The sequence below is a fragment of the Ictidomys tridecemlineatus genome, chromosome 1, assembly GCF_052094955.1.
Source record: "Ictidomys tridecemlineatus isolate mIctTri1 chromosome 1, mIctTri1.hap1, whole genome shotgun sequence".
NCBI lineage: Eukaryota > Metazoa > Chordata > Mammalia > Rodentia > Sciuridae > Ictidomys > Ictidomys tridecemlineatus.
Genome location: NC_135477.1, coordinates 151,888,259 through 151,960,079, shown reverse-complemented (window position 1 = coordinate 151,960,079; position 71,821 = coordinate 151,888,259). Strand labels below are relative to the sequence as shown.

At 42.9% G+C, this 71,821-nt stretch overlaps 2 protein-coding genes, 1 long non-coding RNA gene and 2 other non-coding genes across 10 annotated transcripts; 2 read left to right on the top strand and 3 right to left on the bottom strand.

Annotated features, from left to right (window-relative positions):
• Positions 1-11,802: 11,802 nt before the first annotated feature.
• Positions 11,803-20,250, bottom strand: LOC101959387 (piggyBac transposable element-derived protein 2). 6 transcript variants are annotated; one of them, XM_078049694.1, is made up of 5 exons: positions 19,959-20,250; positions 16,458-17,768; positions 16,125-16,297; positions 15,937-15,998; positions 11,803-13,854 (listed from the first exon to the last, which is right to left on the bottom strand). In XM_078049694.1, exons 4-5 carry the CDS (start codon positions 15,951-15,953, stop codon positions 12,093-12,095), a joined length of 1,779 nt encoding a protein of 592 aa, XP_077905820.1. In that variant the 5' UTR covers positions 15,954-15,998; positions 16,125-16,297; positions 16,458-17,768; positions 19,959-20,250; the 3' UTR covers positions 11,803-12,092. The 6 variants fall into 6 exon arrangements, with proteins under 6 accessions (XP_077905820.1, XP_077905825.1, XP_077905814.1 ...); XM_078049699.1 differs by lacking the exon at positions 16,125-16,297; XM_078049688.1 differs by lacking the exon at positions 16,458-17,768 and having other exon boundaries at positions 16,125-16,428; positions 20,111-20,248.
• A 21,050-nt stretch (positions 20,251-41,300) lies between these two features.
• Positions 41,301-55,733, top strand: LOC120885622 (L-amino-acid oxidase-like). The gene is given in 9 exon segments (XM_078049687.1): positions 41,301-41,666; positions 45,328-45,400; positions 48,986-49,242; positions 49,522-49,634; positions 50,322-50,523; positions 51,667-51,735; positions 53,348-53,484; positions 54,658-55,459; positions 55,461-55,733. Coding segments are annotated over 8 exon segments (1,623 nt in total). The 5' UTR covers positions 41,301-41,666; positions 45,328-45,387; the 3' UTR covers positions 55,491-55,733.
• Positions 55,734-59,761: 4,028 nt separating this feature from the next.
• On the bottom strand, positions 59,762-59,833 carry Trnae-cuc (transfer RNA glutamic acid (anticodon CUC)). The gene has a single exon. It is a non-coding gene; the product is annotated as a tRNA-Glu (tRNA).
• Positions 59,834-59,873: 40 nt separating this feature from the next.
• Positions 59,874-63,692, top strand: LOC144377754 (uncharacterized). Its single transcript, XR_013438805.1, has 2 exons — positions 59,874-60,183; positions 63,584-63,692. It is a non-coding gene; the product is annotated as an uncharacterized LOC144377754 (long non-coding RNA).
• Positions 60,129-60,234, bottom strand: Trnal-caa (transfer RNA leucine (anticodon CAA)). The gene is made up of 2 exons: positions 60,197-60,234; positions 60,129-60,174 (listed from the first exon to the last, which is right to left on the bottom strand). It is a non-coding gene; the product is annotated as a tRNA-Leu (tRNA).
• Positions 63,693-71,821: the final 8,129 nt, after the last annotated feature.

Here is a 71,821-nt window from a genome sequence, read left to right as displayed (position 1 = left end):
GAACTTGAGAACATTATGTTTAGTGAAAAGCCAAAGTCAAGGGTTGTAAGTTTTCTCTCAAGTGGAAGCTAGAAAGGAAAAAGGAAAATAAAGGTGGCACAGAAGAAAGGAAAATTGAAGGGAGATCAGTAGAAGAGAGGAAAGGGACCAGGGTCAGGGAGGGAGAAAGGGAAAAGGGAAATACTGGGGAATGATATTGACCAAACTATATTGCTACATTGTAGTCATGTATGTGTGTGACAATAAAGGCCACCATTATGTACAACTATAATGCAAAATTAAAATGGGGGAAAAAAGAAAGTCAATAGTAGTAATAAACCACATAAGCAAAATGAAGAACAAAACCAATCATTTCAATTGAAACAGAAAAGGAATTTGGCAAAACTGAACATCTGTTCATGTTTAAAAAAAACTGAAAAGACTAGACATAGAAAGAAACTACCTCAGCATAATAAAAGCTATATATGAAAAGTCCATAACTAACATCATACTTAATGGCAAAAAAACTGAGACCTTTTCTTCTAAGATTAAGAGGAAGGTAAACATTACTGACATCATCAGTTCTATAGCACCAGAAATCCTCACCAGCTTAGTCAGGCAAGCAAAAGATGTAAAAGGCATTTAAACTGGAAAGGAAAAAGTACAAATATCTCTGTTCTCAGATGACATACTCGTTCACACACATACAATCAGAACTAATTCAGGGAATTGAAAGATACAAAGTCAACCCACAAAAGTAAATTCTGTTTCTATACAATTACAATAAATGATCTAAAAAGGAAGCCAAGAAAACAATCCCATTTATCATAGTGTCAAAAAGAATAGACAGTTATCCAGATACAGTGGCACAGGCCTGTAATGCCAGCAGCTTAGGAGTCTGAGGCAAGAAGATTAGAGGTTTGAAGACAGCCTCAGCAACTTAGCAAGGCTCTAATAAACAGTAAAACCATGCCTTAAAATTAAAAAAAAAAAAGATTTAAAAAAGGAGAGCTAGGGCTGTAGCTCAGTAGTAGAGCACTTGTCTTGCATGTGTGAGGTACTGGGTTTGATCTTCAGCACCACAAAAAATAAATAAATAAAGGTATTGTACCAACTACAACTAAAAGAAAATTTTTAAATAAATAAGGCAGGCTGAGGATGTGGCTCAGTGGTTAAGTGCCCTTGGGTTCAATCCCTGGTATCTCAAAACAAACAAGAAAGCAGACAAGAATATATACTTGGAAATGAACTTAAGCAATCAGGTAAAAGACATGGATAATGGAAACTACAAAATGCTGTTGAAAGAAGACTTAAATAAATGGAAAGACATTCTGCATTCATGGTTTGGAAGATGTAATGTTGTTTAAATATATATACTACCCAAAGCAATCTACAGATTCAAGTCCCTATCAAAATTCCAATGGCTATTTATTTCAGTAATACAAAAAAATCTAAAATTCATACAGAATCTCTATGGGCCTTGTAAAATCAAAACAATCTTGAAAAAGAACAAGGCTGTGGGCCTCACTCAATTTACATTTTAAAAAAATACAAGGCTTTAGTAACAAAAACAGTGTAGCAATGGAATAAATACAAATGAAACTAAACGGTGAATAACTGGATATCACCATTCAAAAGGATGAAGGTAGATCCTTTCCTTATACCACAAACAAAAGTCAAAATAGATTGAGGCCCTAAATGTAAGACTCAAAACTATAAAATTCCTAGAACAAAACAAGGTGAAATCTTTATGTCACTGAATCTGGCAATGATTTCTTGAATATGAGATGAAATGTACAGAACAAAACCAAAAACTAGACAAAGAAACCTACATCATAGGTAAACATTACTGCTATAATGTTTAATAAAATTTTCCATTCATCAAAAGAACTAATGAATAGAGTGAAAAGGCAATGGGAGAAGATATTTTTACATTGGGTAACTAACTGATAAAAATAGCAGAATATATAAAGAATTCCTACAACACAATAACAAAATAAAATTGATTAGCAAATGGGCAAAGAACTAAATGGACATTTTCCTAAGGAAGTATGCCAATGGCCAACAAAATAATGAAAAAAAAAATGTTCAACACCACCAATCAGAGAAATGCAAGTCAAAACTACAATAAGCTATCACTTCATATCAATTAAAAACAGAAAATAACAAGTGCTGGTGAGGATATTGAGAAATTACAGCCCTTGTGTTTTATTGATGGGAATGTAAAATGGTATAGTTGCAATGGAAAACAGAATAGAAAAAAAAGAATTTTTGTGATGCTGGGGATCAAACCTAATGCCTCACATATTACTAGGCAAGTTCTTTACCACTGAGCCATATCCCCGACCCCTCAAAATCTTTTAAAATAGAAATGACAATGTGCTCTAGTAATACCACTAATGAATACATATCCAAAAGAATTGAAAGCAAAATCTGAAAAAATTACTTACTTACACATGTTCATTACAGCATTATTACAATAGCCAAAAGGAGGAAACCACCCAAATGTGGGTAACAATAGACTATTTAGTCCTTAAAAAACAATGAAATACTGTCCTATGCTACAACATGGATGAACCTAAGTGAAATAAGCCAATCACAAAGAGAAAACTACTACTGATTCTACTGATATGAGATACCTACTGTAACCCCATAGAAGCAGAAAGTAGAATGGTGGCTTCAATAGCTGAAGGGAAAAATGGGGAATTATCAGTGAAGTTTCTGTTTTGCAAGATAAAAAATTCTCTAGAGACCTATTGCACAGTGATGTGACTATTGAACTGTATACTTAAAATGATTATATTGGCACACTCTTCTGTTTGCCACCATTTAAAAAAGAATTGTCTAGCACATTTAAAGTCCTATAGACAGTCACTTTCATTGTATTGAAGAGCTTCAATTTTGTCCAGGCTTCCATAATCTGCCATCAATATAAACTAAGGGTTTTTTTAGTGATGCCTAATGTATTAGTTACTAGAAAGATAGTTGAAAGGCTATACAGAATAATCTGAACAACATTCATATCATTTGCAATTAAAAGAATCATCAACAGTCCTGTAGTACTACAGTAGATGAGATAGACAATATGTTCAACTATTTCCCCATTTGTATGTCTGGTGATCTCCCACAGCTTTGGCTTTTATGTCTGCTTTTATGTCTACAAGGAAGATCATCTGGCCTTCAGAGCCAGCTATGATGCTTCTTATTGTCCACACAGTCTTCTACTGAATATTAGTTCTGGCTTCTGTTAGTGGCCTGGGAAAAACTGGCCATGATCCTATATCCCTTACAACCTGAGTCTGTTTGTCTATCACAGGGGTAATATTTTTTAACCCATGAGAAAGTAGTCATAATTGACCATTCAGTAACTTCTAGAAGCTTTGCAGACTTTAGGTGGTTTCCACAACCACCTAACTTCATTCGCTTGGACCATCATTAGAATAAAAATACCTGGCAAGTGTCTGCTAATATTCCTGATCATCATGACGCCGGAGAAAACTGTATAGAATTTGCTCCACAACAAACTTCTTGATATGACAAATATTTAAAAGTGCCCAGACTAGATTTCCTAATTTTCCTAATGTTCATTTTAAAGTTATTTTTAAATTACAAAAATAAATCCCTTTACCCACCTTTCACAGATGTATACCTCTTACAGGATCACAATTATTAAAGTCAAGAAATCAATATTTCTAAAATTCTGTAAACTCATCTACAGAATTTTACTCAGGTTTTACCAGCTTTTCCACTAAATAGATATTAAAAACTTTTTGGTGGATCTGGAGCTAGTATCACACATTACATTTTGGCATACTTCCTTGGTCTCATCTAATTTTGACAGTTCTCATTGTCTTTCATGGCATTGATACTCTCAAGGGGCATTAGTTAACTGTTTTGTGAAATGTCCCTCAGTCTGGGATTGTCTGCTTACTCTGGATGTGGAATTCATGTTGCGCATGCCATGTTGTGGGAAGACAGGAAACAGAGGAGACACAGGTGAATACCACTATGAAGGTGGTTAAGTTTTATTGAGGTGTCATCTGCCTGTTTCTCCTGAGGTTACTACTTTTTGCATTTGTAACTGATGGGTATCTTGTGAGTACGTATTTTTTTCAGTAAGTATAGTATCCACTGATATTCTTGCCTGCAAAATTATGCTGTGGTGTTTGCCAAATTATGTAGTGTTTTATTTCCACTTTCCACTTTCCTCCTACATTTATTAACTGGTATCTAATTAGTGGAGGGTCTATTCCTTTTCCTTATTTATTTATATCACAACAGACCAAATATTTGCTTAATCTGTAGGTACAAAAATTCTTAAGATTTTAGAGCAGACTTTATTCAAATGCCTTCAAAAAGGTGATATAGAAGGAAGGAAGATGGTGGGCCAGAGGGAGGCAGCATTCAGTGTTGCTCCATGATTCAGATCTCACCTAGTTAGAATACTACATCTATGAGAGTGTTAGAAGACCTCTATACAGCTGCAGAAATTACCAGCACTGTGACCCCACACAGGGATCCAGGCTTCAGCATTCTAGCAGAATGCCCTGCATTCAAGTAGGACTCCTGGCTCCCAACACCCAAGTCTGAGGTTATAGCCACACAGGGTTCCAGAGCCCCTTAGCAGAATCGCCAAGTTCTCCAAGACCACCCCCCCCTACCACTGCTCCCATGCAGATCACTCAGCTGCTAACTACCCACAGCACAATTCCACCAGACTCCCCGGTGCTAAAAGCAGACTGCCTCCATCTTGGCTCAACATTCTCACCATATGGTTGGGGGGGTAGTTCCCAGATCAGATTTCCAGCAGCCAGGTACCAGTTTTCCAACCTCCCCCTCTCCTCAGCGGCAGTAACCCAACACAGTAACTGCCCAACACAGGTATGCAGTGCAACCAGGGAGCCACCCATGGGAGTCCAGTGTGAGAGGTTTCTCAATTGAGAACTGCTAAGGGAGATGAAGATGGGGCTAAAGTTTGGAGCCTGACAGAGGGACCAGGAACTGAGAAATCTCCAGGCAAGATAGGGAGATAGTGTTAGGCACTCAAGCCATACGAGCACTCCCATAAAGAGACCTGTGAGGTGCAGTATTCCTCAGGAACTGGCAGTGCCACTCCCTATTTCCAGGTGCCCTATGCCATGACCAGCCTTCCCACCCTGGTTACCTCTACCATCCTGAGGGCAGAGAAACCAGCTTACAACAGACAACCCTACCTATTGTATGAGAAGAGAAGCAGGAAAGATACAGATCTCTAAAACCAGCAACAACCTGGTTTCTTCTTTTGAGTTTTTTTAAATTTTTCTCTTCTACCCCTCTATCCTCTGGCCCTCACACCCCCAACATATGTGAAACCAAGAATTTGGCATGAAATAGGATTTTGAGGACTGAGTCATCTGAATAACATAATGTAGATGTATTGTATATGGCCTTTTGTTTATCTTTTCCTTTTTCTTCTTTCATTTTTCTTTCCCCCTCCAAATTTTACTATTTTAATATCCTGTATTTTTCTAAATACATGTGTGTTTGTTTTATGTACTCTACTGTCTTCCCACTACTGGCCTCCCCTAAATTACTTCCTCTCTATTCTCTTGCTACTAACCCTCTTCATTAGATTTCTCTTTCACACTTCCTAAGATATATTAACTCTATATCCTCACATCTTACCTCTTCAGCATATCATCCTACACCCCACCCTCAGTTGATTGTCCACCATCAGAAACTATAAACCTTTTTATAAAACTATTGATTTTATTTTAGATAATAATTGAATCCAACATTTCTATATATTGAGACTAAACTGTAAATGTCTTAATAACAACAAATTGTTCATAGGTGGTATATTGTTGATATTGGGATCTGTTAACATTGTCCTTCCCCACAAAGGAAAGGCCTTGGAACCCTAAAAGAGCACTACAAACCTATAAGGTAAAAACAATAACACTCTAGACCCATAGAGCTGAAAAAGAAGACACACGAGCAACATAAAAAGACAAGGGAAGAAAGTGCCCCCAAAAAATCAAGATTTACACCACATTATTAGAATCATTGGCATCCACAGCAGAAGAAATGACAGATAAGGAGTTCAGGATGTACAAGGTTAAAATGTTCTGTGAACTCAAGGATGATATAAGAGAGCAAATACAGGCAGTGAAAGATCACTTTGAAAAGGAGCTACATAAACAAAAGATCTTCTCAACAGGGAGATAGAGGTTCTAAAAAAACAGAAATCCTTGAAATGAAAGAAACAATAAAACAAATTAAGAGCACAAAGGAAAGCATCAAACAGAGTAGACCACTTGGAAGATAGAACATCAGAAAATGAAGACAAATATATAATCCTAAAAAGAACATATACCACAGAGTGATAATGGTAAAAAAAACATGAGCAGAACATTCAAGAAATATGTGATAGCATAAAAAGACCAAATTTAAGAGTTATTGGGATAGAGGAAGGCATAGAGGTCCAAACCAAAGGAATGAATAATCTATTCATGAAATAATATCAAAAATCTTTCTAAACATGAAAAATGAACTGAAAATTCAAATTCAAGAAGACTACAGCATGCCAAACGTACAAAATTACAACAGATCCACACCAAGGCACATTATAATAAAAATGTCCAACATACAGAATAAGACAATAATTTTAAAAGCCACAAGAGAAAGAAAACAGATCACATGTAGGGGAAAACCAATTAGGATAACAGCAGAATTTTCAACACAAACCCTGAAAGCTAGAAGATCCTGGAACAACATATATCAAGCTCTGAAAAAAAAATGGGTGCCAACCAAGAATCTTGTATCCAGCAAAATTAAGCTTTAGATTTGAAGATGAAATGGAAACTTCCATTATAAACAAAAGCTAAAAGAATTTATATCTAGAAAACCAGCACTACAAAACATCCTTGGAAAAATATTCCATGAAGAGGAAATGAAAAATAACAATGAAAATCAGCAGAGGGAAGTAGTACCCTAAAAGAAAAACTAATCAAAGAAGAAATTCAAGCCAAGTTAAATAACAAAAAATAAACAAATATGGCTGGGAATACAAACCATGTCTCAAAAACAAACCTGAATGTTAATGACTTAAACTCATCAATCAAAAGATACAGCCTAGCAGATTGGATTTTTTAAAAAAAATTCTGCCTCCAGGAGACTCATCTAATAGGAAAAGACATATACAGACTGAAGGTGAAAGGTTGGAAAAAATCATACCACTCACACGGACTGCAGAAGCAAGCAGGGGTTACTCATATTAAATGAAGTAGACTTCAAGCCAAAGTTAATTAAAAGGGATAAAAATGAACATTACATACTGCTCAAGGGAACTATACACCAACAAGACATAACAATCATAAATAAATATGCCCCAAACAATGGTGCAGCTATGTTCATCAAACAAACTCTTCTCGAAAAGTTCAAGAACTTGAGATTATTGACCAGAACACAATAATTTTGGGTGACTTTTACATACTTCTCTCACCACTGGATAGATCTTCCAAACAAAAGTTGAATAAGGAAACTATAGAGCTCAATAACACAATCAATAACTTAGACTGCATCAAGCAGATACACTGTCTTCTCAGCAGCACATGGATCCTTCTCAAAATAGACCATATATTATGCCACAGGGCAACTCTTAGCAAATATAAAAAAGTAGAGACACTACCATGCATTTTATCAGATCATAATGGAATGAAATTGAAAATCAATGACAAAATAAAAAAATAAAAATTACTCCAACACCTGGAAACTAAACAATATGCTACTGAAAGAACAATGGGTTACACAAAAATTCTTAGAGGTAAATAAGAACATACACACAACATATCAAAATCTCTGGGACACCATGAAAGCAGTACTAAGAGGAAAGTTCATTGCATGGATTTTATTCCTTAAAAGAAGAAAAAGTCAACAAATAAATGACCTCACATTACATCTCAAAGCCCTATTAAAAAGAAGGACAAATCAACAGCAAAAGCAGTAAAAGGCAAGAAATTATTAAAATTAGAGATGAAATCGAAACAAAAGAAACAATTGAAAAAATTGTCAAAATAAAAAGTTGGTTTTTTAAAAAAATAAATAAAATTGACAGACCCTTAGCTTAGCTACGCTAATGAACAAAAGGAGAGAGAAAACTCAAATTACCAGCATATGTGATGAAAAAGGATATATCACAACAGACACTACAGAAATACAGAAGATATTTTGAAGTCTTATACTCCAATAAAATAGAAGACATTGAAGGCATCAACAAATTTCTTAAGTCATATGATTGAATAAAAAAGATATACACAATTTAAACAGACCAATATCAAGTGACGAAATAGAAGACGCCATCAGAAGTCTACCAACCAAGAAAAGCCCAGGAATGGATGGATACACAGCCAAGTTCTACAAGACCTTTAAAGAAGAACTAATACAAATACTATTCAATTTATTTCAGGAAATAGAAAAAGAGGCAGCACTTCCAAACTCATTCTATGAGGCCAATATCACCCTTATCCCCAAACCAGGCAAAGATACATCAAAGAAAGAAAATTTTAGACCAATATCTCTAATGAACATAGATGTGAAAATTCTCAATAAAATTCTGGCAAATCAAATACAAAAACATATCAAAAATATAGTGCACCATGATCAAATGGGATTCATACCAGGGGTGCAAGGTTAGTTCAACATAAGGAAATCAATAAATGTAATTCATCATATCAATAGACTCAAACAAGTATCATATGATCATCTTAATAGATGCAGAAAAGGTATTTGACAAAGTAAAGCACCCCTTCATGTTCAAAACACTAGAAAAACTACGGACAACAGGAATATATCTCAACATCATAAAGGATATCTATGCTAACATCATTATAAATGGAGAAAAATCAAAGACATTCCCTCTAAAAACTGGAACAAGCTAGGGATGCCTTCTTTTACCATTTATATTTAACATAGTTCTTGAAACACTGTCCAGAACAATTAGAGAGATGAAAAAATTAAAGGAATAATTATATGAAAAGAGAAACTTAAATTAGTATTATTTGCTGATGATTTGATTCTATACCTAGTACTAAATGAACTTAGTAAAGTATCAGGACATAAAATCAACACCCATAAATCAAAGGCATTACTGAATATCAGTGACAAATCCTCTGAGAGAGAAATGAGAAAAACTACCCCATTTACAATAGCCTCTTAAAAAAACATACTTTGAATCACCTTAATGAAAGAGGTAAAAGATCTATACAATGAAAACTACAGAACCCTAAAAAAAAGAAATCAAAAAACCTTAGAAGATAGAAAGATCTACCTTTCTCTTGGATAGGCAGAATTAATATTATCAAAATGACTATACTACCAAAAGCACTATCCAGATTTAGTGCAGTTCTGACCAAAATCCCAATGGAATTCCTCATAGAAATAGAAAAAGCAATCATGAAATTCATCTCAAAAAATAAAAGACCCAGAATAGCTAAAGCAATGCTTAGCAGGAAGAGTGAGGCAGGTAGCATCACTCTACCAGACCTTAAACTACACTACAAAGCAATAGTAACAAAAATAGCATGGTATTGGCACCAAAACAGACTGGTAGACCAATGGTACAGAATAAAGGACACAGAGACTAACCCACAAAATTACAATTATCTTATATTAGACAAAGGTGCCAAAAACATGCATTGGAGAAAAGATAGCCTTTTCAACAAATGGTGCAGGGAAAACTGGAAATCCATATGCAAAAAAATGAAATTAAACCCCTATCTCTCACCATGCCAAAAACTCAACTCAAAGTGGATCAAGAACCTAGGAATTAAACCAGAGACTCTGCATCTAGTAGAAGAAAAAGTAGACCCTAATCTTCATCATGTGGGATTAGGCCCCAACTTCCTTAATAAGACTCGTATAGCACAAGAATTAAATCCAACAATAAATGAGATGGACTCAAATTAAAAATTTTCTTCTCAGCAAAAGAAACAATCTGTGACGTGAATAGAGAGCCTACATCTTGGGAGCAAATTTTTAAGATATCATCTCACTCCAGTCAGAATGTCAGCTATTATGAAGACAAACAACCGTAAGTATTGGCGAGGATGTGGGGAATAAAGGCACACTCATACATTGCTGATGGGACTGCATATTGGAAAGCAGTATGAAGATTCCTTGGAAATCTGGGAATGGAACCACCATGTGACCCAGCTATCCCTCTCCTCAGTCTATACCCAAAGGACTTAAAAACAGCATACTACAGGGACACAGCCTCATCAATGTTTATAGCAGCACAATTCACAATAGCTCAACTTTGGAACCTATCTAGAAGTCCTTCAGTAGATGAATGGGTAAAAAAAAAAATGTGGCATATATACACAATGGAATATTATTTGGCAATTAAAGAGAATAAAATCATGGCATTTGCAGGTAAATGGACATAGTTGGAGTAGATAATCCTAAATTAGCCAATCCCAAAAAAGCAAATGCCGAATGTTTTCTCTGATATAAGGTGACTAACTCATAGTAGGGTAGGGAGGAGGGGCATGGGAGGAATAGATGAACTCTAGATAGGGCAGAGGGGTGGGAGGTGAAAAGAGGGGGCATGGTGTTAGCAACGATGATGGAATGTGATGGACATCATTATCTAAAGTACACGTATGAAGACATGAATTGTGTCAACATACGTTATATACAACCAGAGATATGAAAAATTGTTCTTTATATGTGTAATAAGAATTGTAGTGAATTCCGTGGTCATGTATTTAAAACATCAATTTTTGAAAAGGTGATATAGATTTATACCTCCTCAGGTACTGCACAGGGCTGCCCTTTCCCCATCCACACCATCAGTAATTACTTAGAACAAATGCATTTGATGAGGGAGGGGGGTATCTGGCAATTGCTTTTCTTTGCATTTCACTGTCACAAGCACAGTCCCTTATAGATCTTCACTGTTCATTTCTCATTTCCATCATTTGTCTTTTTATACAACACTTCACATTTTCCTCGTGCCATCTGTTTTTGAGGTCCTTATTCACTGGGGATATTATTATAAATGCAATAACTTGGAACATATTTTCTCAATTTCTTTGCAATTTAATGAATGAATGTAAATTTTATACTTCTATACAGTTGAATATATTGTTGGGTGCTTTTTTCATTTGTACTGCTATTTTCTTTCCCAAAGAAAAGATAGTCAACTTGCTCTTGAGCTTACTTCTATGCACAATTTTTACATGTGTATCTTTTAATATTCTGGAATGCACACCAGGTTTTCCAATATAAAAATGTTTCCTTACTTCAATAAGTTCACCCTAAGCTCAGGAATTTATAAATTTGGGCTTTAAATAAGTGGAAAATACATATGGCTCTTAACAAATTATGCTGAACATCCTATGTTGTGTTGGTTATAAAAATAGATTCTATATATATGTACATTAGGGAAATATTTTTATCAAGAAAATATGAACTCGGAAACTCTAGCACTCTGAATAAATGCAAAGTGAATTAACTATCCCTGGACAGTCTTAAGTAATATTAAATAAATAATTAAGAAATATACACTATAGCCTATATTTTAGATTACAAACCATGGCATACAATAGTAAAACTTTGTGCCATTCATACAGTTTTTCTTTGATTATTCTTTTTATGTGGTGAGAAGTACAGGGATTGAACCCAGGGGCACTCAACTACTAAGCCACATTTCCAGCCCTATTTTGTATTTTATTTACTCTCAATCCTCCTGTCTTAGCCTCCCTAATCACTGTGATTATGGGTGATTACAGGGGTGCTCTCCCGCAACTGGCCTCTTTGATCATTCTTGTCAGAACTTAAATATACCCCGAAGCAAGATTTTTATTTATTTGGATAAATTTAAATAAATAATGGTACAAAATACAGATTTGTAAACATTCATGATTCCTAACATAAACACTACTTTATATTTCATGTAGGCATATACAATAATAAAAAAGATAATAATAATGGGGATAAGGAGAAAATACAAAACCAAGTCATTGAGAATTCAGGTCCTTTTTCCTACACAAATAAAACAGAAGTGCTTTAACTACTGGATGTAATTATCTGTAGACACCCCATTATAAACCAAAACAAGCACACCTTTGCCATCACCGGGTGTGGTACTCCCTAAAACACTTGGCGTGGACGCCTTTCTGGCACTTCTCACACCGGGTGTTGGTCTGTGAGTGGCAGAGGGCACATCGGGTCCTCTTGTCCTGGTGGATAATCCAGTGCCCAATCATATCAAAGCGGCTCTCAGTTTCCAGCCGCCTGCTTCTCCTCCCTTGTGAGGACATGTCAGCATTGCTCTCCAAGTACACACAGGCAACATATCTCCGGAAGGCAAGGAGGTCCACCTGTGCATCCTGGCAGCAGATCCTGTGCAGCTGCCATGCATTGTTGAGGGCAGCATCAATAATATAGCCAATGAAGCTCGAGTACCACTTCATGCCCCGGATCTTTACCTTATACTTGGCAATATTCTGGTCCATCCTGCCAACACCCCCCACCTTCTCCTGATACAGCTTCACCAGTGATGGCTGGTGGACCTGAGTTCGTGTTTTGGCTGCTCCCGAGTGACGGCTAGTCAGCCTCACAGGCTCTATGCCCACAGCATTGGAGCAGATGTTGACCATGCTGCTGTCGTGCCAGCGGCACACAATGATCTCCTCGCTCTCGTCAACTTTGTAATCAAATGAGCCTCTCTTCATTTTTCTCAACTCTTTGGGATCTTTGAGGGGACATCGCTCAATCCTGTACTCACGAACAGTTCCTGTGGCCTTCACCCCCTTTTTCCTCAAAATGGACATCAATTTGACACTTGTAAAAACCTTGTCAAAAAATATGTGGTATGGCAGAAAGCCACGCTCCTGAAGTGCATCCACAAATTTTATGACCATACTGCCTCCGAGATCCAAGCCCTTGTCTGGCTTGGTGAATAATGTGCCTTGTGAAGGTTCAAACCACACCAAGTATCCTCTGCTGGTTGTCCCACACCAGATTTTGTAGCCAAGTCTCACAGGTTTCCCTGAGTGCAGCTGCTTGGATCCCCGGTGCCCGAAGTATTCACACATGGACTCACCAAAGCTATAGAACTCTTCCAAGGGAGCATGCTTCTGGAAATTGCAGTTCATCCTGACTATAAGGGGCCTGACCTTGGCAAACCTATCACTTTCATCAAGTTCATTGTTATCTGCAAAATGGAGGTATGAGAAGATCAGTTCAAATCTGTCCCTTCTAATTGCATCAGCTACAAGATGATGATGTGAGTCAGGAGAGGTTTCCCAAAACATCCTTCTCCTTGGATAGGAGATATACCCACTTAAAATCAAAATGCCCAAAACACACTTCAATTCCTGGGCTGTGAGACCCAGGTTGACACTCTTCTGCCAAGCATAACGATTGGTTTCATTAACAATGAAATTAATTGTTCCTTCATCAAAAAACAATTCAAAGAGGCCTACGGGACTTAGTTCCTGGCTTTTGAGGTCTTCAATGTGCGGATCTGATGCTGTCCAACTGCCAAACTCTGGTCGAATATCTCTCTTGGTCCAGACATGCTGAGGCTCCACTACTGCCTTCTGCCTCTTCTTGGCTGGCTGCAGCTCCAGGTCATCATTATCCTCCCCAGTGCCAGAGTCCTCAGACACAACGGACGCATGGAGCATACTGCCAGGCAGTTGAGCACCTCGCCGGCCATCTTCATCCCCAGAATCCTCATCTGTGAAGTCCCCTGCAGCATTGTCGGGAGGCGCAATGAAAATCTCCTCCCTATTGTTGCCAGACTCTTCCTCTTCCAAAGCATTCAGAACCTCAAGCAGCTTAGTGGACTTCACCTTTGAGCGGGCACCTCTTCTAGCAGTGTCAACTCTGCAATGACAAAAGACAGTCAGGGAGGGACTACTCTGGACAGGCTAAACTTCAGCTGGAAAGAGGAGCCCACTGGGAGGTACCTTAGATTAAACAGCCTCACAGATTTGGATCCACCAGGTACAACACCAGGTAGATAAACTTTCCAGATAATAGAGATTACACCTTTAAGTGCAGAAGTATTTTAATTATGAGAGGCACTCTAAAGAGGCATTATGTAATCCCTTTCCCTCATAGTGTTCCAAGTAGAGGATCCCCTCTACTAATAAATCCAGGTACCACTGTCTTCACCCCAGATAGCAGTCGACTGCCAATTGGAAGTCCAGTTGGAGTGACACCTAGGCTGTCCCCTCAGATTTGGACTCAGTGGCCCCAGAAGCTCTGCTCTCATGTTTGACCTACCTATCTCTTTCCTGTGTCTGATTTATCTGACAAACAAGATTCCCCCACTTCCCAAATTCTCAAACTCTCCCTAGTTGAACTTCATTTCCCAAATTCAAGAACTGAACAGACTCAGATTTCCAAATGGCTCTCTCACTGATCATCTTGCTGCACGCTAATGGCAATTTAGGAGCTGAACAGATTTGGAAAATCTGAAAACATTCCTGCCATTCAAACTCTCACCCTGTGGACATAGGTAACAGAGATGACAAGAGTTCCTTATGTTTAATGGCACTGGTCAGAGGCTCAGAGTAGGAAAACTCTACTTTCAAACTGCACTTAGTTCTAACTGGAGGAGACAGATAGCAAGTAGCTACACAGGTAGCAACAAATGCCATCCTTGGATAAAGGACTGAGACCAGGGGTGCTATTTTAAATAGAAAAGAGAATGGGGCTGGGGATGTGGCTCAAGTGGTTAACGTGCTCGCCTGCCATGCGCAGGGCGCTGGGTTCGATCCTCAGCACCACATAAAAATAAATAAAGGTGTTGTGTCCACCGAAAACTGAAAAATAAATATTAAAAAATTCTCTTTAACAAAAAAAGAGAATGAAGGCTCAGAAGCAAGAGACCTGAACAAGTGAGGGAGTTATCCCTGCAGATCTCTAAAGACAGGATGTCTCAGGAAAAAAGAAAGAATGACAGGCACAAGACCCTGAAGCTGAAGTTACAGTGAGGACAGAGCAGAAGCAGTGGGAACCAGGCCCCACAGGCTCAGGTCAGGACTTTTGGTGGTATTCAGTTATCCCAGAAAACCCCAAGGGGGATGGAGCAGGACAGCAAAGAGTCACATCTAGGTTATAAAAGCCTCAACTGTGAGAATAGACTTGGTGGAAGGGTGGGCATGGATGCTCCTGTTGCCGCCCTGTCTCTCTCCAGGTCCCACACTGAGGACCCTCTACCCCAGAGGAAAGTTGCAGCATTTACCATGGAGCCTATTTCCATGGAGACCTGCACATGAACTCTGGAGTCCAGGTTGCATTAGAGATTCACTCCAGTATCTCTTCCTATATGGTGACTTCACCTCCTCCAAGCTGACTTCTAGAAAAGTAAGTTTTTCACCCATCTGAGCTTTGTGTGGACTAGGAAGACAGACCACCCTGAAGGGAGAGAAAACCAAAAGCCCTTCCTATGGACCCTGGACTGAGACAAGTTTTGGGGGACGTGGCCATCTTCATGTCATCTCTACCCCAGCTTCACCCAGCTCCCAGGGGCAGATCTGGACCTGCCAGGACGGGGCCTCTACCAGTTTCACTTGCTACCCGAGCTCCTGCTCACCCCCAGATCCTATAGGTTCTGTACCCGACTCTTCCCTGTGGCCATGAGAAAACAGGCAGAGACTAAGGCAGCCTCACGGGCAACCGTCTGTTATCTTTACCTTGAAAGATGAGGAAAGTAAAATTGCATTTTATATCAAGCGTATGCGCTGCTGCCACACGCCCAGTTCATACCATATATACTTCCCCGTCTGTCTCATCTCTTCTGTTCTTCTCCCTCTCTCTCCTCTCCTCCCTCATGCTTTCTAAGCACCAACTGTTTAGTGAAGCTACAAGGACTAAAGGCTAAAAGTGTCACTAGCTTGGCCTTTCAAAACAGAGAGGAGTAAATACTTTTAAAAGCATTTCATTCAACAGCACTCCTACCTTGAGGGTGAAGCCATGATGAACTGGGAAAGCGAGACTATCTTTATTCAGAGTCTAAGAACCTGTAAGACAATGAAGGTCATTTTTTTTTTAATTACATCTTAATAAGCAAAGAACAGAATCTCCCCTGGCCAAACTATCAAGAGAATCAAGGACATGATTAAGAGGGACTTCAGGACAGTGGTTACCTCTGAAGAGAAACGATGCAATTATCGCAGACACTTGGAGGTATCTAAAATTTTGGTAGGGTTCTATTTCTTAAACTGAGTAGGATATTCAGACTTGCTTATTAATCTTTGTTCTTGTTCCATGCTTTGGTATGTACCATTCACATACACAAACACAAACAGGCACGGGGACCCTGGCAAAGAAACACAAACTATCTGGGAAAGCCACTCAGTGGCCCACAGGAGGAGTACTGCTCTGTAGAGATGAAGGACTGGCAGGCAGACGTCCATCTGTGGTATTCCAGAGCACATACATCTTGCACAGCTAGAAGGGAAAAAAAAATGAACAGTTACCTGTGTCCTTTATGAAGAATGTCCTTATTGAAGCCTTCTGAAATTGTTTACCCAAATTTTCTCAAAGGCCAACTAGCCTATATCCTAGCCTCACACGATGCCCCTGACTGCTACCCTGACTGGTCCACTTGACATCATACTTAAATTCCTTTAAGACTTATGAGAAAAGTTCATTATCAGACTAGACCTTAAGTTCCAGGAATCATAGCCACTAGTCCCCACAGGCCCTCAGTGAATCTGGGTATGTGACCACAATGTCTACAGAGCTCCAGTCTCTTCTGTTCTCACTTTCTTTGGCACCAATGATGGCTGGCAAGAGAGACATGCAGTTAAATACCATGTGTGTGAGAAAGGCTTGGTCCTTCAAATTCCCCCACCCTGTCCACTCCCAAGCCTGAAGCCTGGTAAGAATGTGGAATATGGAACCATCAGAGATAAAGCTGTGCAACCTTGCCAAGTCATTTACCTTCTCTGTGCCCTTATCTCCTCACCCATGAAATGGTTATCTGCTATCATTCTCTTGTGAAAACGCGCATGAATGTGTATAAAGTACACACAAAAGACATGGATTCACAGAGTATTAGCAACGGGTTAAGAACCACAACACCCCTTGCAATTAAAATAGTCGAAAATTCTGAAAACTAAACATTTTCAAAAGTTTGCCACAAACTGTTGTAGCAAACCTGAATTGATCTGAGGTTCTCTATAATCTGTATTTCCTTAACCAATTACAGCTATCAACAATTTTGGTACAGAAATACTCTACGTGATTAAGAGGTGCTTTGGTACAAGTCTGATAAAAATCAAACACTGTGACCTTTTCCCCAAGTTCAGCCAGGTTTGGGGCAGGAAACGTGACCTGTTACCATTTCACAGTAGCTCTGCCTCTAGGCAGCTCATCACCTCTTCCTCTGCCATGCCCTCGGCTGGCCTCATTCACTCACTAACATCTACACCCAGGGCTCCAGTTTCCCCAGGTCACAATCATATCAGGCTCTAGAATAAGATCAAGGACACTCACAGCCACCACCTCAGCTTAGATGACCCTGCAATACCTTTCTGCATCCACCAAGCTTTCAGTAAAGGATTCTTCTATCACAGTTTTTATCACATATGACTAAAATGACCCATCTGAGAATTAAGCCCATCTCTGGATCCTCAGAAGTCAATATGGCTTCTGGCATGCAGTAGGCCCCAATAAACAAACTACTAGTGCCCCGGAAATAATAGTCACACTCCAGGGCACCCCAGCAGCATCCTGTTGTAGGCCTTCATCTTCATCTTCATCTTCACTTTCTGGCTTTGAGATAGCTATTTAGGAAAGAACCAGAAACTACTGATATATGGTTTAACACTAACCAAAGCATACTTCTTAAAGATTCTCTGAAACCATACACAGGAAATGTCTATCAGTGGAGAGTCTAATACAGTGGACTCAGCCGGCTGGGAGAGGGACAGCTAGGCAGGAAACCCATCTCCCTTTCTGTGGTCCTCAGACCACACTTCCTCATTTTCACTTTTAGTAGTTCTCAAATTGCTCCTTAGCCCTCCATCTCCTCATGTGAATCCCTCCATCCCTTTTGCCCTGCCTGAGAGAACTCACAAAGGACAGTGTACTCCCAGATTAAGCATACTCCAAAAGGGAATAATGTCCAGATAGAAGCTATTAGGCACCCATATTAGGTACCCCCACCTCTCCCTCATCCAAACACATAAAGTATCTACTAGGTGCCAGGAACACATGTACAAAACTCAAACTGCAGCTAGGGCAGGGTTACCAAGGAGACGGGGTGGGGGAGATTAGGATGCATAACACAAAAACTGGAACAAGTCAAGGAAATGAAAGAACACTTTCCCAGGGAAAGGATGACTGGCTGGAGAGCTACACAAAGAGCAAGAATTCCCTGAGTAGGCAAGAAACAAGATCCCAGGCAAAGGGAGCAGAAGAACATGAAGGGAAAGAAATGCCAGTCTGAAAAGAGTAGGGAATCTAGTGAAAGGGTTCAAGAAAAGGCTGAACCTGTCCTATTAAGGCCTTTTTTTTTAATACATAAAATTACCAACAGAATACAAAACCATCAAATTTGCATTTTTAACAAGCTTATTCTAACTGCTGTGTATACAACTGAGTGGTGCTTATCAGAAGAAAAGAACCTGCCCAAGTGGGATTTAAAAAGTAACAATAAATATAGATCACTGTTTAAGAGGCAAGGGAGACAGGCTAGTCAGAGTCACCTACTAGACTTCAGGTCTATATGGCTGGAACACAGAGATGCAATTCATGGAGGCTGGGAGCTCTAGAAGGCAGCCAGATGTGGTGAGCACATCTGAGACAGAAATGTTTGGAGCATTACTCAGAATGGCATCCAGCAGACCACAAACTCTGTGGGCCTGGGACCAAGAAACAGCCTGGCCTGGAGTCATAAATTGGTGCATTTTCTGAGGATTTGTGGAAAGCTCAAAATCTTAAGAGGTTACCAGGGAAGGAAACGCAGACTGAAGGAGATGATTGCCAAGGAAGAAGTCTTTAGAAACTATCTGGGGGAAGGAGGGAAGGAGGAATGGAGGAGCCTGTAAACCTTGTAAAGGGCAAGAAGCTAGCCTGAGAGGCAGCCACAGGCAGACACTACATAGTGGAGCAAAGGGTGGTCACCTGCGCCAAAACTACCCAGAGGACTAGGTGGACCTTTTCAACTGCACTGAGCACCCAGCAAAGATAAAAGAACCTTGATTTTAATCCTGGAGCTGCCAGAACCACTCTGAAGGGTCTTGGGAAGAAGAGGGGTGGGCTCTACTATTGAAAATGTTAATTTCTCCCAGAAGACAAGATAATTAAATGCAAGTAAATGCTGGCTTGGATGTTACAGGATATGGTTCTGCTGTTGTTGTTGTTCTTTCTGTTAAAAAGATGCTCACAAGTGGGAGATCTGGGTGAACCTATGTGGGAATTCTTTTGTACTACCTTTGCAACTTTTTGGAATTCTGAAAATATTTCAAGACGAAAGTCTTTTTTAAAAATATTCTATAAATATAAATGACTCAAAGCTAAGCCAGGTGCAAAACAGCTCAGGAGGGGCCTTTATGAGACAAGAGCACCTCTCTCGGTCCCTATCTCAGTATCAAAAGAGAAACAGCAAGAGGAGGAAACAAAGACTCTCTGAAACCTCAGGGATCCCACAGAAAAGCAGACACAAATCAATTCCAAAACGCCCCGCCTCTGCACGTCTGCGCGCTGAGCTGCCGCCCCCCCCCCCAAGCGCACCCCTCCCAAACCCCCTTAGCCTGCCCCAGACCAGTCCAACCCGCCTATAACGCAACCCTCTTCAGTTCGGCCTGGCCTACGCTCCACTCGCTCCACTCTCGGAACCAGGCCCGCCCAGGTCCCGCACACATTCCATCCCACCCTAATCCGCCTCAGTCACACCCACCCCACTACCCTGCAAGCTCAGCCGACCCGCCGGCTTGCAGCCACAGCGCCCCCTTGCGACCCTCAGAGCTCACAGCCTGGAGGCCTATTGTTCCCGTCTGGTTTGTTCCCTACTCCTGGTTCTCCGCGCCTAGCAGTAAGGCTGACTGCACCGTTGAGAAAATGCAACATCAGGTCCCGCTACTCCCGCATAAAAACCGGGCCGTGCAAGCGGGGTAACGCCTACCTGGGCTGGCCAGACCTGAGCCTCGCCTGACTGTACTGGACGCCCTGAGGAAAGCACAGCAAAACCTCTGAGCCAGCTTTGGCATTGGGTGTCGCGGCCGCGCAACGTCCGGCACTAGAGTGCTCGGGCGCCTCTGCCCGCCTTACACACCACGCCCCCGGGAAGGCCACGCCCCCGCCCGAGCAATCATAGAGATGGCAGAACCTCCGAGGCGCCTAGAGAGAACCTGAAAGTGCCTCCAAAACCGAGTGGCCAGGATCACAATACTCACCTCAGAGGGTTAGATCCTCCCGCAACTTTCACCTGGTTTCTCCTCGGTTCTCGCCTAGAAACTTGCGCAGCTTCTACTCGGGGTGGGGGCCTCCATGACCTCTTTTTTTCTAGGGAAGTAGTTCTTACTTATGGCCCAAAACTAAAAATAGTAAAACCTCCCGGAATCCGAAACTGTGGGCGGGCCCCAATAAACTGTGCCTTCCAAGCCCCGAAGGTGACCCTAATGCTAATAGGGTTTGGATACCACTGATCTTGGGTTTATCGTCCTCCACAGTCTTAACATTTTTACCTGGATAGGTCTTTATTATAGGGGCTGGCCTGGGCATTGTGGGTATTTTTTCAGAAAACCAGGAGTCCCTGTGTTTCCTCTGAAGAGCCTGTTAGTACCTGTATTTTTACTTGTTAAAAACATAACCTTAATTGTAGGAAGTTGAGCATCCCTGGCTTCTACCTACTAAATTCCAGTAGCATGCTACACTCCCAAACTCCAGTTATAACAACTAAAAAATCTCCAGTGTCCCCAGGAAGGCCAAATCTCTCATTGCACTGAAACATGGCAGCCCGTTAGGTGTGTAGAATTTCAGAGAAAACAGTTCCTTGACCCAGAAAGCTTTGTCTAAACACAAAAATCCCAAATGGGGCCCAAATCCGTTAACATCCAAAAAGAGGGCCAGTAGTGAAGGTTTTCTTGTTGCGTTTCCAACCACTATTTAACCTAGGTGGTTTGTTTGTTTGTTTGTTTTTGGTTGTTGTAAAGTGTGGTTCCAAAACACCTGAGTCAGAAAAAAAAAAAAAAACAATAAGTGTGTGTGTGTGTGTGTGTGTGTGTGTGTGTGTGTGTGTGTGATGATCATTTGGGGCACATCCAAGTTTGTCATTGTTCAGTTCACACATAAGCAAATTAAAAGGATAGAGGATGAGCCTTGGGAAGGTGTGGGTACTATTTTAGGCAAGATGGTGCAGTTTTTTCTATCTTGCTTTCTTTCCCAGAACCTTTGCCTTATTTACTCATTCACTTATTCATTCAAGAAGAGTTTAAGGAGTGTCCATTCTGTAGCAGTCACTGCTCTGGGCACTGCTGCTAATACAGTGAGGAAGAAAAGGGCAAAAAAGAAGGCGGCAGGGAAGGGGAAGAGAAAAACCCTGCTATCATCATGATGCTTAAATTCCAGGGTGGGGATGGGGGGGGGACAGACAATAAATAAACAAGTAAAATATACTGGTATGTGAAAGTGGAAATTGCTATGGAGAGAAAGTAGGTGAAGAGTATATCGAGAAGAGTGGGAGAAGACTGTAGTGAATCCAGTTTTGAATAGTTTGTTCAGTGAAGACCTCAGTGATAAGGTATATTTGAGGGAAAGCCAAAAGATGAGGAGCAATGTATGAGGAATTCAAGAGGAAAAATACTTGAAGCAGAGTGGATGGCACGACCAACGGCTCTGAAGTAGGAGCAAGCCCAGCCCAGCTGTGAGTATCACCATGGCTGAATCTGATAGGGGTATCAAAGAAATGGGGTCAGAGAAGGGGTGAGATGAATAGGAAATAATGTGCTATGTGCATAGTGTGCTTAATGCCTGCTTTTTCAAGATCTTTATGATTTAGTGCAAATTTTTACTATAATGTGGATGCTTGCACATGTACTTTATTAAAATATAATCAAAAGGTCAGGGACAAGTCTAAATCTTTATGCAGTTGTGAAGAACCCAGCTAGACATTTTCAGGATTGCTTTGAATTAAGCCACATTAATAATTCAAATTCAAATCTTTTGAAAAATATTTCAAAATATAGGTAAAAGCAGGGAAAATAAGAAGTGGAATAGGAACTGGGAAAATTTCAGCCTGTTAAACCAGAATTTTCAGGGAAAATGCTTATTTTAAAATTGTGTTAGTAAGAAATAAGCTAAGCTTTAAAGAAAAATTGGAATAATTATTTAAATTAAGTGTATTATGCTGTGCATAAACTTTATAAGAAGACTTGGTATAGCTTGTTTATACTAGCTTGCTTTAGGAGATTGACACATTTTTTTAGAATACTTATAAAAGTGCAACTAGAGGATGGATGTGGTGATACTTGTCTGTAATCCCAGCTAACCAGAAGGCTGAGACAGGAAGATCACAAGTTTAAAGCCAACCTGGGCAATTTAGCAAGACTGTCTCAAAATAAGAAATAAAAAGGGCTGGGGATGTAACTCAGTGGTAAGCTGTGCTGGTCTACATATAAAAGTCTCACGTCCATCAGGCAGTGACTAAATATCACCTATAGTTGAGATGTTGATGAATAATATTCAATTAAATTTCAGTTACTAGTTATTTGATTGTGTCAAGGCCTTTGATGCCCATAACAAAACCATAACCTACCCAACAATTAAAAATGCCGTATGTGTGACACCACAGTCATGGGCAATAACTGGGAGTTCTACATCCCATAACATGTGGTGTTCTTACCTTTAAGTGATGACATGAGGAAGATGCTGTCTCCAGCTGCTATGTTCTGGGGTTTTGGTGATGGTGGTGGGGTTGCTATTGTGGGTTTGGTCCATTTTATTTGTGGTGCTGGGCATAGAACCCAGTGCCTCACATACGCTAGGCAAGCACTGTATTACTGAGCTACTGAGCTGCACACCCAACCCCTCTAGCTGTTGTTAACAATAGACAAGAAGTCCAAGGGCAGATGCAGGGAGAGGAGGAGGGAAACTGAAGAGTCTACAGGCATATCAAGGCAGGGATGAAGGTGAGTGGAACCAGGGGTAGCAGAGGTAGTGCTGAAAAGTGGTGAGATTTGAGCTCTAGTTTAAAGGTAGAGCTGAAAGGATTTACAGATGTGAGTACAAGACTCAATCCAGAATGGCCTCTATGTTTTGGCTTGAGCAAATGGAACTGTGGTGGTGCCGTCAGCTAAGACAGAGAAGATGCTATCCAGAGAGACCAAGCCAAGAGTGAAAAGAGATCAGAATTTCAGTTGACATATTTCATATGAAATGCCTATTAGACAAGCCATTGAACCTATCCAAGTTTAGGGAGGAGTTCCAAGCTAAAAAGATGCATTGAAATCAACAAAGTATAGATGATATTTACAGCAGCAGGCCCAGGTGAAAGCTCCCAGACATGAGGGTGAGTGGGTTGGAGAGCAGGGTTGGAGGTGAGCCCTTCTACAGCCACCCTGCCCACCCCACCAATATGGATGAGTTTGGTCATACCTTAGGGCTGGATTCCTGCCTATGCATTCAGTCCAGACTTTCAACTACCAGTCTGGAAGAGGACAGAATACCAGGCTTCCAGATGTGGTCTGGGAGCTAAGGCAATTCTGACAAATCTCAATGAAGAAGTATAGAGTTATGTTTGAATAAAGAAATGAGCTTTCTCTAGAATTTAGGAAATGCAGCCTGAGTATCCTCTTGGCTTCTATTAGAGAGGCCCAAGTTCAGGGGTTCTATTTTATTGAAGATAAGTGATCTGGACTGGAGCTAGAGCTTGATGATAGAGATGTGAGGCCTTGCATTCAATGTTGAGTACTGAAAAAGGAAGGAAAGAAATATTCAAGGATCAACTTAGTGATGATCGTTGGTTTGAGAGCAATTCAGTGTGTTTTAGGAAGGGTTCAACCAAAAGTTCTGTTTTACCTTCTGTAACAGAAACTCCAACTAAATACTAAGTGAAACAAGCCTGACACAGAAGAACAAATACATTCTGAGCTCACTTATATGTAGAATCTAAAAATGATGATTGCCAGAGGCTGCAAGGGAGGAGAAAGAGTTGGCAGATGAGTTTGTCAAAAAGTACAAAGTTTCAGTGAGACAAGATAATAGAGATCTATTGTACAGCATGGACTACACTTAATGATAATATATTATATATTGAAAAGAGAGTATCTTAGTTTTGTTGTTGTTGTTGTTGTTGTCGTTGTTGTTTTCTGCCCACAATACTACATACTAGGTAAGCGCTAGAGAAAAGGTTTATTTTGGGTTCATAGTCCTGATCCAAGGTTCAAGGGCCTCATCTGATTATAGCCTTCATGTTGACAAAATCCAGAGGCAGCAACACAAAATGGTGAGAGTCAGACAATAGGCCTAGCCAAAATGGCTTTGGACCCACTCTTGAGTGGACCCAAACTTGAAATAACCCATTAACCTATTCATCCATTAATTGAATGAATTGTTAAATTCATTATTTGGGACACAGTTCTAATCTCTTAAAGATTCCACTTGGTCTCATCTTTTAATAAATAATGATGGGGATTAAATTTCAGTATGAGTTTCAAAGGGGACAAACCATATTCAAACCATAGCAGAACTTAAATAAAATGAACTGAAATGTTCTCACTACAAAAAACACTGACAAATGTGCGAGGTGATGGACATGTTAATTTGATTGATTTAGTCACTTCACAATGTGTGTGTGTGTGTGTGTGTATAAATCACAATGTTATATATATCAAATATATGCTATAAATATGTACAATTTTGTTAATCATACTTAATAAAGCTTAAAAATGAGTCAGGTATATACAAGCAGACAATAGAATGGTCGTTACTAGGGTGGGAGGAGGATGACATGTGTAGAGTTGATAAGTGGATATAAAATTATAGTTATAAATGACAAATAGGTTCCATTTTGATGTTATGAAACATAGTGACTATAATTAATAATAAGGTATTGCACACTTAAACATTTGTTAAGAGGATCAATCTCATATTAAGTGTTCTTACCATCAAAAACAAACAAAAGGAACACCAGGAAATTTTTGCAGGTGATGAAACAATTTATCACCTTGATCATGGTGATGGTAACACAGTTGTACATATACATCCAAACTCATCAAAGCATATACTTTAATATTAGGCAGTTTTAAAATTTCAAGTATACCTGTATAGTCAGCTTTTTTGCTTCTGTACTAAAGTATCTGCAGAACAATTTTAGGAGATAAAAAGTTTATTTGGGGGCTCATAGTTTCAGAGGTCTCAATCTATAGACAACAGACTGCATTCCTCAGGGCTCAAGATGAGGCAGGACATCATGGCTGAAGAGTGTAGCAGAGGGAATCAGCTCACATGATGATCAGAAAGCAGAGAGAGAGGTCTCCACTTGCCAGAAACAAATATATACCCCAAAGCCACACCCCACCACTTCGATTACCACTCAGTTAATCCCTATCAGGAGATTAATTCACTGATGGGTTAAGACTCTTATAGTCTAATTATTTCTCCTCTGAACCTTCTTGTATTGTCTCAAATATGAGCTTTTAGGGGACACCTCACATCCAAACCATAGCAATACCTCAGTGAAGCTAGGGAAAGAATAAAATCAGCAAGGGTAAACCACATATAGAACTGAGGAAAGACCAGATACAGGCTTCTACTTGTGCCTTTCCAGTGCAACAGTATAGACAGTGTTCGTTTTCCCAGCAAGTGTTCATGATTGCACACACAGACTATTTGTCAACTAAGTAATCTCACCTGAGCCTAGGATTTTACTGGGATGTGGTCAAATAGCTGATTGACCACTGTGTGATCGACCTCCATCCCCACTACATGGCCCAAGGCCCCCATCATAAATCATGTTGTTAATATAGATTTCCTGGGGTGGACCAAGTCCACAGATAAACAAAGACATTCTTATCAGAAAGTTTATTGGAAGGGTTTGGAGATTACCATCCAGGAAAAAGAAAGGCCTTAATTTGGAAGTCCAGGATTTAGATGTTCCAAACCTTTGAGTCAAATCTATACTAAAAAGGACTTAGGAGTTTTCAATCTGTTGGTCATCACCTAAAAATGTACAAATTAGCTATAAAATCTTTGGTTATAGGAGGCTAGAATTTTCTTCAAAAACATATTTTAAAGTGTCTTAGACCACAATCTTAAGACTCTTTGTCAAAGTACATATCTTTTGTTGAGCAAGAAAAATATCAAATCTCTGAACAAAGCATCCTCAAAATCAGTGGAGAAATCCAAAAAGTGTAACCCATATTCCACATCTATAATCACAGATTTTCTCAGAAATATCCATGGCGTACCCTCAGGCTGTCAGGCCCCTGTGTTGATACACAGAGGAGAGAATAGCGCTAGTTTCTCTCAGTTGCATTGACCTTGGGCGGTGTTTATTTCCCCTGGAGAGAATCAGTAATATAGTGAGCAATGTCCAGCATTTCAAAATATCAAACAAGGAAAACAAGGCAAAAATCTCAGAGCATCACACCTGGAAGAGATAAATCCATTTGCACAACTTTTTTCTTGCTTATGTATATTGCTGTATACAGCAATGAAAGCGCATGAATATGTATATGATTTGTACTTGGGGTGTGTATGGTATATGCATGAGCGTGTGAGTATATATATGATACGTTTATTGTGGTATATAGAATGTATAGTATTTGGTGTGTATGTGTGTGTGTTGCATGTGTATGTAATATGTGTGTGGTGTGTGCTATATATGTATATAGTGTATGTGGTGTGGTGTGTGCTAGAGGGTTGTAGGTCTCTAGAGTGTTTGTGGTGTGGGGGTGTGTGTAGTATTATGTGATGTGTGCTACATAGTTGTGGATCTGTATGGTTTGTATATAGTGTATGTGATGTGTGTATGTGGCATGTGTTGTATAGGGGTGTGTAGCATGCATAATATTTGATGTGGATGTGTATGCATGTAGTACATAAGTGCGCATGCTTTTGGTGTATAAGTGTGTGTGATGTGTACATGCAGTGTATAGCGTGTGCTGGGGGTGTGTCGTAGTATGTGTAATGAGTCCTTTCACCTTTCAGCAGTGAGAGGCCATTGGTGTGTGGGGCCGGGAGACTTAAATCCAGACACTATCTCTTAGGAAGTTTGGAACTCTAGATAAACTTCTTAATTTCATTTAGTTTCAATACCTTTATCTAAAAAATCATGAACATAATAATAGTATCTTCTTTATACATCATAAGAATTAAGTTAAAAATACTGAATAGAAAGCATTTAGTGAACAGTATCTGGCTCAGTAAGTGTTGTTTATTTTTATCATTCTTCTTGTTATTATTATAGGTCATGGTCAAATGTGTGAGAGAAAACGAATTAGAGCACAGAAGTAATGAAACCAAAGCCACAACAATCCTGTCTAGCCAGCCACATTTTCTATCCTGTAATGAGGGATGGGGTTTCCCATAGCCAGAATCCAAGTAGGGGAAGTCCTTATGGGAAAAAATCCCCCTGAAGGCATGCCAATAAGCAGATTTACTTCCCAAAGCAGAGCCCAGCCCCTCACCCAGGCTGGTTGTGGCATATTTTTCCCCCATCATCTCCTAATTCAAATTCTTTTCCTTGCTGATCAAGATGAACATCATCAGTAATAAGATGGATCAACAGTATACACCTCCCTGATATGATGCTCTGAAGAGTGCAGAGCATCTCTTCATTAGCATTCTTGTCAAAAATGCATGTTCTTTTTTGAATAATGAGCAAGCAGCCAACAAACCTAAACTGAGGGTCATTCAACAAGAGAAGTAAGTAGCATTCTTAACAAGAAGGGTCCAGTTATAAAAGACAAAGTCTAAGGAAACATTGGAAAGGCAAAAGAAACAAAGAAGAGATGGCAGTCAGATACAAAGAAGAGATGGCAGTCAGGGACCTTGGGTTGGACATTAGTGAGGAAGGTCATGAAACTTGAGTAAGACCTATAGTTTGTTATTTTCATTGTATCAATTTTAATTCACTGGTTTTGAAAACTATGCTATGGTTATTTAAAACAGTAGCCTCAAGAGAAGCTGAGAATGTAGTGTAGGATATGGTGTTTATTATTCTTGTAGCTTTCATGTAAGTCTAAATTTATTTATTTTCAGAATAAATACTACACTTACATGTGTATACACCTATCCATATGTGTATGCATACAAATATATACAAATGACATTTATAAGATATATCAGAATCACACTATAATTCAAAAAAGTTAATTAATTAAAAATAAAAAAGAATATAAAGTTATATCACATTTGGTTGCCAAGCCAGCCTCACACCACAGAGTTGAAGCCAAGGATGGGGGAGCTAGGCATTTTTTTAACTCCATAAATACTTTTCACCCAACATGCAAACCAGATTCTCCAACCCCCATCACCCTTCCCAGTGCCCAGGAAGATAATTTCCTCATTTTACCAGCACTTTTTGTTCAATATCTGAGTCTATATCATTTGAATTCAAAGAAATCAAAATTTCAGATGGAGAGGAAATGATCCCTGAAGAATCCTTGAAATTAATAAATCCCTTGGTACTAAATCAATAATCATCCTTACTTCTCAGCACAAGAGAGTAATTAGTTCCAGAGAGGAGAACTCATTTAGATGATCACATTAGAACTGATCAAGATAATAGCATTTCTAATAATGGATGTACTTGAAATTTTCTAATTAGCCCACTCTTTGCAAAGAATGATCCTTTCATTATAAGTTCCCTGGTGGCTGTTTTCATTATCATAGGAAGTAAACATCAGGTGGGGTTTGGGGTTTCTTCTTCTCCTTCTCCTTCTCCTTCTCCTTCTCCTTCTTCTTCTTAAGTTTACTATAAAACCCTCCAGGGAGGATCCCAAGAGGCTTGTGTGATAAGGGTTTGTTGTGGCAATCCCACAGGCCCTGCTAACACTCTTGCCAACCTGACCCCCACAAGGTCAGGCTGGGGCCACAGCCAGAGCTTCCATTCACAAAGTGCTGCCTCTACAAGCAGAAGCAGTAAGTGGCAAGACCAGGATGCGCTATGGGGAACCAGGCATTTTTTAACTATATAATATACTTCCCAAAACATGCAGACCAGATCCTTCAACCCTATCACCCATCTCAATGCCTAAGAAGATAATTTCCCCACTAAAACAGTGCTTTTGTTCAATAACTGAGTATTCTATGGTGAGACCTGTCAGCAAAGATCTGGAAATCAGGTGAGAGATCAGGAAACTCAACTGCATGAAGATCCAGACCGTAGATTGATTATGAGGAGCACAACAGGAAAGTCCTTATCCAGGACTCTGACTCCACCTACCCTCCCAGACACCCATGACTTGGCTCAAGCCCTGGCTTTGTAGATATGGGTGCTACAGGCCCCAGGCAAGCTCCCAGGTTATCTTGATCCGTATATTTTGTCACAGCACAAACTTTTAGGATAAACATGCAGAGACTCTTTTCTTTCCTCTAGTGACCTTTCCTCTAATTGTCCTGCCTTCCCAGAAGGAGGTATGTGTGCCTGAGGTCCTTCTCCACCTGGAGCAGGACCCCCATTGGCCACATCATCCATAGAGCTGTTTTCTTGGTGAGGAATCAGACAGGGTGCCAGTGAGAAAGGATGGCATGAGGATTGGGGTGGAGTAAGCCCCCACTTCTGTGATCCAAGGAGGGTCCCTTCTCTCTGCCTCTTGTCATTTCATCTTCTCATAAAGGTAAGATGGTCCTAGAGTAGCCCAGAGAAGAAGGGTGTATGTGTGTGGGGAGGAGGTGTGGTCTGGAAGTGTAAGTTGAGTCTGCCCCACTATGTTTTATGGGTAGCAATCTGTTCTCCTGGGTCCCTGTTCTCTCTTCCTTCATGAAGCATGCCCTGCATGCTTCACCCCCACTCCCACCTCCATTAAGTTTTTTGAGGTCCCCTACTGTTCTTGCAGTAGAAAGTGGGTAGAGTCCTCAAGTGTCTTTCTTTCAGTTCTCTCCAAGGCTTAACCTATATCCCAGTTTAGTCAAACTTTCCCTATCTATGATTTGCCTCCTTTTTCTCCTTACTGTTACAAAGTAGGTAATAATGAGCAGTGAAATGCATAGCAAGGTCAAAAGTGTTCTTTAAATTACTTTAGTATCTTCTTTAAATTACTTTCAAAGTGGAAAAGAAAGCAAATGGTGGCAGTTAACCTGTAGAAAATAAACAAAAATAAAGATGCTATTTGGAAAACTCATCAAGAGAAAAGGATTAATGGAACTAACTCTTGACAGAGTTCGTGGAGATTAGTGTGAAGCCAGAAATTATGGCTATATTTTGGCTTCATTTCTCTGGAAAGGAAGGCTTCTTTGGTAGCGCAAGTGCACTAAGGAAATTCTGACCAGCTACTGACCCAGTGCCCACATTTGCATGGGATTGACTTGTAAATGAAGCCTCCCTAAAAAGATTGGCCACCAAGACAGTTCTGGAGAGGACCAACTACTGTCAAAAACTCCACTGCCCCATGGGAAGGAGGAATTGAACACCTGATTGGTGAAGGTTGCTGGTAAACACCAAACAGTAAAAAATTAAGAGACAATGTTGTCTCTTTTGTCTTTCTCTTCTCGGAGAGGCCTACTCTCTCTCTCTTGAGAATGCTTTTTGCTTGAGCCTCACTTCATTTTTACTTAACTTTCACCTTACTTCTACTTAATAAAGTCCTCTTGCATGGCTTTTGGTGTCTGACTTTAAATCTTCTTTCATAGGAACACAAGAACTGAGGTTTGGAGTTTCAGCTCCCTGCTTTGCTGTGACACATACCACTCATGAGTAAAAGGTGACAGTACTGCAGAAGAAATAAAGCAGACCAGAGGTAAGAGTAAGATAAGTGAGAAGGCAACACTTGAGCAAAGGGTTTAGGAGGTGAGGGCTGGTGGGAAGACCATTTTAGGAAACAGAGAACAGCCAGAGCAAAGAAAAAAGTAGAAGAAAAAAAATAGCAATGAAAAAAGTAAAAGAAAAAAATCTCAAAGAGAAATAGAAGATGAAAAGAAAGAAAAATTTTAAAATTGAGAAATAAGGAAAAAACCAAAAAAGATTCAAAACAAGGTTAAAAAATACTAATAAAAAATAAATAAAGCCAGGTGCGGTGGTGCATTCCTGTACCTCCTCTGCAGGAGGCCAGTGTGATTGAAGCAGAATCGAAGAACAAGAGCAGAGCCAAGTTGGGGCTTGGAGGACACAGTAGGCCCAGAACTTTTCCTCTGATTGAACAAGGAAGCAACGTGGGTAGGAGTGGAGGGAAACCAGGAGATTGGAACTTTGATCTATTTGAAAATGATCCCTATAGCAGCCTTGAGGCTTAAACTTTATTCTGGTCCCAAGGGGGCAGACAGCCCCTACCCACTGTCGGTGACAAAGAATTGAGGACAGCTGCTGCCATGAGGCAGCTACATGCCTGAGGAGGAATAATACCAGGATGGCATCCACAACACACCTCCACCATACATGCCTTCACCACATTCACGTCTCTACCACTTGCACATCTCTACCACATACCCGCACCCCTCCGCCACGCCCCTCCAAATTTCCACTCCACCTAAAATTGCAACAACCCAGTGCTCCCTGTTTCCTACCTTTTTTTATTTTTCTACTTGGCAAAGTTACCATCCAACGGATAACAGGTTCTTTACTCTTGTTTGGTCTTCATTCACACTGTAAGTCCACAAAGCCACCATCTTTGTCTACTTTGATTACCTCAGGGCTTTGATGGCTCCACTGGGACGCAGGTGTATTTCTAAGTAACAGAAGGAGTGAGTGTGAATGAGGGATCAATTGAATGTTCAAGATCATTCCAAACACCTATTTAATGTAAGCTAATAGGGACCACTTGAGGGCAGGAATTTCATCTTTTTCTTTTTAATCATTTGATAAACACTAATTGACCCTGTGTCTCCAAGTCTGGGAAGTAGACAGGGTACATTTTCTTCTCCATTCCTTCTGTTCTTCAGTTGAACCTCATTTTAAATGAAATCTAAAATAGCCCAAGGGGCTGGCATTTTGTTGAGGATTTGCTTAACTGTAATGAAGGAGTGAGGAAGGGAAGGAGGGAGTAAGTCCAGAAAAGAGGGCACAACCTCCTTCAATTCTGTTTCCAGCACACCAAACCCAAGGATTGTGGTGAGCCGTTCCTGCGGACTGTGGTCGCCATTACATGATGGCGCTGGCTCCGTTGTGGTCTGTGAAGGACAACTCCATATCAAAGAGAGTTGGCGTGTTCCCAGCTCCTTATCAGAGAAAGTTGGCGTGTCATTTTCTAGCACCCTGTGAGAAGGGTACACGTGGCAGCTTTGCATTGGGGTTCGCGGTGCTTTATTAAGGCTGGGAGGGGCATCCGAAGTTTAGTAGAAGTAGGAGTAGAAGAATTATTAGAAGAATATCAAGGGCCTGAATAAACTGCTGAAAGAAGATTCCTGAGTCGCGTCTTCCTTGCGGGCAAGGGGGGTCGCGACAAAGGATGAGAACTTTTTTGCATTCCCTTTGTTAATCAGTCCTTTAACCTGTTCCAGAGGAAGGTATCTGAGGCCAGGTGAAAAGACTAAATGCCAAGATGGAAAAATTATTATCTTTATAATAATCCTGAGGAGTGTGAGTCACTCTGTTATCTCTTACTTCTTATTCCTCTCCTCCCAGCACCTGTCCAGACAGGGAAGCATATACTGATGTTATCTCCAAAAGGAGCCCATGCAGAGGGCTCTGGGGCCTCTGAGAAGCCAGGGGAAGAATCTCCATACTGTTTCCAAAGTGGTTGTATCAATTTGTAGTCCCTCCAGCAATGTATGAGTGTACAGTTTTCTCCACATGGTCACCAATACTTATTGTTACTTGTATTCTTTATTGTTGCCATTTTGAATGAAATGAGATCATATATCTCTGTGTAGTTTTAATTTGCATTTCTCTGATTGTAAGAGACATTGAACATTTTTAATATATTTGATGGTCATTCATATTTCTTCTTCTGTGAAGTACCTGTTCAGTTCCTTTGCCCATTTATTATTTAGGTTATTTGGGGGGTTTTGGGTTAAGTTTTCTGAGTTTTTTTTTCATTTCCTGGAGATTAATGCTGTATCTGAAGTGCAGGTGGCAAAGATTTTCTCCCATTCTGTAGGCTCCTTCTTCACATTCTTGATTGTTTCCTTTGCTGTGAAGAAGCTTTTTAGTTTGATACCATCCCATTTAATGATTGTAGATTTTACTTCTTGTACTTTAGGAGTCTTATTGAGGAACTTGGTTCCTAAGCTAACATGATAGAGTGTTGGGCCTACTTTTTTTTTTTCTGGTAGACTCAGGGTTTATGGTCTAATAGCTTTGATCTACTTTCAGTTTTTTGGAGGATGAGAGAGATCATTCTGCTACAAAGGAATTTCCAGTTTTCCCATTTATTAAAGAGGCTATCCAATGTATATTTTTGACACTTTTGTCTAGTATGGGATAACTGTATTTATGTGGGTTTGTCTTTGTGTCTTATATTCTGTTCCATTGGTCTACATGTCTGTTTTGGTTCCAATACCATGATGTTTTTGTTATTATTTCTCTGTAGTATAATTTAAGTCTGGTATTGTGATGCCTCCAGCTTCACTTTTCTTGCTAAGGATTGCTCTGGCTACTCTGGGCCTCTTATTTTTCCAAATGAATTTCATGACTGCTTTTTCTATTTCTATAAATAATGTCATTAGGATTTTAATAGGAATTGCATTAAATCTGCATAGCACTTTTGATATTATGGCCATTTTGATAATATTAATTCTGCCTATTTAAGGACATGGGAGATCTTTCCATCTTCTAAGATCTTCTTCAATTTCTTTCTTTAGCGTTTAGTAGTTTTCCTTATAGAGATATTTCACCTCTTTTGTTAGACTGATTCCCAACTATTTTACTTTTGAGGCTATTGTGAATGGGATAGTTTTCCTAATTTTTGGCTGATTTATCATTGGTGTATAGGAACACAATTATTTATGGGCATTAATTTTATATCTTGCTACTTTGCTGAATTCGTTCATGAGCGCTAAAAGTTTTCTGGTGGAGTTTTTTGAGACTTCTAAATATATGATCATGTCATAGGCAAATAGAGATACTTTAGCTCTTCTTTTCCTATTTGTGTCCCTTTAATTTCTTTCTTTTGCATAACTTCTCTGGCTAGGGTTTCAAGGACCATGTTGAATACAAGTGGTGAAAGGGGGCATCCCGTTTTGTTCCTGTTTTTAGAGAGAATGCTTCCATTTTTTTCCATTTAGAATAATGTTGGCCTTGGGTTTGTTATATGTAGCTTTTATGATGTTGAGTTATGTTTCTTCTCTCCCTAGATTTTTTAAGATTTTAAACATGAATGCATACTGTATTTTGTCAAATGCTTTCTCTGCGTGTGTTGAGATAATCATGTGGTTCTTATCTTTAAGTCTATTTATCTGCTGTGTTAAATTTATTGACTTTCATATGTTGAACCAGCCTTTCATCCTAGTACCAAAAAAGAAAATTTGTGTGTGTGTGTATTTTAATAAAATAAATAAAAATGTTGAGGAACAAAAAGTCACTGCTGCCAACACCCCACCCACCACTAGAGAACAATACTATGTCCCAGATGGACAGATGGGATGAAAGGGTAGAAAAGAAAGACCTCCAGAAGGAAGACAGCAGCCAGGAGACACATGGCCAAGGCAGAGCAGGCTGTTGCTATGAGCACCACTAACAGCAGCAGAACCTCTAGTGTGCTCTCTTATCCTCCCAGAGGACACCTAAAGACTTCTGGTCATGCTAGAACTTTCTCTCCATGTATAGCTCTAGAAAGAAGGAAGACCAGATTTAAAGGTGCAGAGAGAAGACATGTATGAGACCATACCCGGTCACTCAGGTCCACTTCCATTAGGATGCTGGGAAACAGCGCCCAGTAGCTGAGTCACAGAGAAGGTGGGAGATAGAAACTGAGCATGGGTACACACCTACTCAGGCCCAAGCTGTCTGATCCTGATGAGCCAAAGATTGGTCCACTCTCTTGCAACAGGCCAACAATTGCATCAGGATGAGAACATCTTACTGGATGTCTGGCACAGAGGCACTGGCATTTGGTTTGGATTAACAGCACAATCTAAATCCCACCCCCTTCCTTTCTCTTCTGCAAACTTCACTGGTGGGACCTGTCAGCAAAGATCTGGAAATCAGGTGAGAGATCAGGAAACTCAACTGCATGAAGATCCAGACCGTAGATTGATTATGAGGAGCACAACAGGAAAGTCCTTATCCAGGACTCTGACTCCACCTACCCTCCCAGACACCCATGACTTGGCTCAAGCCCTGGCTTTGTAGACATGGGTGCTACAGGCCCCAGGCAAGCTCCCAGGTATCTTGATCCCTATATTTTGTCACAGCACAAACTTTTAGGATAAACATGCAGAGACTCTTTTCTTTCCTCTAGTGACCTTTCCTCTAATTGTCCTGCCTTCCCAGAAGGAGGTATGTGTGCCTGAGGTCCTTCTCCACCTGGAGCAGGACCCCCATTGGCCACATCATCCATAGAGCTGTTTTCTTGGTGAGGAATCAGACAGGGTGCCAGTGAGAAAGGATGGCATGAGGATTGGGGTGGAGTAAGCCCCCACTTCTGTGATCCAAGGAGGGTCCCTTCTCTCTGCCTCTTGTCATTTCATCTTCTCATAAAGGTAAGATGGTCCTAGAGTAGCCCAGAGAAGAAGGATATATGTGTGTGGGGAGGAGGTGTGGTCTGGAGTGTAAGTTGTGTCTGCCCCACTAAGTTTTATGGGTAGCAATCTGTTCTCCTGGGTCCCTGTTCTCTCTTCCTTCTTCCTGCTCTGCATGCTTCACCCCCACTCCCACCTCCATTAAGTTTTTTGAGGTCCCCTACTGTTCTTGCAGTAGAAAATGGGTAGAGTCCTCAAGTGGAGAGGCAAAGGCATTGGCTGTGTGCTTGAGGCCCCATGACCCTCATAGTCCCCCTGTTGGGCCTCACTTTACACTCTTGATACCTCTGTGGAGGGCAGGGCAGGGCAGCAGTGCCAAAAGGAAGGAGCCAGGGCAAGGATTAGTGACAATATCTTTTTCTGTATATGATGTAGGGGAACTTGAGAAGACAGGGCTCTCGGTGATTCTCATCTACCCCAAAGAATGGCTGTGGAGGAGACAGACAAGGTACACAAAGAGGAAGGCAAGCTGGGGACTAATGGCAGGTCCTCAAAGGGCTGCCAGGCAGGGAACTTGCTTGAGGTCTTCCCCTTTACGGACTCAGTACCCTGCTCCTTCCTGCTCCTGCATCCTTCCTCTCCTACTCCCATTCTCTTCCCACCTCCACCAGTTCTCCTACAATAAACAGATTCACCCATGGGGATGACTTTGGGGAGATCAGAGTCCCTACCAGAGTCCCCAAGAGAATTCCCTTCTCCAAGCTCTTTTGCCTCCCCTCAGAGGACAAACAAATCAGGCTGCCCTAAGACAAGCCTCCTTGGGCAGGCTCCCAAAACAGGCTCCCTCAGGACAATCTCTCCTAGACTTGCCCCCTAGGACAGGCTCCCAGAACAGGATCTCCTAGGACAAGGCCACCAGGATAAGATTTTCCAAAACAGGACTCCTAGGATAGGGTCCCCCAGGACAGGCTCCCAGCCACATGCCAGTGGTCTGGTCAGGCCCTCCCTTGGACAACACTTCTACATCCAGCCTTTCTCCAGACTCTGAGTGGATCAGAAGAACAGAGGCTTGACTGGGCCAGGCCCCGAGTGGACAGACTCACCACCACCAACACACCAGTGACTGGGAGAGCCAGCAGCACTAGCATACATAGCTAGTGCCTTCCAGTCAAAACACAGGTCCTCAGGACACACTTGTAGCAGCCATTTCCCACCTCCCTTGGGGGGTGCCTACCTTGCAGCCAGAAGTTCCTGAGGCAGCTCCATCCCGGCAGCCCACCCTTGAAAGCTGACCTGCTCACTGAGCCTTAATGTGTGCTTGTGCATCAGGCTGTGTTGCAACTTCAGCACCAGAGATTGAACAAGATGTTTGAATTATTTCTTCTGGTTCTGTGGCCTTGCCAGAGTCCCCACCATCCCACCCCACTCCCAGTGTTTGACACATCCTCAGAAGCCAGGAAGAGCCAAAAGGAAGCTCATGTGTGTCTCATTTCTGACACACACTTGTGATGTGATTTGGGCCATCTTAGCAAGTTCCCCATTCCTGTAAGTCTTATTTTCCTCATCAAGAAACAACAGTAATAAGAGGACCTGCTTCCGGGTGTGTGAGATGTGGGGTGAGTAAAATAATCAGAGCTGGAATAGCAAGAGTGGGGTCAAACTCCCATCCCAGGCCCTGGCCACAAAAAACACCCCCTGCAAAGAGAATGGGGTTTCCCCAGCAATTTAATATTGAATTTTTTTAAATAAATAAATAAACTAAAAAAGAACTTTGTAGACTTTCATCTACAGGAGTTTAACCATGTTTTACTTAGAATTCCACCTATCAGTGCTTAGGGCTTCTCAGGCCTTAATCAGTTCATAGAAGCAAGGCAGGCAAGGCATAGCCCAAGAAGGCTCTCAACAGATGTGAGGCCAAATCCCCAGCAGCCTCTGGCTCCTTGGCCTCTGGCTCCCCCTTTTGCTCTGGGCTCCACCGTCTTGCCCACCTCCCTGCCCACTTTACTTTTTCCAGAATGCTTTCCACCATCTGACATACTATATAGTTATTGTATTTATCTCCTATCTCCTCCACTCTTATCTCTCTCCTTCATTTTTTGGTTTTTTAACCTAGAAAAAAAAAACAATTTAGCATGGGGGGTGCCTTTTTATGGTTTTGAATTTTTATACAGGAGTAATTTACATTGAGTACAACACAGACATCTTAATTGGTGAAACACTTGAGAGTGACAACCGCTCAGGTAAAATGATTTCCATTACTCTCAGAAAGTTCTGCTATGCTCCATTCCAGGAAATGCTTCCAAAAGATAAACCCTGTTATCACTTTTATCCCCACTGGTTAGTTCTTCCTGTGTTTAAACATCACGTAAGGAGAGTAACAAGTAGGTGTCATTTGTCTGGTGTCTTTTGTTCAACATTATGCCCAGGGATCTTTGGAGATGAGCAGAGTACTGTTGGGAGTCTCCCTGAGAACTCCCAGGCCTTTCAAACATGGCGGTGGGCAAATTGCTAGTGGGCAGCTAGAATTCCCTGGGCCTTTTAGATAAGGAGCCCCTAATGCAACATGGTGGTGGGCAAGTTGCCAATGGGCAGATAACAAGTTGTTTTGAAAACCTTCTAACTGGCCCTCCTGTCTTCCTTACTCGTGGCCAGTTTGTGCCCCCTATGAATCTTATGCAGGGTGGACGTGGGTGCATCATAAGTGATGACCTGACCTTTACTATGATTGGCCCCAGGAGCTTCCTGGTTTAAGATAACTGACTCTCACTTTCTATATAAGCTAGCAGCAGTTTGTAATAAAGTGCTTCATCTTTGTCACTGCTATCTGTGTGTGTGCATTTTAATCTCCGACGACGAACCTTGACCTTTCATTGGTATATAGAGAAAGCTTTTTCCCTCTAGCTAGTTCACATGCTCTTGAGGCAGCTATAAGTTCTGCTTGTTGCTTGGTTGTGTTGGGATTGAGGCAATGAATGGCGCAGGAAGGCACCAGTCTGCGTGTTCCCTTAGGAGTTTGTGTAGAAGTGTGAGACAGGACAGGTAGGACACAGGGGGAGGAGAAGTGATTGAAAAGCTTTGGGTGGTTAAGAAAGGGCTCCCATAGAGTTGCTCAAAGGGGCTAAGGCCTGAGGGGGCCCTTGGGGCTTCCTGAATTCAGGTGAGGTCCAACAGCAGGAGATTGGGCCTAAATTCAATAGCAAGTTTAGTGAGATAATCCTTGAGAATGCCGTTAGGCCTTTCAACTTTACCCAAGGATTGGGGTTGGTAGGAGATGTGGAGCTTCCAAGTGATGTTGAGGCCTTTGGAGACTAGTTGAACAACCTGAGTACTGAAGGCCAGGCTGTTGTCTGACTGGACGGAGGCGGTAAGTTCGAACCTGCGAATGATCCGCTCAATGAGAATGGAGGCAACAGTGTCAGCAGTTTCCCTGGATGTAGGGAAGGCTTCTATCCAACCTGAAAAAATATCAACCAAAGTAAGTAGGTAGCAAAGCTTTTTGTGCCTAGGCACAAGAGTGAAGTTGATCTACCAGTCTTTGCCTGGCTAGTGGCTCCTCATCTGAGGTGTGGGGAATTTAGGTTTGATGCTTCCTTGTGGGGATGCTGTAGAGCAGACAGAATAAGCAGAGTGGACCTGCTGGAGAGTAGTTCTCATTCCTATGAAGTGAAAGAGGAGTTGTGAAAACTGGAAAAAGGGGTCAGAGAGGGTTATAGATGGGCACAGAGTCTCTGGAGCTAGAGGAGTTGGTCATGAGTCATAGGTCTCCATCTTGGGCACCAGGGCTGGTAGTCTTAAAGAAGTAGTCGATTAACTGACTGGTTGGTGAATCTATATATCTGATCCTGCAGGAACTTCTGTAGGCAGTTTAACAGATGTGATCCTATTAGTGGTCCTATTAGGAGAAACATAAAGAGGACTAATAGGGGTCCTGCGAGGGGGAGGAGCCAAGGCCATACTTGACTGAACATTCCCCATGGAGACTGTTGGCTAGTTGCTGTCTCCTCTTTTCTAGCTGTTTTTGTCTTTCATTACTCCTAGGAATGACTTTTTGGCTTAACTGTGTTTGGTAGGTGTTTAAGATCAAGCTGGTCAAAATTGACTTTGTTTCTATCTATTGTTAAGAATCAGCCAAGTTCCCATAGGGGTTGCTGGTGGGGGAACTTGAGAGCAGCTTCTTAGTTCTGTTGGTGCCATTTGCGCTAGGATGGGTCCAGGTCTTGCTTGACCATGTGGCTTCCCTTGGAAGCATCAGGGATGTCTCTCTTCTCTGGTGACCCTCCTATTCACAGCAAATGCACGGATTGGCTTTTCATTCTCCAGTAGTCTCATTAATCTCCCTGATCAGGAGGTTATGTGGCCCAGAGTTGCAAAGCTCTTTAGAGAAGTTCCCTGTTCTCTGTATTCAGATTGACTCAAAGGACAAGAGCCAAATATTGGTTTTCTTGGCCATTTTAATTTAACTTTAAATCTTGATCATAAACATCCAGCAAAGTCAGTTTCACTTTAAATTAAGAGTACTGGGCTTTACCTGAAGTTGTAAGGGGGGTCCGGCAGAACGTCGGAGGGAGAAACCACACAAGAGACTTACTCCATGCAATTGGCAAAAGGGGATTTATTGGGGATCCATTCCAGTGCGCTGGGACTCTGTGCCCACTCAAGAAGGGAGAGCAGCCCAGAGCCCAGAGCAAAGGTCAAGCAGAGCTTAAGTACACTTTTTGGAGAGGGCGGTGGGCTTTGCATACATCAGAACAAATCATCATGAGGCGCAGGGAAATTGAACAACAACTCTGAGACGTGATTGGCAAATTCATTGGCGGGAACAGCTCGGGCAGGGGTGATTGGTCATTCCTAAGCGGGGTACACATTCAAACTGATTGGTTCGGGCCCTGTGAAGAACTGCACAGGGCCCTAGGCTAAATTGCCAGTAGGGCGTTGTTTTAACTATCTCAGGAATCTGGGTGTAACAGAGGAACTTAATAATACCTGATCTTTTACATTCAAGCTTTCCAGCTTAGAAACTTTACCCTTTCAAAGTGTGGCCTACTTTGGAGTCATTCTTACATGTAGTAAGATGGGAGGCACAGCTTTATCTCAGGTAAGGCAGGGCTCTTCATAAATCTTAAGTGCTATAGTTCTGAAGCTGATCTTCACTTTTTAAATATCATTTTACAAAGATTAAATAAATTGTTGCTCAAGTTCACATGAATACTAGGCAATACAATATAATATCACATCTAAACATGAATTAAAGAAAGGCTGAAAGCTTTTAACCTTTTGTAGAAAAGTAGCAAAGTACTTTTGTGTTTTGCAGTACACAATTAATCACATCTGCTGACTATTTCATGAAAACATAAACAATGTTTAAGTACATGGAATTATACTGTTGTAGGGACAGACAAGGCACTTAAGATAACAACGTAGATAAGGAAACAGTCCTATTTGGTTGCAACCGGATTCCGAGGGCACTGCTTCTATTGTAATCAATTAATCCCTGAACCTCAAGGTTAGGTAGTTTCTGAATTTTGCATCCAGCATGTAAGGGGAGGGGCTCAGAAGTTCACAGTCTGCAGAAGTTCACAAAAAGCAGTTTTGTTTTGTTTTGTTTTGTTTTTTTCTGTTCTGAGCAAGTTAACTTTTCAAGGACACCAGAGAGGGGGAGAGCTTTTTCTTCCCTTTCTTTCCTCCCCCTGCCAGCTGTTCCCATGGAGCCCAGTTGGTAACTTCCTTATCTTAGAAATGTAACCATCTCTGTGAAGCCCAGTTCAAGGCCAGAGGCCTTGTTCACATATTTTGTGAAAAACTAATAAGGGGGTGTCTAGCTTTAGGAGTGCTGATTTTTCCAGCCAGTGGCCAAGTAGAACAAGGCAACACGAAAAGAGAAAGTTTATCTACACTGAACTCTTTTATAGGGATTCTTTTGCTGAAAGTCCTAAAATCAGCCATGGTGAAGACTTCTGGAGAAGGTCAGTTAAGACTTTTCTGTGGGCCTGGGTAGGGAGGGGGAAGATGGGAAGGCGGGTCTGAGAGCATCTCTGGTGGATCTGAGAATGAGGAAGAAGAAATGTAAAAGAATAATGGGAAATGGGTTGGGGATTTTCCCTAGCAATGAAAAATTGAGAAGTAGAACAAGTAGAGCAGAGGGGAAGATGGAAGTGAGTATCCCAAAAAGCCTGTGAGGGGCATTAAATTCTTAATAACCTGTTTTCAGTGATGACAAAGCATCATTTTCACCAGATCTTGAATAGGGGTCTGAGGGCTCTCCTCATCTGCTTTGAGCTTTAGGTTAGCTGGTAAGAGGACCTGGTGGGACCCGGTGTGGGCACTGACAGGAGAAGAGAGGAGTGAATGGGTAGAGGGGTACCTCAATACCTGCTACCTCAGCAAGGGGGCAATGGTCTGAGAAATGGCGGAGGTTTGTGTTTTTGATCTAGTAATTGGAGAGGAGAAATCAGATTGCTGAGGTGGGAGTGACAGCAGAGAGTCTGGAGCAGAAGGCTGAGGGTGAGGATCTATTGGAGAAGCATAGTTCAGGGTGGAAGGGAAGGAAGGAAAATATCTCCACATAGAGGAATCTCCTTCCACCCTTTTGAGCACTTGCAGAAGTTAAAAAGGTCACATAGAATTTGAGGATCTAGAGACCCCTCTAATTGGTAATATGGCCAATTCTATGTACTGAATTTGATGAGGAGTTTGGGTTTGAAGTCAGGAGTGAAGGACAACCAATTCAGGTTAGCCAGGAGGCATTTGAGAGGGGAATCAGCAGGGAGGGAAGAAAAGGCTCCCATGATGACTCTCGGCAGGAAGAGAAGAGGTGAATGGCCTGGACTGGAACAGAATTTGGTTGAGTTTCCTACAGGTGTCCTCGAAAGGAGAAGTCAACCAAAGAGACTCGGGACAGCCAGGGCTGGGAGGGCAAATGAGTCGTCACCTAATAGCCCAACCAGCAAGACCTTTTGAAGGCCAGGAGTCACAGGCCACCTGACACCAGGGTTTTTCCAGGAGAGGAGAAGAAGATAAACAGAGTCAGAGAGTGCCTATTCTTCTGTCCCTTATAGCTCATCAACCATGAAATGGGCATCCAGAGAGTCCACCGTAACTGTGAAAGTTGTGGTGGGGTGTGTTCTCTCCTCCAAACTAGGCATCAAGGGCCTTGCTGGACATTCACAGCTAAAGCCTTTGCATATAGCTGTTTGGAGATGGATTCCCAAAGATGGGGAGGGGGACTCACTGGTTGTTGATCAGAAGGAGTTACCTATTGGAGGGCCAGTGTTGGGTGGAATGTAGCAGTGCTCAAAAAGGTGAATGAGGACAGCAAACCTTGAAAGAGGGGGTCCTCAGAATGAGGAATTTCCCCTCCCGGATCTCGGCACCAATGAAAGGCCAAGGTTCATCTCAGAGATTAAAATGCACACACACAGATAGCAGTGACAAAGATTGCTGCAGTCTGGCTGGGCACAAATCACGGAGCCGCCACAAAGCACTTGTATCTACAAACAGGAAACTTTATTGCCTGAATTCCAACAGCACACTCCACACACGCTCCCCGGGCACTCTCCCAAATGCCATGGGGCTCCTCCAGCAACCACCAACCGGAAATCCCTCCTCCGGCACTTCCCCAACCAATGAGAACTCTTCAGGAATCACCACAAGAGCTCTACCGGAACTCAACAGGAACTCCGCGAGAACACAAAAGTCATCATCTTAATGGCTTGCTGGCGTCACCTCTCAACCACTACTTCTGGCAAAAATGCCATGCGTCATCCCAACTCAGCTATGGCCCTCAACAAAAGATGAATCACTTTATTGCAAACTGCTGCTAGCTTATATAGAAAGTGAGAGTCAGTTATCTTAAACCAGGAAGCTCCCGGGGCCAATCATAGTAAAGGTCAGGTCATCACTTACGGTGCACGCACGTCTGCCCTGCATAAGATTCATGGGGGGGCATGAACTGGCCACGAGTAAGGAAGACAGGAGGGCCAATTAGAAGGTTTTCAAAACAACTGGCAACTTGTCCGCTGCCATGTTGCATTAGGGGCTCCTTATCTGAAAGGTCCAGGGAGTTCTAGCCGCCCACTGGCGATTTGCCCACCGCCATGTTTGAAAGGCCTGGGAGTTCTCAGGGAGACTCCCAACAAGTACTGTCTGCTTAAGAGGTGATAGGGCTGACCTACTTGTTGGCTGGTGCTACGCCTGTCTCTAAATATACCCAGCACATTGAGGATCTGTCCAGTCTGGTTACTGTGCATAACAGAGGTGATAGAGTTGGAGCACTTCTAGAAGGAATTAGAAAGGCCTAAAACTGGATGCCAGCATTCCAGCTGAATAGCTTTGCTAGCTCATTGCTGAGTACGGCCAAGCTTAAGGAACTCCTTCACAGCCCTGGGATTCAGAGGACAGACAGCAAGACTGACAGCAGCTAGTGCTTATACCTTAACACATTTACTCCCCCCTCACCCACCTCCACTTTCTACCAGCTCAAGCCCTACCCCTTCTCTCCAACCCAGACTGTTCCAGTTTCTGCATGCCCTTGCCACACCTCTGACAGCCCAAACCCTCACCACTCTGCAAAGGGCATGGTAAAGGAGGAAAGTGACAGTTTCCTAAAGGCTACAAGGAAAAAAGACCGGAGTCCTGGAAGTTGGGTGGGTGGGGATAAAATGCACTTGGAAGCAGAAAGCATAGGACTAATTAAGCTCCAGGTAGAGAAATCTCTGTTGTAAACATCCTGATGCACCGTGAGGGGTTGGCCAAGAAGACAAGTTTATGAAGAGATAAATGTGGGAGAAGAGGATGGGATAGGCTGTCTTCTGGAGGTTGTCAGTTTGGAAACCAGAGTCCCTGCTGGCCACAGTGCTGGGTACCGAACCTCACACCTCCTTTATGTGTTCATTGAGAGAGTATTCACTGAAGCACCACTGCCTACCCAGCACTCCAATAGGTGTCCTCGCTAAAGTAACAAGTTCTTTGATAGGTTCTTCTTTAGCCAGCAGAATAAATAAAAGTATCAAAGGTTTCCAGGAGCAAGTTTGGGGTTGAGGGGGGTAGCTCAGTGGTAGAGTTCTTGCTTTAGCATGCATGTGGCCCTGTGTTCAATCCCCACTACAAAAAATATTAAAAAGAGAGGGAGAGAGGGAGCTGCCAAACCTGATTTTTATTTACAACTATCACTCTAGCAGTGGCCAAGGCAAAGAAGGGCCCAGTTGCAGTGACTGTGAAGGGGCAGAGGGAGAGAACCCCACAAGCTAGGTGGAAGAGGGAACCTAAGCAAAGAATGGGTATTATGGTAAGAGCCCTGGGAAGGCAGAGCTTAAGGAAGCTGGAAACCCTGGACACAGAGACTCGGGAAAGGAGGACTCAAACCTACCTTAGGATTTCTAGCCAAGGAAACTGACAGAGTAAGGGCCACTTGACAGAGTAGTGGGAGGCAAGGTGGGCAGATCTGGTAAGTGGAGATAAGAAGAGCACTAGATTGTGCCTACTTCCCCCAGGACCCAAGCCTCTCTTGTCCAGGGCCTCCTCCCTGGCAGGCTTCCAGTGGGTGTTGTCACTTAAGGGTAGGAACTAAGAAGTTGAGAGGCAGGAACAGGCCATAAATATATCTCTAACTCTGTTCACATCTTTCAGACAATCCTCAGAGCCCTATCAGGACCTGATCCAGCTCCAGATCCTGGGGAACTAAGAACCATGCTGAGCTTCTGTGAGTACCCAGAGGGAGCCCACAAGGCCAGGATTCTGGGCCATCCCTCTTCCTCCCAGTCTTCCTTTCTTATCTCCCATTAACCTGCTCTGGTGATCCTGCTTTCCAAACCAATAGGGGACAAAAAAATCAGAAATTATGCATGTTTTTTTTCTTTTTAATTGACATGTAATAATCGTGCACAGCTTCTATTTAGAGTAGACAGGAAATATCTGATTTTTAACCCTCAGAGCAGGCATCTGGGCTGCTTAGTAGTCCCCCCACCTCCAAAACAGAACACAGCAATTCTTTAAGGCAGGTTGTTGATTCGCTCAGCAGGCATGTGGAGGGGCGCTAGGGCTGTGGGTCTGGTGTTGTTTTCTCTTTGCAAATAGTAAATGCCTGTGTGTCTCCATGGATTTCTGGGTCTGGTTTCTTCTGTGTGAGATCAAGACTATTCTGGATTGTTTTGATAGCTCCTCAAGCAAAGATACTCTGTTCTGTTCTCTATGGCCAGGGAGGAGCCCTCTGCCCTAATGAGCTGACTCTACAGAGCTGACTCTACAGGGCAAGACAACTGATAGAAGAGGGGGCTTTCTCCATGGAAACTCCCCCCGCCACCTCTGAGAAAACACCCCAAAGCATTTGTGTTTCCTAGAAGGTCCAGCCATGAATCTATGGTTTCCTTAAAGAATGGAATTGCTGACAATTTCAAGTGCCATTTTCAAGTCATACAGAGATGCCATTGGAATGATCAGTGCATGTATGCATGTGTGTGAATCATCACACTGAATCCTATGAATATGTAAAATCAATATATATTAATCAAAAAATAAAATAGACTGTATGTGGCACATGCCAGTAATACCAGCTATTCAGGAAGCTGAGGCTACAGGATTCTAAATTAGAGGCCAGCCTGGGCAACTTGGCAAAATAAAAAAATTAATTTTTTTTTAATTTGGAAGGGTTAGGAATATAGTTCAATGGCAGAGTCCTTGCAAAGCATATGTGAGGTCCTGGGTTCAATCCTCAGTACCATGAAATAAATTAATTAGTAAATAATAACAATAAAAATGTTTTTGGAAGACTAGGTATGTAACTCAGTGGTACAGCACCGGCCTACCATGTGAAAGGCCCTGTATTCAATCAATAAGTACCACAGATAAGCAAGTAATGAATAATTATAAACATCCCAAGGGACTGGGGGGAAAAAATACCAAAACTTGGGATTTCAGAATGAGTCAGATTCTACTCTCTTTTCAAAGAAAGAGACAAGGAATAAACCCTATTCCCATTCCTTGAAGAAAGAAAAGATGTAGGATTCCTGAGGGCAGAGAGAGGCTGAATTCTGAAGGGTGTGCATGTGTGTGGACAGAGTAAAAGGAATGAGAAAGCCAAACACACAGGTTCACAGAAGGAAGCTGGAGAAGCAGGTGAAGTCCTCAGCCAGAGACAGGGGAAAGGTGGATGGAAGGATCCCCCCCCCGAAAAAAGGGGGGAATGTTTTCTCTGATAGGTGGACCCTAACCCACAATAGAAGGAAGAGTGAGGGGAAGACTAGAAGAGCGGTAGACAAAGAGGAATTGAGGGAAGGGAGGAGAGATGAGCAAAGTAGACAGTGGAATGAATCTGACACAGTTTTCCCGCGTACATGTGTGAAAACAACACAGTGAATCTCACCACCATGTACATCCTTAAGACTGAGATTCTAACTAGAGTAACATATACTCCATGCTTGCATAATCATAGCAAAGTGGATATATAATTGAAAAGAACCAAAAATAAATATTTTTTAAATGGTGGTCTCAAGAACTAGAGAGCACAAGTCCAGGATGGGCACTGCCCACCAGCTGGAATCTGTGATGAAATACAGAGGCTGGAGGCCCAAAGCCTCTCTGTGCACACATCCTACCCTCTGTCTATCCAACTGTCCATCCATGCACTCATTTATTTGTGCCCCATCTTTCCATCCACTAGTTTTTCTACCATCCCTATATTCCACAAATACGTTAGGTGCTTCTCAGGAGGCACGCTCTGTTCAGTAGGGATTGATTTCTGTTTCAAGATGGAGAAGACAAGAGGTTAACAATTATCTAACATACTCCATGCAAGAATCAGCAGGACCACACAAACTTAATGGTGATGATTTAAATGAAATGGGAGAGTGAGAAATTATACCCAGAAGGAGACAAATGATGGGTCCCTCTGTGCCTTTATTTTCTGTAATGTGAATACCAATCCTATGACAAACCAAGAAAGAAGGGTAGCCCAAATTAAATAAAAATCCTGAGATTGAAGACCAGGGGACATTCACACACTCCTTGTGTGGATTTACATGAAAAGCAAATGTGGGTGGGGATATAGTTCAGTTGATAGAGCACTTGCCTAGCATTTGCAAGGCCCTGGCTTTGATACCTAGCACCAAAAAAATTTTAAGAAGAAAAATGAATACAAATTTTCTTCCAAGGTCTGTGGCTATCTGTCCTGAGAGAGTTGGGTAAGAACCAATCATCTTTTCTTCTCCACACAGAGGGGAGAAGAAAAATAGACTATATTAGTCAGCTCAGGTTGCCATAATAAAATACCACAGACTGAGTTGCTTAAATAAGAGAAATTTATTTTCTCATGGTCTGTTGTCTGGCTGTCCCAGATCAAGATGTCGGCAGGTTTGATTTAAGGCCTCTCTTTGGCTTCCTGATAACTATCATCTCATTGTGCCCCCACAAGTTATTTCCTCTGTGTACACATCCCTGGTGTCTCTTTCTATGCCCAAATTTCCTCTTCTTATAAAGACATCATAAATAGGATCTATCCTAACAGCCTCCTTTTACTTTAATCAACTGTTAAGGGCTTCTATCTATAAATAGAGTCACTATTATGAAGTACTAGAGATTAAGGCTTCAACATATGAATTTTGGGAATATGCAATTCAGCCCAGAGCACAGATAAATAGTTTTGAAAATAGGAACAAAATAATCACAAGACTTACACCTTTTATAGGACCCTAGGGGGAAGTTATGGCACATCTCTCTGAACAGAGCCAGAATATAATGGAAGACAAGTGTGGAAATGGAGGCTAGGTCTAGAAAATTCTTTAACCTCAATAATCCTTGGTCATCTCTAAGAGATAACCCCAGGATGTTCCTCTGGGTCTTGGAAAGCTGGTAGCCTACCATGCACACCTCAGAGAATGTAAGTTTATTAAACAATGTCTTCAGACTCTCCATCCTTACCCCATCCTTCCATAGGTGCAGTGAATTAAGGTCTTCCCATTGTAACAAACATTTTATCAACCCCAAGGGGGAGATAGGGAAACCCAACGTGAAGGGTAGAGCTATCTCACCTGTCTTCTAGTCAGCGGAGGGCTTGGCCTCCTACATGGAAGTCCAGCTGGCTGAGGTGATGGCAGGTCCTCGGGGACAGATTCGCAGCCTGTGTCTCTCCCTGAATGGATCTCCCCATGGAAAGCAAGAATGGGAGGGTCCACGGCTAATGCACACTCTGGTAGGGAGGAAAGAAACAGGAATTCCCAAGATGTTGCATTACAGGTTCAGTGACATGATCCTCCACTGATCAAGGATTAAGGCTGACTTCCTTGGTCCCCAGCTATTTGCCTGACCGCCATCTCCCCAAGTATGTTCCCAGGCTTTCTGGCTCTGGCCCTTCTGTCTGTGCTGGGCATGAGTACCCAGGGCTTCCATGACGACCTTGTCAAATGCTTTGAAGACCCCCAGTATGAAGAACTACTACAGCTGGCTCAACACGGGCTGGGGCAGACAGCTGAAAAGAAACGGATAGTGGTGATTGGGGCAGGCATGGCTGGACTCACAGCTGCCAAGATTTTGCAGGATGCTGGCCACCAGGTACACAAGGGTGCTTGGGAGAGTACCTCACAGGGATCCTGGACTCTGAGCAGGGAGGTGGCTGCAGGTGGTAGATAGCCCAGTGGAACTGGAGCCAAAGACTAAGTCTAGGACTCTACGCTGGGATGGAAGGGGTAGGAGAGCAATTGGTCTGTCTCTATGACAGAGAGAGACTTCAGAAAGAGGCAAATCTGGGCCTAGCTGGAGGGAGGAAGACGGGGGTTGTATGGCGGGGACACGGCTAGCCTAGTTGAGTTCTATAAATACTTATTTTTCTAGGTGACTGTCCTGGAGGCTTCAGGGCATGTAGGTGGCAGAATTGAGACCCATAGAGTTCCTGGAACACAGTTGTACATAGAGTTGGGTGCCATGAGGATCCCCATCAACCACAGGTATGATTGAGAGAAGTGGGGGTGGATGGGGAAGACCAGGATATGGGCTGCTAGCAACAAGGACAGGACCTATGCCAACTCATTTCATAGCTCCACAGCTACCTCGAAACCTCTCCCAGCATCAATGTTCTAATATAGAGAACAGACATAGCTGTACCTGTTGAGGATCACAAAAGATAATTGGGATAGGAGAACACCTGGGAAAGTCAAAAGGCAGTCTGTGAGGCCTGCTAATGATAGAAATATGAACATGCTTGTGGGAGAAAGTGGTGTCTTGTGGGAGCCCACTTCAGGAGGGCCATCCTAAAGGAGTGGTTGAGCAGGAATTAGAAGAATGCAGACTGGAAGACTCATGATACACACAGCCTCCAGGGAGGATAAATCCAGAGGACACTCCCTCTACACATCTTCATAGTATCTCCTGGACCTGGAGGGGCCACACCTAAAAGTCTGAAGGCTTCAAGTCTTGAACAAAGTGAGAGATATCTCAGCCAGCAAAGAGGGTTTCCTCTTGGTCACATAGCCATAGCTTGGCATAGCAACTCAGTGCTAAGTAGCCAGTGTTCCTTCTGTAGAGGGGGGTTAGAGAGGGCCCCAGGGAATCCAGTAGGGGCAGGACGTGAGCACAGGAAGCAGGGAAGACTGGTTGCTTTCTCATCCTGGATCAGTCTCTGACTCACTCCACAGGCTCTGTCATGAGTTTATCAGGAAATTGGGGCTGACCCTCAAGGAGTATTTCCCCTCCAACAACCAGACCTGGGTGCTGATCAATGGAGTACGGCAGCGCACAGGGATTGTGCAGGCTGACCCCAGCCTGCTAGAGTACTCAGTCAAAGCAGATTAGGTGGGGAAGACAGGTGACCAGCTCTTTCATGAAGCATTGAGAAAGGTAAGCCAAGTAGGAATCAGTGACCTCCATGCAGGCCATCACCTTCTTCAAAAACATCTTGTGCAAACTTCCTAAAGTTTCTCTCTGTGGACCCCAGGCCCATGTGCAGGAGGGCTCCACTAGCTTGGTCTGTCAACCTTGCCTCCCTCCCATGACCTCCCATCTCAGCATTCATTTTGCATTTTCAGATCCCAAAGGTCTTCACATGTACAGATATGTGCAAAGCTAGCTGCCTTTGAGATCATCATGGCAGATCTAGGTTTAAGGCAGAGAGAGACCTACAAGCTGGACTCTATTTGAATGTACTGTGTGACCCTGGACAAGATGCTTGCCATCTCTCTGTTCCAACTTCTATAAAACAATCATACTGCTAGAGCCAGTCTCTCTCAGCCTGGTTGTGAAGATTAAGTGAGAAGATGCATATAAAGTGATAAGAACTTTGCAAGGCATATGGCCAATCTTGAATTATAATTGAATTATAATTGTCATCATTATTGATATGTGGTCAAGAAGGAAAATCAGTGATGGGCCCTGTCTGGAATACCTGCATGCCTTCTTCTAACTGAACAATGTTTACTCAGCACTGACAGTGCCTTTTGCTTTCCTGACCTGTGACCCAAAAGGACCTCAGTGTGACAGCTGAGCTCTGGGACATAGCTTCCACAGGAGGCCTCTGTCCAGATGCCCTGCCTTTGCTGGAGTGATATCCTGCTAAGCTCAGCATACAATCCGCAGCTCTTGGACCTCATCCAGTGTCACTCAACGGCTCAGTGGGACCAAGCCCTTAGGCGTCCACACCATTCACAGTGGCCCCATAGGCCTGCAGGAATGTCCTCAGACAAGGACGAGGAGATAGACTTCCCCAATTCTGGGGGCTCCAAGGCAGACAGGGAGCCTGGCTCCAGATTTATACACCTCAGAATATGTCCAAGACAGGGGATAACGTTTCCACCCTCAAGCGCCCCAGTCCAGCTGTAGGACTTAGTATTGCATTCAGGACTAATATAAAGACACACCCAGGATGAGTGGAAGCAAGTGCCAAGCGTGGAACATGGGGGTATGTGGGAGCAGGGTCTAGGGTGTGTGTGGAACTGACCTTCACAGGTGTGAAGTGTCCTCCCCTCCTCCTTCTTCCATGCCAAGCTGGTGGAGGAGCTGAAGAACAGTAGCTGCAGCCAGATTCTGGAGAAGTATGACTCCTTCTCCACCAAGGTCAGTCCTGAGGCTCCCCTCTAACCACGGCTAACCATGCACCACCCTGTCACAGCTACCCAGAAACCAACCCAGTGGGACGACCCACCCTAGTACTTAATACACTGCACCTTACTTGTTTATCTTTTTGTATAATCTCTCTCCTTTACTTGAATGTAAGCTCCATTAGGACAGGAGAGAGTAGAGAGAAAGGTAGGAAGGGAGGGAAGAAAGAAAATTTAAAAAAAAGACCACCCCAAGGACAGCAGTCAAAGGTCAAAGATATAGCAAGTCAGAGCATGCTATTTCAAGGAACTTGCCACCATCACTTGCATTTTTGCAGAGAGTCAAAGGCAGGTAGAGGTATGGGAAAGCCCTCATACAGTTATGTGTTGCTTAATGAGGGGGATAACGTCGCAGAAGTGCATCCTTAGATGATGACATAGTTCAGTAAAAATCATAATGCTTAGTTACACAAAGATGGCTACAATGTCACAAGGCTATATACTTTCTTGGGACCACTGTCCTATATGTGGTCCAACATTGATGTACTCATGGCTATAGTGCAAAAAGAGATGACTGGGGCTGGAGGAATAGCTCAGAGGAAGAACACTTGTCTGACGTGTGCTAGGCCCTGGGTTTAATCCTCACACCACACACACACACACACACACACACACACACACACACACACAGCCACAAGGGGAAGGTTTCAGATGTACCTCAATCGGAGGCTATTGGCATGGAGAAGCTGGAGGCAGTTAGCTGGAAAGGGAGCACCTGTGATTGGCTAGGGGAGGACAGTTGGCCTCCAGTGGTTGTTCCTGAGATGGGAGCAAAGTGGGCAAGGGGGGGCATAAATTTGGACAGCTGAGGAGGAAGCTGAATGGTTATGAGGAGATCCTAACCATTCATGGCCGACTGCTCCAATAGAGGTGGCAGTTTGCCTTTCTGAACTGGGTGCTTCAGAAATTGGGTGGGTCAAAGTCCTGTGATATCTGATCAGCCACCCTGATTGGTGAAACTTTTCCAGCCAGATTTGTCATGTCCAGGACTTGCCTGGGAGAAAGGAGCAGGGGCAAACCACAGGGCACATTCACAGGCCAATGGATATACTAGAAGTAGAACCTCATAGTCACTTTCTGGTGCAGGGGCCAGGACAGCCAGGTAATGGGTAGGAGTAGAGGGTCAGGGCAGGATGAGAAGCAATACTTGGTATTCACCTTCCTCCTGGCTTGGTGTTTGGGGTAGATCAGAGAGGCCAGTCTGGGCCCCATACAGTTACAGATGGACATGAAGACTGGACCTCAGCTTTCCCATCTGTAAAATAGGGCTTCTTTGGATTATATAAGAGGATTATACAAGTAAAGGGCTTGGAAGAGGGTCTGTAGGTTAAAATCCATACCAAACGTTAGCTATTTGTCCCTGTTATTAGGACTTGGAGACCATTTGGAGCATTGTCCTCAGAGCCCTGTGTGAAAACCAGGCACCTGGGATCCAGCTGAGTGCACTTCTGTCATTCCACCCTGTCCAGTTCTGTTCCTCATTACCCCCAGGTGGGAGGCAATGGCTCTCATGTCGGCTCCCTGAACATTCTGACCTGGTTGCCTTCTTTCCCTGAACGTGATCCCAGGAGTACCTGATCAAGGTGGGGGACCTGAGTCGTGGGGCAGTGCAGATGATCGGGGACCTGCTGAACACAGACTCTGGCTACTACGAGTCCTTCATAGAAACTCTGCGTGACCTGATCATCTTCTCTCAGGAATCTCGGTGGGAAATAGGGGGAGAGAATGGGCACGGAGTGGCCAGTTACTAGTGAGGACAGGGGTAGAAGGAAGGACAAGACAAATCAGGTGATAACTCCAAGAAAAGTGAGAGTGACAGGAGGGGAGGCAGGTTCTGAGGCAATGCCCCTCAGAACCACCAGGGGGAGGGTGCTTCTTCAACATGGGCATCACTTCCAAAGTCAATGGACCTTCGCTGAGACCCAAGAACATGCATTTCTGACATATTCCAGTGACATTGCTATCTGACTTGGGAGCCCACTTTGAGAACCTCTAGCTAAGGGGCTCTTAGGAGCCAATAGATCTGCTTTACTCTGGCCCTTACCTCTTCTTCTGTGACAAAGAGCATGACCTCAGTCCTACTTTAGAGGTTCATGCAAGAGTAACTTGCTATCTCTCAGACCTGAAAGATAATCAGGGCTGCCAAATTCAAACCCTAGTCACCCTGGGTAACTGGCTATGTGATCTGTAGCTAATGAAGATCAAATGAACTGAGACTTACTCTCACTTGGGGTTCTGTGACCCATTTCAGACGAAACAGGTTCTGACATTTGCCAGAGAACTAAGCCTGGGAGAGCCCTGATGGATTACAGACCTCTTCTTTCCCTACCTGCATTCTCCCACTTCTCCTCAGCATTTTTATTCAGAATTAATCAATTTAAATTCAAGCCAACGGCTGCCATAGGGGGAGAGAGGAAGGTGAGGAAGTCTGAAGACAGATCAAGGTCAAATGAAGGTTCTTGGTGGTGTTTAGGCTGCAATCTTTAAGGCTACCCTGTGCTGCACTCTGTAAGGACATCATGGAAGGGGTTGAATCCATACGTAAGAATCCTGGGTCTTTGTCAGCCACGAGACCAGGCATCTTCCATGAAGATGACCACCAAGGGGACCAGAGGAAAGTAACAAAGAATAAGGGGCTATAGAGGCTCAGAGGGTTACATTTTTCTGATTGATCAATGCAAAGCAACACTTTTCTCTAATTCCCTAAAGCTGACATTCTGCCTGCTGTTAATCCTTTTGCTAACTGTTAAATCTCCCCAACACATGAGTGGTACAGTCCATTAGGGAACTCAGCCTCTGTCCAGTCCAAATCACCCGTCCTCTGCATGCCTTGTCCAACTACCTGTTTCTCTTTCCTCCTTTGCTTGCTCATTCTCAGGTTCCATGAAATCGTCGGAGGCTTTGACCAACTCCCGCAGGCCCTTCATGGTGCCCTCTTGCCTGGGACAGTCTTGTTTCACTCACCAGCAGAGGAAGTAGAGATATCTAGAGACCATGTCCATGTCACTTTCAGAACAACTGACCCTCTGCAGCCCAGGTCACGTCTGACTGCCGATTTTGTGGTGGTGGCCACCACTGGCAAGGCTGCCCGGCTCCTCCGTTTTCGGCCACCCCTCTCTCTCAACAAGGAGAATTCATTACGTTCAGTCCACTACACCAGCGCCACCAAAGTGATCCTGGCCTGCACACAGCGTTTCTGGGAGCAAGAAGGCATATTCGGTGGCAAGTCTTGCACTGACCGCCCCGCCCGCTTTATCTACTATCCCAGTCACACCTTCCCCAATGGCACAGGTGTCATCCTGGCTTCCTATACTGTGAGTGATGATTCCATGTTCTTTGCTGCCATGGACGATGCCCAGGTGGTAGATGTCATCTTGGATGACCTAGCTGCTGTCCATGACCACCCCAAAGAACAGCTCCGGGCCCTGTGCCCCTATTCCATGGTCAAGCACTGGAGCCAAGACCCCTATTCCATGGGAGCATACACCTCCTTCACTCCCTACCAATATGTGGACTACGCACAGGAGCTCAGCCATCCAGAAGGGCGGGTCCACTTTGCTGGTGAACACACAGCCCTGCCCCATGGCTGGATTGACACAGCTATTAAATCAGGGCTCAGGGCAGCAAAGAGCATCCAAGAGTCTCTGGATTTGGCTTTGACAAAGGATCCTGGGGACACAAAAAAAGATCTACTCCAAAAGTGAGCTATAACCAGCTTGTAGCACCTAAGAATTAGGGTGATTCCAATCACCTTGATCCATAGGAAAACCTTCAAAACCCACTCTCTCATTTTATCTTCCCCTTTGCCCAAAGATGTCAAATCAAGGCCAATGAACGGAATCCTTACAATATTTGACCACCTGTGACCTTTGATGTATTGACAATATTTGAACAACAAGAATATTTGTTGTAATGATTAAAACAATAAAGCATTTGTTGAATTTAAGACTAAAATTAAGTGTTTTATCTGAGTGGCATTCAAATAATTTTAGAATTGAGTTTGGAAGGCCACAGAGACTCTTGCCTTCTAATGCCCTCTCCTGGGGTCCTTTGCTCTGGTTTCTATTCCCCCTAATCTGAGTCTATCCCTAGCTCCCCTCCCCTCCTCTTCCTTCCATGGTTGATTCCTTTTTTTTTTTTTTCCCCTGTGGTACTAGGGATTGCTACAATGCCTGGCCAGGCCCATGAATTTTAAGAGTGGGTAGAAATTTAGTTACCTGGAACAACCTGCTCAATGCTTTTTCCAAATTATTACAATAGCCCTTGAGGTACATACTCCAGTACTACTCCATATTACAGATTATGAAAGTTGATTTTCCAAGAGGTCACAAATGCTGGTCCTAAGTGATTTAAACTTCAACCTAACTCTAAATATAACTACAAATCCTCTTGCTTCTTCTAGGCTCAGCTTCTTGGTCTTATTCTTTTTTTTTTTTTTTTTCAGCAATTAACATCTGCAGTGTTTGAATGAGTTCAATGTTCTCAGAAGGCAGGGGGCTGTCTTCTGCCTCCTTTCCCCACCCCCATCGAGTCTTCTCGACTGGCAGTCCTGTGAAGAAGTAAACAGATGGAGTTGATACTGAAGATAACTTTCAAGCACAGGGATAATGAAATGACAGGGTATGAATGAGATCTAGAGACGCCCATCATTTGGCAGTGACCTGGCCTGAGTTTTGTCCCTAAAAGACCTCTTGGGGTATGAGTTCATCACTCAAAGGCCACAGCAAGAGGCCAGGTGGCTATGAAGTTAGGGGACAGTTTATCATCAAGGGGAACAAGGTACCTTCAGAACCACCTGAGGTACTGACTTTCTGTTTAGAGCCTAAAACTAGGCCAGAACAGCATGCTGCTTCTCAGAAAAACCACTCTAACAGGGTCTGGAATTTTATGTCTAACAAATGAGCCTGTCAAGGTTTCATGGAAGCTGGAAAGACTCATGAGTTAGAGACAGAGGACTCAGGGCACCGTCAAGCTGCAAGAACTTCCCAAGTCCCAAGGGGGCAAGATAGAGGGATCCTGGTAGATACTACATCAGCAGTGGACTTGTATGGAAGCTGAGGAGCACTAAGATCAGAGAGTTTAACAATATTTTAACAGCAGTATGCAAGCCTGCTTTTTCTTGGGGGTGAAGTTTAAGCACTTTTTTTTCCTCCCCTTGCTGGGAATCAAACTCAGAGCCTTGTGCATGCAAGGCAAGCACTTTACCACTGAGCTGCATCCCCAGCTCTTTTTATATGAACTTTTTATCCTCCAAGGTTGCTGCTAAAACACAACCCTGAGAAACAGTACTAGCAAAGAGTGGTCAGGACCTTACATTCAGAGCATACCCAAAAGGACTGTGTAGGGAATCTTGAGGCCTCAGGGCAAATTGTTTCTCCCAGGACTGACTCACCCATGCCCCAGTTACCTCCCTAGAGAGTGTAATTATCTGTCCCCTCCCTCACTTGAAGCTCAGCTGCACAGGAGCCATTGGCACCACAGTCTCCCAGTCCCCACTGTCTCACAGCACACATTAAATTCACATGCATTAAACAACCACTCTGTTAACAGCTCTGAAATCTGGCAGGCAAGACTTAAATCCTACCACAGTGAACTTGGAGGCAAGCTCAGGAACTCAGACATACAACAAAATAAGCATAACAAGAAACAGTTTATGTTGTATGTCATCAATAAAACAGCAAGAACTTTGGGATGCCAGAAGTGGGCTTCTGCCTGGATTATAATTGCAGGGGGTTATGATGACACCTAGTATGTAGGAAACCGATAATTTTTTTTTAAATTATGGACTCACTGGAAGTCACAGAGAATAACAGGTCCCAGTGTGGCCAATTTCAACCAATAGCTACATTTTACATAATTATAGTATAACAAAACCAGAAATTTTACATTACTACAATGTTTGGGTATAATTCTATTTAGTTTAGATTCTTGTAACTACCATCACAAACACGATAAAGAGCTCTTCTACTAGCACAAAGATCTCCCTTGTTTTACCCCTTTATGGTCACACCCCACTCCCTGTCCTAGCAACTGCTAATCTGTTTAGCATTATTAGAATTTTGTCATTTCTAGAATATCATATAAATGCAATCCTATAGTATATAAACCTTTTGAAATTGACATTTCCACTCAGAATAACTCCCTGAGATCTACCCAAATTGTTCTTTGTAGCAATACAAATAGTTTTTATGGCAGAGTGGCATTGTATAGTACAGTAGTGCCATAGTTTATTTAACCATTCACCCACTGAGGAATTTTAGGCTTTTTCCAGTTTGGGACTTTCACAAACAAAAGTGCAATGAATGTTTATGTGTAAGTTTTTGTGCAAAACTAAGCTTCTATTTCTCAAGGATAAATGCCTAGAAATATAATTATTGGGTAAGTGCATATTTAGATTTAAAAAACAGAGAGAGAAGATGAGAGGGGAGGGGAGGGGGGATAGTAGAGGATAGGAAAGATAGCAAAATACAACAGTCACTAGTATGGCAATATGTAAAAACGTGGATGTGTAACCAATGTGATTCTGCAATCTGTATACGGGGTAAAAATGGGAGTTCATAACCCACTTGAATCAAATGCATGAAATATGATATGTCAAGAGCTTTGTAATGTTTTGAACAACCAATAAAAAGAAAAAAAGTTAAAAATAAATAAATAAATTAATTAAATAAATAAATAAATAAAAAACATTGCCATACTCTCTCCAGGATGGCTGTGCCATTTTACATTCCCACCAACAATATTTGAATGCATCTGTGCATCCTCCCCACCAGCATTTGGTAATGCATATATGGGGGGGGGGCATTCTGATAAGTAGTACTACTGACATCTCCTTGTGGTTTTGATTTTTACTTCAACAGTGTTAAACATATTTTTATAAGATTCTTTGGAAATATCCTCTCATGTCTTTGGCTCATTTTCCAATTAAATGGTTTGCTTTCTTATTATTGAGTTTTGAGAGATCTCTATATAGTCTAGATAAAATCCTTTATCAGAAATGTAGTTTGTGATTTTTTTCTCTGTGTAGTTTGTATTTTCATTTTATTAACTAGCTCATTCACGGGACAAATTTGACATTTTAATGAGATCTGAGTTATGTCATGTCTAAGAACTCCACTCAGGCCAAGGTCCTGAAGAATTTCTCCTGTATGTTTTCTTTAAAAATGTCTTACAGTTTTATGTGTTACACTTAAATCTATGATTCACAATCTAAAAAGTATTTATCTCAGTACCAGTCAGTACTGGTCAACCCCCAGTACTGCAAAAAAAAAAAAAAGAAAGGGAAAAAAGAAAATTCCTAGAAAATAAAATTTCTAAAAAACAACTATGGTTTTTTAAGGACAACAAGGGGAAATTTAAATGTGAACTAGTGAATGATGACATATTAATATCAATTTTTCCAGGTGTTCCAAAAGTTTCAAGTCTGAAACTTTCAGGTGCTGGTAGGGGGGTACAGAGACCTGTGAATATCGTTCTTGAGAGAGAGAATTATATCAATTAAATTGAGAAAATATTAAATGAATTCAGATTGATTGCAGCATTATTTCAATTATTTCTATTATTTTCAAAATTAAAAGGTAGGTGTTGGGATGGGGAGAATTACTTGGCTTCTTTCCATAGCGACGACTACCCAAACCGCTCTGAGGGGCTGAGGTGCTTTGAACCACATCTCTAGTGGACAGGCGCCCTTTTAAAGGGCCTTCGGGACTCTAAGAAGACTTTTAAAAGTTTGTGTCAAACTCCAGGACCAGGCACTTCAGTTGGCCCCGCCGGGGATCTTCTTGGAGCATTTAGTGCTGACAGAGTTGTTTCCTTTCGTATTTTAAAATGCCCGGAACACAACCGGCACTTACAATCAGTAGAAAGCTCATTTCTGATAACTACTCTCTACCCAAAGAAAAATATTAAACTCAGTTTTCCTTTTCCAAAAGGAAATAGCCATTTTTACTTCTGGAGAAGAAAAAAGAAAAATAAAAACCTGTTTCCCTGACCGGGAATCGAACCCGGGCCGCGGCGGTGAGAGCGCCGAATCCTAACCACTAGACCACCAGGGAAGCCGTGAGGAAACGTCTCTATTTGTGATAGAGTAAATTACGGTTAAGTGACGTATGTTGCATAGAAGAGTACTATTGGACGGATTCAGGGAGGCTGCCGATTCTGCCCCCACCTTCTCAATAAAAAGCCATTTCACTGCCGCAGAGACAAATGGGAAATGGAAAACAGCGGGTCTAGATAAATTCTAGTTGTAACCTTCTTCCCACACAAGAGAAGAAAATAAGAGCAGACTTTGGGGAGATGGGTGAGGAGGTGGAGCATTTCTTAAGAGCAAAAAGAAAAAAAAAATTAATGTGTCAGAAGTGGGATTCGAACCCACGCCTCCATTCGGAGACCAGAACACCCGGAGGTAAGGTGTTCACCTTGAGTCTGGCGCCTTAGACCACTCGGCCATCCTGACACCCGGGAGTGCTTTTGTTCTCACTAAATGTGCTACTTGTGCCCGCCCGCTGTGATTGGCAGTGTCATTGCCTGTTGACCAGCCGGCTTAGGTAGGGGCAGCACGAGACCACTTGCAACGCTGAGGTCTCAGAAACCCAGTGTCCGCAATGCAGTCAGAACTAGCAAACGCCACACTCCCTAGCCCTAATCGAACCAGTGTCCATGGTTAGTGACCACTGCGCAGGCGCCAGGCCCAGAGAACCAAGGAAAATGCACTCGGAAAGGCGGAAGGAAATCCTGATGACTGGTCTTGGGCTGTTTGGCCCGCCACAGCCTAGACCTAGCGTTCTGCCTCACCTCCCCCGCCCTACTGGGTCAGCTTTTAGATATGTTGTGTTAATACTTGGAAAGCAGTTGGAAAAACACTTGCTACAGAATTAATGGCAAGTGATTGCTGTTGTTTGTTTTCATTATCATAATTTTTATAAGGACTCTTTGCCTTCCTGTTCCTGCGTGTACCCATCCCTCAAGAGCCACATCCCCGTCCTCCACCAATCCACGCAGACGGTGTGGAGGTAACAGGGAACCCGGGACAGTGAGTGGGAGTTTCCAGGTCAGAAGGGCCTGGTGTAGACCTGGGTTTAGATAAGGGAAGTTCGAGCAGCGATTGCATAACAATTGACAAAAGAGGAAAAAAGAAAAATGTTCTTTAGCATCCAATGCGAAGGCGCGGGAATCTGAACTGCAGAACAGCTCTGGAAGGGTCCTCCTGATTGGCTGTGTGGTTTCTGCTAAGATAGGGGACCATTCATTCATTCATTGAAATTTTGTCCACTGTCAATGCAACATTAAAGAGATAGATCCTCAGGCCAGTGAAGGAATCAACACAAACAAACATACGGGCTGTGAGGAAAAAAAACAAAAGCAAGACAATTAAACAGAGGAGTTCTATTTTTAGACTGGGCTGTTAAGTAATGCCTCACTACAGAGACTTTTGCTTAAGTATTTTTCAATGATTTTATGTGATTGGGGCAAATATAAAATGTGAATGTCAATCAGGAATGGTAGCTCATTCCTGTAATCTCAGCAAATACTGAGGTTGAGGCAGGAGCATCCCAAGTTCTGAGGCCAACTTGGGCAATTTAGCGAGCCAGACTGTCTCAAAAAATAAAAAGGGCTGAGGATGTAGCTCAATGGTTGAGTACCCCAGGGAGTTCAATTCCACTGAAAAAAAATATATATATATAACATATACGTAAAACTATATATGAATGTGAAGATCTTATTCCATTAATAAATGATGTTAAACAAATATATATATATATGACATTTGTTTAAAACAGTAAGGGAGATTATTTCAACTGTTCCAAGTAGAGGTCTCATAACAGGGAAGAGAAATTAGGCTCAACTCCAAATACAACAAAGACAGCAAAGGAGACAGGAGGATAGAGCATTCGAAGCCAGCCTCACAACTTATTGAGTCTCTAAGCAACTCAGTGAAATCTTGTCTCTAAATAAAATACAAAAAAGGGTTGGGGATGTGGTTCAGTGATTAGATAGTTTAATCACTGGTAAATAATCAGTGATGTTTGAAGTTGTGTTTTCTAATTTGAAATTATCACTTTCTGCCAGAGAGAAATCGGTTGTATCTCTTGACAAATTATTTGCACTGCTATAAACAGGAATCCTTGACCATAAGGACAAGAACCATTTACATCACAAGTTAAGCTCTATCCCTACAGAGATGTAAAACTGCAAGCCAATAGAAGTCAATGAAAGGAACACATGTCAATGAGATCAATAGTTTCCAAAAAGTCTGCTAAATCATGCCAAGCATACACAGAAAGAACACTTAGTCTTCTCTTTTGTCTAGTCTCTCAAGTTTTGGATTTTTTAAATTTTATTTTACTTTTATTGGCAAATAATTGTATATATTTATGGGTGCAATATGATGTTTCTGTATATGCATACATCATGTGATGATCAAAACAGTCTGGTTAACATCTATTGAAAGACCCTAGCCCAGTTAGCCTAGTTACCTAAGGCCAAGATATGAAACCAAGATACCAGGCAGGCCATAAACAGGTTCAGGCACCAGGCATGCTCTCCGGACAACAGGTTGAAGAACAGAGCACCTGCATCCTGAGGCATAAATGAATAAACCGGAACAGATAAGCAGGAACAGAAAGAATAGAATGCAGACCTGTGGTTTTTGGAATACAGACCTGTACCCCCTAGGTGGCCTATATGCTAGATTTAAACAAACCAATAAGAAACCTGTTGCTTCCCGCGCGCGCGAAACCTGTCCCAAACCCTATAAAAATCTCTGTATCCCCCAAGTCCGGTGTGCCAGTTCACCAAAGCTCCGGCTGAGGTTCTGCTGGGCACCCGCAGGCGCCTGTGTCCCAATAAACCAACCTCTTGCTTTTGCAGCCAGTGTTTCGTGTGATTCTCCTTGGACAGGGATACGGGGGTCTTTCATTGGACGGGGGTCTTTCACTATCACCTCATATGTGTATTGTTTCTGTGTGGTGAGAATATTTAAAGTCTATTCTTGTAGAAATTTCGAAATACACAGCACATTGTTATTAACTATAATCACCATGCTATATGTATTAAATCACCAGAAATTATTCTTCCTGTCAAATTGAAAGTTTGGGCCTCTTAATCAAATCTTCCCTTCCTGCATCCATCCATCCTTCCTCTGTCCCAGGGTCTGAGCCACCATTCTACTCTCTACTTCTGAGTTCTCCTTTTTCATATGTAAGTTGTGTCATACAATTTATGTTTTTCTGTGCCTGGCTTATTTCACTTAGCATGGGGTTTCATCTGCTGGTAGCAGGCCTTTCCCAGGCTGCTGGTAGCAGGCCTTTCCCAGGCCCCTGAGGCCCAGCCTCCAATTCTTTGTTATGCATGTCAAAGTGGCCAGCTCACTAGGCCATAAAAGCAGGCTTGCGGTCTTCCTGCTTGTCTGTCTGAGACATATGTGCTCCACAGGAATGTCAAGAACGTCTTGAACTTTTTCTGCTCTGGTGGACTCCCTGATAAGAGAAGTTTCGGTGTCTAACAATGGCAGATGTCGTAGCCGAATTTCTCCCCTCTCCCTCCCTTTTCTGAGTAATTTTGCACTCCTGCTGCTTGGGGGATATAAGGGGAGGATGTTAGTAATAAAGAGAGACTCCTGGATGAAGAACCTTGGTGTCCTGTGTATTTCTTAACCTCATCGTCCCTCGCCGGACTCGGTTCCAATTAGCCAGACGTGGCACTCATCCATGTTTCACAAATGTCAGAATTTCATTCTTTTTTAAGATTGAATAGTATCCCTCTGTTTGTGTGTCACATTTTTTAATCTATTCATCCCTTGATAGGTACTTCAGCTGTTTTCATCTCTTGCTGTTCAACCCCAGGGCTGCAAAGGTCCCAGCATTCTATTTACCAATGCCAGAGGAAAAAACTTGAAGAATTCAACAGAAAAGGTTTGGACATTTTATTACTCATGCTCTCCTCAGTGGCAAGTCAGGATAAAATGGAGGACCACACCAGGCCCACAGGGGAAATATATACCAGATAGACTGCATGCCACCTGTGCATACGGATTTCTTCAGATGTTTTATGAGTATATGACTTTACTTCACAACCAAAGTTGTTCTGCTTTGATCCCCACCTAAAGACTGGAGACAAACAAGAGAAGCAGTCTCTTTTCCTCCTGAGGAACTCACTCCACAACACATTCTTCTGAAACAAGTCTTCTAGACAATAACTTTTGTTTACCCAATACTTACCTATTGTGACTAAAGCTGCAATTAATATGGGAGTGTAAATGTCCCTTCCTCATACTGATTTCAAATTCATACAGTAAATCTTTTTTAAGTGAACTCCAAGCTGGGCTAGTTAAACCTCACTAACTGCACTGAAATTGTATGCAATTTACTTTATTTTTTACAGAGTTGAGTATCAAACCCTGAGCCTTGGGCATACAAGGCAAGCACTCTACCACTGATCTACATTCCCAGCTTCCCATATGATTTTTTTTTTTTGAGGAACCTCAGAATTGTTTTTCATAAGGCTGTATCATTACGTCCTATCAACAGTGTACAAGTGTACTTGATATCAAAGACTTGGTTCTTGTCCCCATGCCAATCCAAAGACAAGGATCTGAAAAAAGGGAAAAGAAGTTTTCTTGCTTTGCTACCAAAGGCAAAATACTGGGAATGCCTGTCCCAGATCCCAGGGAATTCCCAGCAGAGGCTGTGATTCTAATTGTCAGGAGGAACAGTGAGTCAAAGGCTCCACTCCAGCTGTGTCCTGTCAGGAGTCCTGATTTGATCCACATTGTCTGCCCTACTTGAAAAACAGTCATTAGCCAATTTTCTGATTACCAGACCCTTATCATTCTTACCCACACTGATTTCCTGACCATTTCCCATCTCAAAAGCTAGAACATGTGGGCACCATGGCATTTGCCTACAATCCCAGTGGCTCAGGAGGCTGAGATAGGAGAATCACAAGTTCAAGGCCAACCTCAGCAATTTATCGAAGACCTAAGCAACTTAGCAAGACCTTACTCTAAATAAAAAATAAAAGGATATCACTCGACGATTAAGCAACCCTGGGTTCAATTCCAGGTACCAGGAAAAAAAAAAGAAAACTGGAACCAGAGTGAGTTTTCTGGTGGCAGTTGCAATTGGAGTCATTAGTTTTTAGGTGAAAAGTTTATCTGAGTATTTAATTTACATAGTAAATCTCATTCCAGAAGAGGGATCTTTGGTTCATCTGGCATATTTTTTAAAAATCTTATTCTTTGTTCTCCCTAGCTACATTGACCTGGGGGGCTTTGTCCTGTGTGGGTGCTGAGACCAGACAGTTGGCTATTCTTTGTCTCTCTGTGGGCATTGTAAAGGATGATGGAAACGCTCCGTAAACTCAACAAGCCAAAACAACCATTTACCTGTCCGAGATTTTATTAGCAGGACCATAGCAGCCAGTCACAGAACAGAAGGGGGGGGGAGAGGGGGGAGGGGGGGAGAGGGGGGAGGGGGAGGGGAAGGGGGAGGGGGAGGGGAAGGGGGAGGGGGAGAGGGGAGAGAAGGAGAGAGGGAGAGAGGGAGAGGGAGAGAGTAAGAGTAAGAGAACGAACACAAACAGGTATTGATATTTATGGGCTTAACACAAGATGAGGAGGAGCAAGGCGAGTGGGCTGTTACTTCTTCATTGGCTGAGAGTTCGAACCACTTCAGGGATTGGAGGTGTGCCATTCAAAGTTCGTGCCATTCACAGGGATTGGAGGTGACGGTTTGCGTGCCATTCAGTGTGTCATGAACCTGAGCTCCTGGAAGAGAAGTGCTCAGGACGCCATCTTTACCAACATTCCTCCCTTTTTTGTTTTGGTTTGGGAGCATCTGGCTACTTCCTGCTGAGTAGGGGCATCATTTAGAGGGAGGGAGGGAGGTCTGTTGGTTGGAGAAGAAGGGCCAGGAGGCCCCATATCCATGCACTGAAGGCATGGATTTCCTCTGGGAAGAAGTCCATGAATGTGCCCTGCAACTATGAAAAGAAACAGCATTAATTTCTGGCGTATCGTCCAGTCTGTAGGGCTGGTATAAAAAGCCTATGCCCAGGAGAAGGCAGAGTAGAACATATAAAGATGAAAACCAAGGGCTTATTTCTTTTTGGCATGGTGGGGTAGAGATGGCCCTTCAGTGGAGTTGTCATTCAATATCTTCATCTTTCAGCACTCGGTGAAGGTTTCTTGGGATGACTGGATGTGCATGTCGTCTGGCTCATTGGCAAGTAGTTGGTAGTCCCTGAGGAGGAGCTGATTGAAAGTTTGGTTAGAGATTTTGTTAATTTGTCCTTGAAGGGATTTCAAAATGCAAGGAAGGAAGGCACAGAACAAAAAGACCAACTAGAGGTCCCAGTATCGAGAGAATCCAGCAGCTGATGGGGTTTGTGAAGGGGTCCCAATAGGATTGTTGTGCCAATTGCTGATTTCTAAAAAGGGTGTGGGTGTACTGTGTTGCAGTGGGTTCCTAGATCCTATCAGGAGGCCCATTCTTATGCATATTCTCCAGAATGGGATGAAAGGTGTTTCGTGACTGTGAAAAACAGAGCTTGAGAGGGTTATCTGGGGATATCTCACAGGTAAATCTGGGCAATTGTGTGGGTCCTGCAAGGTTGGGAGCTGTGGTGGGATTGTCCTCTGGAGGGCTTGTCGCTGGTTTTAACCTAGAAATATGAATCCAGGGGGTTAGTTTCTTTCCTTCCTGTTGGAGTTTTGCAGCATTGGGTGTACACAGGACTACCTGTAATGGCCCTTCCCATTTTGGAGTTAGGGGGGATCTTTCCCCTGGGGAAGAAAAGTAGACCCATTCTCCTGGTTTGAGCGGAAAGGAAGCAGCTGAGTTCTCTGGATCTGGAAGCAACAAATCTTGTTGCTTCTATAGCTCAGAGCATATAAGGAAGAGGAGGGAAAGAGCATATTGGTTGGGGAGGGGCCAAGGTTCTGGTGAGATTCCTGGGGGGAGAAGGGGACTACCATACATTATCTCAAAAGGGGAAGCAAGGGATGGCTTTTTTGGTAAAGCCCTTATGCTTAGTAGGGCAAGAGGGAGGAGTTTAACCCAACCTAAATGAGTCTCTAATGATAGTTTTGTTATAATGTCTTTCATTGTGTGGTTGGCTCGCTCAACCTTACCTGAGGCTTGGGGCCGATAGGGCCAATGAAAGTGCCATGGGATGGACAATGTCTTTGCCACATTCCGGGTTACTTGAGAGAAACTCAGGCCCATTGTCAGATTGGATTAAAGCAGGCTTCCCAAACTGAGGGATTACTTTGGTTAGGAGGATGTTAGGAACTGTGGTAGCCCACTTGTTTGAGGTGCGGAAGGCCTCTACCCAACCTGAGAATGTGTCTATTAAAACTAGTATGTATTTGAAGTTTTTTTACACTGGGCATGTTGGTAAAGTCAATTTGCCAATCTGCCCTGGGAATATGGCCCCTAGTCTGATTAGAAGGGAAGGTTCCAGGTTTTAAAGATGTATTGGAATTCACTCTTTTGCATATCTGGCATGAGGCTGTGATTTGCTGTATCACTTCTTTATCCTGGGGAGTCAGAGTCTTTAGAAAGAGTGGAGAAAGGCTTTGAGAATCTGCGGACTGTGTGGAAAATGGAATGGAGGTAAGTAAAGAGGGCATGTTTAGGTGGGTCTCCATTATTGGGTAATGTTGGAGAGCACGTGGCAATGAGAGATCCAGTGGGGTCTGAAAGGGCAGCTGACCGGGCTGCCTGATCTGCTTTTGAATTCCCCTGTGTGACCGGGGAGGAGTCATTTTGGTGTGATCTGCAATGGACAATTCCAAGTTTTTTAGGAAGCTGGGAGGCTTGTAGTAGCTGGGTGATGTATGTGGAATTAGTTATAGAGGTGCCCTTTGAGTTCAGGAGACCTCTCTCCTTCCAAATTGCTGCATGAGATAAAAGAATGTAGAAAACATATTTGGAATCAGTATAAAGCATAAGATTTTTCCCTGCTGCCAATTCACAGGCTCACATTGCAGCTACAAGCTCAGCCTTTTGGTTGTGGTATTTGCAGGCAGGGGATTGGCTTCTATTACTCAGGAGAGGGACACTATGGCATATCCAGCTTTTCTGATTCCCTCATGCATAAAAGAGCTGCCATCAGTGAACCAGGTATAATCAGGTTGTTCTAGATGTCCCTCAGTGATATTAATTGGGCATGGAAGGAAGTTTTCTAGAATTTCCCTGCATTTATGTATTGGGGACTGTGTTTGACCTTGAGCCTTAATGGGTAACAGAGTTGCCAGGTTGAGAGGGGTGCAGGTTTGGAAGGACACAGAGGAGTCGTAGAGGAAAGAGAGGGAGAGAATTCAAAAGGGAGGGAGATTTTGCAGTCCTTTGTATGTTAGCAAGGACAATAAGGGTTATGAGGTGATGAGTGGAGGTGACAGTGATTTGGGCTCCAAAGATAAGCTTTTGTGATTCCTTTAATAAAACATAGGAGGCAGCTAGGGCGCGGAGACAAGGAGCCCATCCCTGGACAGTTTGATCTAACTGTTTCGAAAGGTATGCTACCGGAGCAAAGGTGGGCCCATACATTTGTCCCAGCACCCCCAAGCCTTGCCCTTTGTTTTCATGAACATAGAGAGTAAAAGGCCTATTAACATCTGGCAGGTGTAGGGCTGGTGCTTGTAAGAGGGCCTTCTGGAGAATTCTGAAATGTGGTGCTGCTGAAAGTATCAAGTAACAAGGGCTCATGTTTCTTTGCTAGATCATATAATGGTTTGGCAAATAATGAGTAATTTGGTACCCATGCCCTAAAATAGCCTGCCAGACCCAGGAATGAGAGAATCTCCTCTTTAGATTTTGGTACTGGAAGGCTTTAAATAAGGCCTTTTCTATCGGTGGTGATAGCTTCTTCCCTGGGGAAATGTGGAACCCTAAGTAAACAACCTCAGAGAGAGAGAGCTGCACCTTTTGCAGAGAAACCCTACATCCTCGGTGAGCAAGAAAATTCAGAAGGGTGGCTGTGTCAGACTTTGAGGTTTCTAATGAGGGACTACAGAGGAGGAGGTCATTAACATATTGTAGAAGGGTTGAGTCGGGGCATAGAGGGGAAAAAATCCTCAAGATCTCCAGCGAGGACTTGTCCAAAAATATGTGGGCTGTCTCGAAACCCCTGGGGCAGGACAGTCCAGGTTAACTGTCAGGAATGTCTAGTTTCTGGATCAGTCCAGATGAAGGCAAATATGTCTTAGGAAGAGACAGATAGTGGAATTGAAAAGAAGACATCTTTAAGATCAATAACTGAAAAAGAGGTGGAGTTTGCAGGAATGGAGGAAAGGATAGTATAAGGGTTTGGAACCAGGGGATGTATGGGCCTGGTTGAAGAATTTATTAACCTTAAATCCTGCACCAAATGGTATGTTCCATTAGGCTTTCTTACTGCTAAAATTGGGGTATTGAATGGAGAGTGTGTAGGATGGAGGAACCCCTTTCTTAGTAAGCTCTGAATAATTGGCTTTAGGCCCTTAAGACTGGCAGTTGGCAGGGGATATTGAGCCTGGTTTGGGAAGTGGTTAGGGTCTTTAAGATGCACTTCCATAGAAGAGCTATTTGCAGAGGATGGGGTTTCAGTATCCCATACAATTGGATCTACCATTTTACAGGGGAGGGGAAAATGTGTGTTCTGGTGGTCCCTGGGGTCTCCACACCAGACACAAGGGGGTAAAGTCTCTTCTTCATCAGGGAGTAAAGCCATGATTAAGATATAAGTAGGGTAAGACAATAAGGGTAAGGTTATGGAGGCCTTCAAGATGGATAATATATCCCTCCCAGCAAGGGCACCGGACACTGAGGCATAACCAAAAAATGGCATGAAAAGGAGAACTCAGATAAGGAGCAAGTGAGGGGAGGAGTTCTGCGCGGGATGATGGTTTGACCTCCTACCCCGACAATAGGAGATTCAGAGGGATAGGTAGTTCTCCCAAACTCTCTCAGAACCGAGAATGTGGCCCCGGCGTCTACGAAAAAGTTTATGGGACGCCCATCCACTCTGGTAACCACCCTGGGTTCCTGCTTGGTAATTGAATAGGTCAGGACAGAAGACCCAGGGCACCGTCAATCCTTGGCTGCTAGGCCCAGCAAGTCACTGGTGGGATGACTGAACCCAGCTCCTCTCCGGGAATTGAGGCAGTCTGATCCCCAGTGGCCAGGACGTCTGCATCTAAGGCACAGTCTGGGTGGTGCCCTGGGGTTAGGGCAAGCTCTAGCCCAATGTCCTTCATCACCACACTTAAAGCAGGGCTCAGGGTGTTCTCGCTGGGGGGGGGGGGGTTGTTGTCTCCCCCTTTCCATAGGTTGGAATCAGGGCCCAGATGGTCCTCGTTATGGGGGTTGTTGTCTCCCCCTTTCCATAGGTTGGAAGGAGCCCTGTAACTCTTGGGCCAACATCTGGCATTTTTGGCATTTGGCTCTTTCATCTCTGTTGTGGTAGACCTTGAAGGCCATGGCCAACACCTCGGTCTGAGGAGTCAAGGGTCCCTCTCTAATTTTTTTAGCTTTGCTCAGATGTTGGGGTAGATTTGTGAGAAAAAATAGGTTATAAGGAGTTGTCTCCCATCTGGGGATTCAGGGTCCAAATTAGTGTACTGAAGGAGAGCCTTTGTTAGTCGGTCTAGGAAGGCCAAGGGGTTTTCATTTTTCTCTTGGACGACTTCCTGGAGTTTATCAAAATTAATAGCCTTTTGTGCTGCCACCTTTAGGCCAGCTATCAGACAGGTAATAAGGTGGTCCCTACGTCCCAGGTCTTGGGGGTCATATCCCAATGAGGGTCTTGGTCTGAAAATGCCTGGGCCTCTAAGGGATGGTGGGCATTAGACTGATGAGCCTGGTCTGCCAGACCCTTCTCCTTTCCTCAGGGAGGAGAGTATTGGACACAATCATATAGAGATCATGAAAGGTGAGGCTATAGGCTTGAGTTAAGTATTGAAACTCTTTACTATAAGAGACAGAGTTTGCCGTGTAAGATCCCAATTCTTTTTCTACTTGAGAAAGGTCAAGCATAGAAAAAGGAACCTAAACCCTTAAAATCCCATCTGGCCAGGCGACCTCCCAAAGGGGGGCCACAACATGTGAAGTTTGAGTCAGGTGATGAGATGTGGTGACTTGTGGGTTAGGTGCTGTATTAGTGCGTGAACGGGTGGCTGAACGGGTGGCGGGTGGACTAAACTGAGGTGGAGGGACTGGAACAGAAGTGGGAGTTTGTGCAAAAGTATCGGGAGGAAGAGGAGGAGAAGTGTCCAAAGAAGAAGCCACAGATGTAGAGGATGGGGAAGAGGGAGGAGGGGAAAGTGGGGAAAGCAGGGCTGAGGGCGGGCGAGAGCAGTACGGAGGCAGTTCATCAGCCTGATCGAAAGTGGATGCAGAGGGTAGAGAAAAGGAAGGAAGAAGAGAAGATGTGGAGGCAGAGGGTGGAGAAGAAGAGGAGGAAGGAGGTTTGAGAGCAAGGAGTAGCTGTTGAGGCTTGCATCGGGTGCAGAGATTTGGATGAGATCAAAGCAAGGAAAAAGCCTCCACATAAGGAATCTCACTCCACTTCTTTGATTGCTCACAGTAATTAAAAGATCCTGGAGTAAATTGGGATCCAGAGACCCACACATGGGATAAACTTTTTGGTTGTCTAAGGGGTATGTAGGCCAGTCCTGGGTACAGAATTTTATGAGCTTTTTCTGTTTAATATCAGGGGCCAGGCTCAGGGTTTTCAAATTATCTAAGAGGCACCACAAGGGAGAATCGGCTGGGAGGGACAAGGAACTTCCCATGCTGGAAGGGCAAGATGGGAGTCAGAGAAAAGTAAGAGAGAGGGACAGAGAGAAAACTCGGGCTGGAAAAAGCTTCCTGAAAGCTCGGGTGAACGGAGGATGAAGTGGGCATCCCCAAAATGACCAACTGCTACGAGGAAATACAGAGGGCACTACCCGGTCATCACCAGTGAAGTGCAATCTGTGAGACCCAAATAGGTCCGGGGCCACGGGCACCCTGACATCAGGAAAGTTTTTCAACTGGAACAAGAGAGTCGGGAATGGGAGG